The sequence below is a fragment of the Corythoichthys intestinalis genome, chromosome 1 (genome assembly GCF_030265065.1).
Source record: "Corythoichthys intestinalis isolate RoL2023-P3 chromosome 1, ASM3026506v1, whole genome shotgun sequence".
In the NCBI taxonomy this organism is placed as follows: Eukaryota; Metazoa; Chordata; class Actinopteri; order Syngnathiformes; family Syngnathidae; genus Corythoichthys; species Corythoichthys intestinalis.
In genome coordinates, this window is record NC_080395.1 from 22,339,756 (window position 1) to 22,411,844 (window position 72,089).

Here is a 72,089-nt window from a genome sequence, read left to right on the forward strand (position 1 = left end):
CCTCTTAATGTTATCGTTTTATTAAAAATTGTAAAATTTTCAATCAAAAAATAAACTAGTAGCTCGCCATTGACATTACACCAAGCTCACTCCCCAAACCCATAAAATCATTTGGACCCAAGCGCCAGCAGAGGGCGCCAAAAACCAAAAAACAAGTAACAAGCGGACATTACACTTCTGTCATTTTAATCTGAGCGGGGCATGTGCGTTAATTGCGTCAAATATTTTAACGTGATTAATTTAAAAAATTAATTACCGCTCGTTAACGCGATAATTTTGACAGCCCTAGAAAAAACAAATCAAAATGGACATAAGTACATTCAAGTAAAAATGCTTTGTTTTATGTTTGAACAAACTATGGGTTTCATAATAACATTTTCTTTTTTTTTTTTGTTCAAACCTGCTCCTGCTGTAGTCCAAATCTGCTCAAATGCAGGATTCTAAATACTCCATGCCTCTGTGAGTGCTGTCAACTACTGGACGGGAGTAGAAGTGCAGAAACTGAATTGTGTATTTCCTCCCAAAACACACGTGTAAGGATTGATACAGACAGATTTTGAATTGATACAAGATTTGCGCTACGTAATGTCGCGATATATCTCGGAATCAATTTTTGTAAAACATCCCTATGTCTGACTAAGCCATGATAACAATGACTTTACATTCAAGTGAGTATGACACAATTTTGTAATATAAGAGCCCCCCCCCCACCCATACACACAAAACGTGTAATCGGTACAGCATCGGCATCGGCTGATACCACACATCCAATAATCGGAATCGGTAGCCTAAAAAATCGGTGCAACACTAGTTAAGAACATGGTTGTGGAACAAATTGAACTTGTACCGTATTTTCCGGACTGTAAGTTGCATTTTTTTTTTTTTTCATAGTTTGGCTGAGCTAGCGACTTATATGTTGATACTTATACTCGAGGCGTGCCCTCTACTTTGAGTCGGTGCAGTTGTTCAAAAGTGTTACTGAAGACTTGAATGGATTTGGTAGTGTGGTAGTAATTTGGAGTGAAGTCGAGGGTTTGTTTTGTTTACCGTTATCTGAATAACTGTTAATATGTTAACAGATACCTATTTAGCACTTTTTCTCTGTTTTGTTACTACTATAATGTATAATGTTTGTGCTTGGTCTCTGGTTAAATAAAATGACCTCCCCAAAATGTGACCTGAGCGCTAGGGTTGTTCCGATCATGTTTTTTCTTCCGATCCGATCCCGATCGTTTTAGTTTGAGTATCTGCCGATCTCGATATTTCCCGATCCGATTGCTTTTTTTTTTGCTCCCGATTCAATTACAATCGTTCACGAAAATGTTTCCCAATCATATACATTTTGGCAATGCATTAAGAAAAAAATGAATAAAACTCGGACGAATATATACATTCAACATACAGTACATAAGTACTGTATTTGTTTATTATGACAATAAATCCTCAAGATGGCATTTACATTATTAACATTCTTTCTGTGAGAGGGATCCACGGATAGAAAGACTTGTGACTTTGTATATTGTGACTAAATATTGCCATCTAGTGTATTTGTTGAGCTTTCAGTAAATGATACTGTAGCCATGGCCAAGTGCATGATGGGAAGTGGAACCATGACTGTGCGTTGTGCTACCAATTGATATATCTTCACTGCTTTGGGAAGTAACATAAGGTGTTAAGAAAAAGGTCAATTGCTACCTTGCTTCCCCACATTGCTTCCCATGATATTTCTAATCATAGGGAGAGGGATTGTAAGGCTTTAGCCAATTAATAAAAGGCTTCAAAGGCTGCTAAAATTCACTCTACTCATTGTACGCTGCCTTTTATCTCTCTATATAGGTAAAACGGCACCATTACAGATTGACCGCGACTATGCGTGCATGCAGTAATTGTGTTAAATATTTTATCGTGATGCATTTTTTAAAAAATTAATTACCGCCGTTATCGGGATAAATTTGATAACCCTACCTTAAGCCTAAACTAAAGACTCTGGATGAGTTTAACATATTATGTTTGTAACGTTAAATACAATTAGAAATCAATTTAATTAAAAAATATATATACATTAAAAAAAGGCATGGCCGATATTTTTTTTCCGATTCCGATACTTTGAAATTGACGTGATCGGACCCAATCGGATGCCGATCGATCTGGACATCTCTACTGAGTGCGACTTAATATATGTTTTTTTCTTCTTCATTGCGCAATTTTGGGCTGTTGCAAAATATACTCAGGTGCTACTTATAGACCGAAAACCATGGTATATTAAGCCACCACTGTTGTGAAATCACAAATACACACAAAAGGGTGATTAGCACTACTTTGTGATTAACTGCGTGAGCCAGTAGTCCCAAATGTTTAAGAGTTGTAGTCAATATATTATTGCTAGAAGGTGAGGGATTTCACCATCTAAGGCCTGTACTATAACCTTCTGTTGAATCCGTTTGTCACCTTGGAATGTGTTTCAGGCACTTCAAAATGAGTGAATATTTTTCCCAAACAAATAACAATGTTTAAACATTAAATATCTTTTTTTTTTTTTTTTTTGTGGCATTCAAATAAATCAAGGTTCAGAGGGATTTGTAAGTCGTTTTTCTCTTTTTAACCCTTTCAGACCTAAGTACGCTGCTGAAGTACATGATGCGTTCATGTCTCTAAACCAATAAATACTGAGTTTAGTTGCTTTGCCACTTCTAGGAGATGGTTAGATGAAACTTTACCCATCAAAATCAAATCATGAAATTTGGCTATACGCTATTTTTGGCTCTTTGAAAATGGCTGACCAAACACAAGTTCAAGAAAGATAATATAAAGTGCTAATTTCTCATGAAAAACACATTAACATTAACATTAAAAAAAAAAAAAACGAATAAAAGCATGGAATAGCCTCGACTAAAAAAATTGCACTTTGTTCTGGTGTTTGAGTAAAAATCAGCGCAGATTTTTTTTTTTTTTGTCCAGCAGAAAAAGATGCAGGTCTGAAAGAGTTAAAGTAGGTCTTACATAGTGCCAGACTTCTTAATGTATTGACGGGATGCGGGGCCTAATTCCGTCAAAGCTGACCGAGTGGAAACCCAGGCAAAAAGCTTTTTACATTGAAAATTCTTGTGAATAAATGCTTAAATACCAGAATTCTATATAGATATGGATGTAAAACAGTCTCGATTCTTGGTTAAAAGCAAAAAAAAAAAACCAAAAAACGGGCAGTTAGCATTTATTTTACGTAAATATGTCAAATGTGCTGCAAGTCTTTAAGCCACTGTGGCGCCGCCTTATCACCACAGCGAGCTTTTTAGGTTGAAAATTCTTTTGAATAAATGTTTAAATGCCTGAATTCTTTATACATATGGACGTAAAACAGTCTTGATTCTTGGTTAAAAGCATAAAAAACCCCAAAACAAACAAACAAACAAACAAACAAAAAAAAAAACAGGCAGTTAGCATTTATTTTACGGAAATATTGCGAAGTATAATGGCAATGCTGTAGCGGCTAAGTCCTCCCATTGATTTTTTCACAACGTTTCAAAATGCATGCATGGTACGAAAAATATAATTACTTTGAATCCTCAGACAAATCACTCCCAAGACAATCCTTCCTGTCAAGGGCGTAGGTTTGCATAGGGACGGTGGGGACAGAACACTACCAACGTTTCAGGATGTTCAAATTGTCCCCACCAACTCTGAAGCAACCTTATTTAAATTTCATTATGAATTCAGTTATGTGATGATAATTATTATATTTATATAATATGATAAAAATTTAGATTATCTTCACATATGTTGTAAAGATAGAATACACCCTACCATTATTTAATGAATTATTTTCATTATGTTCAAACTTTATCCCTTTTCACTTGCTGAATGTGCCAGTTCATTTTTTCCCCCTCAAACGCACCTTTGATTGGCTGATGACCTGACCCCCCCCCCCCCCCCAAAACACACACACCCTCCCGGCACACAGACACATACAACCCCGACAGATTCATATTGACAACATGCCGCCTCCTCCGCCCCCTTATAAGAGGAGGGATATTAGAATTTTTTTTCAGCCAGCAGCAGCCACTGTATGTAAAAAGATGTCAATCTTGTGGAGGTGGGGAACACAACACTAATTTTGGTACTGAAAATCCGACCTGCATCAGAGTTGGCAAACATTAAACTGTGTGAACTTGCTAACCTGCAAAACGACTGCCGTCAAGCTTGCCATCCCTCATTTGGATCATTACTTGCATTATGTGCATCACGGTAATGCAACGCGGCTGCTTCAGAGTGCAAGCCCCTTTATTTAAAGTCTTGGGGTAGTCTAGTATGGCTCAGATGTAGATCGGTCTTTGGACAGCTCATATTGTTTTTCATTGTTTTTTTCCCGCATCACTTTTATGTTGCAATATTTTAGTTTGAGTCTTGGGGTGCTCCAGTGCCCCCAAAAGTGGACCCATTCTTGGATAGTTCCCCGTTTTTTCAATAAAGGGACTTGCCCTTCAAATGGTTCTTTAGTAGTTTTTGAAAACAAAGGTTGAATTGAACGTTGTTTCACCTTAACCATTACGCATGAAAGTTAGTATAAGTCAATACAGATTTATTTTGCATTGATCATCATATCTTAGCTCATATTTGTGAGAAATGTAGCCCTGACCCCTGTTCAATAATCTGTTTGGTCTTTTTAATGTCCCGTCCCCAGCAAAAAGTGTACATGCAGCTTATGCTGCTATATCGTCCCTACCAATGTTGAGACCAAACCTATGCCCTTGCTTCCTGTTTGTATGCGGTACAGCTTTTGTACTTTTTCCAACCTAAATCCAGCGTTGGGTCGCTGCATGTTTGAGAAGAACTAAGACCGACTGCGAATAACTGAAGCAGAGTGTGGGACGGCCCCCAACGAAAACGCAGTGTCTGGGGATTCTGTCCCGTCAATATAATTATGAAGTTTATGATAACGCCCCAACTTTAATACAGTTGGTGTTTGTATATGTATATAGTGTATATTACAAGTGTTTCATCAAGTCCATGGTAGTATGATACGTTATCAATTCTTTGGACAACGATACGATATTTGCTGATATTACTCTATAATCATCGATTCAATGCAATATTATTTACCTACATTCAGGGGTGAAAGTGGCTAGAATTTCTTGCCGGAACTCCCCGACGTGAAGGTCGCCACGGAGTCAGAAATTTTATTTATTTATTTATCTATTCTTTCAGTTTTTTGGGGGAGGGAGGTCAAACCTCTTTATCTACTGAAATGCAAAGAAAACTGTTTTAGCACAGTTATTTCTATAACACATATGAAAACTGATTTTCAATCAAAACTGTTATTTTTTTCAATGATTTGCAAAATAAAAGTTAACAAAAACAGCAATAACCCCAACCTCCATCTCCTAATTTTTATTTTCCCTCATTTCCTACATACTAAACGCCAAAACTCAATTTTAACTACTTAAGAACATAGGATGTATATTAAAATTGAAGTTAATGTAAACATTTACTTTTTTTTTACTAATAAAAATATAAGTAACATACATTCAGAAAAATAAGTACAAATGACTGATATTATGCAGTGAAATGGAATATATTTTGAAAATCGCGCAAACAATGACTTTTTCAAATAATAAGGAAATGAAAAAGTAGCCTAACATAAATGAACAAATATAAGTCCAAAGTGCATTTTGACGGCTAAGATGTTCTGAACCTCCCCATCAGAGCAAATAAAAGTAAATATGATAAATAAGCTTCCTCAACTCTTTCGTTGCTCATAAAGTTTTGATCGATTTTATGTTGAATTCCCCTTTTTTGTCGCATCAATTCAACAACCTTTTTTTTCCTGCTCCAGAAAACATGCACATTTGAACCAATCAGAGCTAACTATCTCTGCTGATCAAATGTCAGTATGTCAGCCAATTGAACAGATAAATGACTCCAGGCGTTTTGCTTTGCTGCGTGCATTCGCACATTGACGTGACTCATCATCGTCAGATTTGAATAACTGCTGCAGCTGCAGAAACCTCCATGCCGTCGGTGGAATAAAAGAAATAATAAAAAATTGGTGGAAATGGATTACGCTACACAAGCACTTTATTATGCTTGTTGTTAACACTTGTGTATGTAAATCTGATGTTGGTAGATGAATTTTATTTTATCGGCCCTGAATCTTATACCGGAACTGCGTTCTGGCCCTGAATCTTATACCGGAACTGCGTTCCTGACCGTTCTGGCCCACTTTAACCCCTGCCTATATTACATAAACAGTTTCCAATTCAGCTAATTCAATAAGGATACAAAGCAGTTTTGACATTATTGACCATTTTGTTTTTCAAGTATTTTAGACATCTGAAAGTAAAAATGTTGTTTTTAAGAAAACAGCATATCTAAAAAATGATGCCGCTGATTGAAGTTTTGCATTTTGACCAACTTCATTAGATTGTTGATCAACCAGTTGATGTATCGATTAAATTAATGCATCACTACACCCCTTTATACATTATTGGTATATTCATATATTGACTTCGTAAAGGTGTTGAAATTAGTTGGAGTAAAAATATTACTTTTTCCTTCATATTTATAAGTTACTTAAGGAAACATACAAATTAATTTGAAGTGAGAAAATACGTGAGTCATATAACCTGACAAGTATTCTGATGTAACAATCAGGCAAGACGTTCATTAAAAGCAAAAATAGTATATTTAATTTATTTACAATGGACATACAATCATCGCAATCCTTTCCCAAGAATATACAAGACGTAAAGTTTAAAAAATAATAAATTCAGGTTATTGAAATAAAAACAAATGAACAAATAAAAAAACAAAAAATGCGATAGTACATTTAAATGTAAACTCAGAAACAATACATTTGACCTCCTGCTAGGTTTTTAAAATGTTTATATGTAAAGGTACTGTAAATGTAAGATGTGGGAATTTTAGGATATGACAATTCCAAAATTTTGTGGATATTATGATTTCAAATAGTGTGAATCTGTTGAGCAATTTGAAAGGATGGGAATTTTATTCGTTAAATGTCTTATCCCTTTCAAGGGAAACTATTTTCAAGGCAAACGTGGAATTGTGGAAAAATAATGCAGAAAATAAGAACAAATCTAAAGCAATCGCTGTGGCTAACCCTGACAGGGAAAGCCCACAGTCACTTCTTGTTCTTTTGAAAGAAATCTTCATCATTCACACCATAAAAAAGGCATTGCTGTTCTAAAGGTTACTTTTTTTCGCATCACAAGGCAAAAACATGTCAAGTGCCAAAAGAAAAACAGCATCTACTATACTTCCTGCGGCTGTCGCCACGGCAACAACAAGACATTTGTCGAGGAAGTTCCAGGCACGCTAAAGTTTGTCGCTCTCAGTCTAGTTTTTGGCGGTGTGGATGCAAAAGGAAAGCACGTCCACTGGATGAAGGTTCTACCTAGCAACAGTGAGGACATCTTCCTTTCCTCTGGAGCACAGACACCGAATAAATCGCGATTGGTCGCGGAGAGGCTACATACAAGCTGGAGGAGGTTGGTGGTGTTTGTCCGTGATGATGCGTCACTTTGGCACTTTGTATGTACACGCACCCGCACACACATACTGAAACTGATGATATGACATGTCCCAGTTTTTGATTTTTTTTCCCCACGATGATGATCTTTTCCGTTCGTCCGATTGCTACGCTGAGAACAACACGCTACATTTGTTGGGTTGTCCAATTTTTTTTCGTGTTTCAATGCTAGTTGAAAAGCTACATGACCATTAATGAATTAGACTTACGTCACCAATAGTTTATAGATTTTAACTATTATTATCATTAAAAATATAAAATGATCTAATTCAAACATCAAATACGCAATCTATAACAGCAGCTCGCGTGAATTATGAATATTAGTTTGAAAGTAATTTATCATGCTCATATGGATATTTAATATTGTTAGTGTCCAATGAAAAACAAGAATCTCCCAATTGTTTTTTTTTCAAGCCAAATTTAAAAAAAAATAATACAAAAACTAAACACTATATACGGGGAGGCAAAATGAGGTATAGAGTAGTAGCCATATTTTTTTCAAATATTTTTGTTTCCTTGAAATTATTCTTGTGTTTTTCTCCATAACTGTATACTTTTTTTTTTTCTCCCTCTACGCATATATGAACATACAATGAGGAGCAGAAGTATTTGCACCCCTTGTGATTTTGTAAGTTCACCCACTCAGAAAATAGGTAGAGGTCTAAAATTTCAATCATTGATGCATTTCCACTTATAGAGACATACAATGTATCACAAAAGTCAGTACACCCCTCGCATTTCTGCAGATATTTAAGTATATCTTTTCATGGGACAACACTGACAAAATGACACTTTGACACAGTGAAAAGTAGTCTGTGTGCAGCTTATATAATAGAGTTAATTAGAGATGTCCCGATCGGGTCCGATTACGTCATTTTCAAAGTATCGGAATCGGCAAAAAAATATCGGCGATGCCTTTTTTAAATATATATATATATTTTAATTAAATCGTTTTCTAATTATATTTAACGTTACAGACATAATATGTTACACTCATTCAGTCTTTAATTTAGGCTTACCGTAGGGTTATCAAAAATATCCCGATAACGACGGCAATTAATTTAATATAAAATGTGTCACATTAAAATATTTAACTTTATTAATATTTGCGCTGAACGAACTTCTCACTCACTGTCGCGTTCAATCTGTTATGACGCCAGTTTACCTATATAGAGAGATAAAAGGCAGCTCAAAATGAGTAGAGTGATTTATGGCAGCCTTTGAAGCCATTCTTCAATTGGCCAAAACCTTGCAATCCCTCTCCCTATGATTAGAGATATCATGGGAAGCAATGTGGGGAAGCAAAGTGTCAATAGTTCTTTGTCTTAACACCCATCTTATTTCCCAAAGCAGAGAAGATATATCCATTGGTAGCACGACGCACAGTCATGGTTTTACTTCCCATCATGGTTCCACTTCCCATCATGCATTGGGGCATGCTGCAGTATCATTTACTGAAAGCTCAACAAATACACTATATGGCAATATTTAGTCACAATACACAAAGTCACAAGTCTTTCTATCTGTGGATCCCTCTCACAGAAAGAATGTTAATAATGTAAATGCCATCTTGAGGATTTATTGTCATAATAAACAAATACAGTACTTATGTACTGTATGTTGAATGTATATATTCGTCCGAGTTTTATTCATTTTTTTCTTAATGCATAGCCAAAATGTATATCATCGGGAAAAATTATCGGGAATGATTGGAATTGAATTGGGAGCAAAAAAAAAAAAAAAAAGCAATCGGATCGTGAAATATCGGAATCGGCAGATACTCAAACTAAAACGATCGGTATCGGATCGGGAGCCAAAAAACATGATCGGAACAACCCTAGAATTAATCTATTTTCCCTTCAAAATAACTCAAAATATAGCCATTAATATGTAAACCCTTGGCAACAAAAGTGAGTACACCCCTTAGTAAATACGTACATCCCTAAATGGCCAACTGCTTGTCATTTTCCCTCCAAAATGTCATGTGATCGTTACAGGAGTGCTGTCAGCATTGCTGCAGAGATTGAAGAGGTGGGGGGTCAGCCTGTTAGTGCTCAGACCATGGGCTATACTCTACATCAAATGGGTGTGCATGGCTGTCACCCCAGGAGGAAGCCTCTTAAGAAGACGGTACACAAGAAAGCCCGCGAACAGTTTGCTGAAGACATGTCAACAAAGCGCATGGATTACTGGAACCATGTCCCTAACCTAACCCTAACCCTAACCCTGACCATGGTCTGATGAGACAAAGATTCATTTGTTTGGTTCCGATGGTCTCAAGCATGTGTGGCGGCAACCACGGTGAAGAGTACAAAGATAAGTGTGTCATGCCTACAGTCAAGCATGGTGGTGGGAATTACCCCCACCCCCCACCTCTTCAATCTCTGCAGCAATGCTGACAGCACTCCTGTAACCGTCAGGGAAAACGCAGGCAGGTGGTGTGGACCCAAATGCAGGGAAGCAAAAGGCAGCCAGGGAGGTGGTGGTGATCTCAAAAAAAACGTTTTAATAATAACTAACAAAACACAAAGTACAACCAAAAGTACTAGGGATCAAAAAGGCAAGGTTCAAACAAAACTTACTTTACCGGAGGGTTTAGAACACGAGGGCTTGGACAGGATCTTGACTTTGACACAGACATAGACAATGACGCAACAAGGAGTGAAAAGAAACCGGGAGGTTAAATACACACACAAACACACGGACAAGGAGTAACGACACAACGAGGAACAGGTGAGCACAGGAGGATGCAGGTTGGAGGATACACTAGGAGTCACAACAGGTGAAATCAATGGGCAATCACAGGGACAAGTCACACTAGGAGAAAACCAACACAAAACCTAACAGGACAGTTAGGAATGTACGTAGTTCCCATGCGGTGTACTCACTTTTGTTGCCAGGGGTTTAGACATTAATGGCTATATTTTGAGTTATTTTGAGGGGAAAATAAATTAACTCTATTATATAAGCTGCACAGAGACTAATTTTAATTGTGTCAAAGTGTCATTTAGTCAGTGTTATCCCATGAAAAGATATACTTAAATATCTGCAGAAATGTGAGGGGTGTACTCACTTTTGTGATACACTGTAATCTAAAAAAAATCCTGAACTCACAGTGTATGATTTTTCAATAATTTATTTGTAATTTACTGGGGTTCATAAGTATTTGTACCCCTGAGACTCAGCAATAATTATGACACGCAAAGAGTTGTTAGTCTACCTTAAAAAAACATCGACATGAGTAACCACCTACCCACCACCCGTTTAAACTCATTATTGTCACCTTTGCATCCCACAGTCAGTCATAATCCAACTGCTGCTATGGGCAAGACCAGAGAGCTTTGGAAAGACACCAGAGAAAAAAATTGTTGAGCTCCACAAAACTAGAAAAGGCTATAGGACAATTGGAAAGCATCTTGGTGAGAATAAATCAACACTTGCAGCAATTGTTAGAAAATACAAAAGGCTAAACATGACTGATAATCTACTTCGGACTGGGGCTCTATGTAAAATCTCTCCTCATGGGGGATCACTCATGATGAGAAAAGTGTGGGCTCAGCCTAGAACTACAAGGGAGGAGCTGGTCAATGACCTGAAGAGAGCTGGATGCACAGTTTCATAGGCTACTGTCAGTAGAACACTACGGTTCAACGGTTTAAAATCATGCATTGCTCAGAAGGTTCCCCTGTTGAAGCCAGTACATGTGAAGGCTCGTCTGAAGTTTGCCAGGGACCATATTCTGAATGATGCATAGGGGTCATAGGAAAAAGTCACGTGGTCAGATGAGACCAAAGTACTTTTGGTGCAAACTTTATTCGTTGTGTGTGGAGGAAAAAGGAAGATGAGTACAATCCCAAGAACACCATCCCCACTGTGAAGTATGGGGGTGGAAACCTCATGCTTTGGGGCTGCTTTTCGGCAAAGGGGACAGGACGACTGTACTGTGTAAAGCAGAGGATGAATGGTGAAATGTATCGTTAGATTTTGAGCCACAAACTCCTTCCCTCAGTCAGAGACTCGAAGATGAGTCGTGGCTGGACAGGACATGCCTTCCAACATGACAACGATACGAAGCACAAAGCAAAGCTGACCAAGGAGTGGCTGCGTAAAAAGCATATCAAGGTTCTGGAGTGGCTTAGCCAGTCTCCAGACCTCAATCCAATAGAAAATTTTTGGATGGAGCTGAAACTTCATGTTTCTCAATGACAGCCCCGAAACCTGACAGAAAATTTGTGTGTAGGAATGGGCCAAAATCCCTGTTTCCATATGTGAAAACCTGGTGAAGAACTACAGTAAGCGCCTGACCTTTGTAATTGCAAAAAAAGGCTTCTGCACTAAATATTAGCACTGATTTTCTCAGGGGCAGAAATACTTAAGAACATAGTAAATTACAAATAAATTCTTGAAAAATCATACAATGTGAGTTCCAGATTTTTTTTTTTTAGATTTTGTCTTTGTGAGTGGAAATGCATCTATGATTGAATCACAAGGGATGCAAATACTCCTGCTCCTCCCCGTATGTAAAATTTGAAAAAAAAAAATAAAATAATTGACAAACAGCCAAGATGTTTTCCAGATTTTTTTCCCAGCATTTTTTCCCTTAAAAAACAAGACTCTCCTAATTGCAAAAAACAAAATAAACTATAAACTATAAAAAAAAATTCATATTTATAAATAGGGGGTGCAAAAGTAAGTAAACAGTAATAGCGCTACTTGTCCAAAATATTTTCTGTTGTGCATTTTTTTTTTTTATAACTGTATACTTACTGTGTTACCCCGTATAGATAAAAATACTTATCGTTTTTAAAATGATGACAGGTTTTTCCTTTTTTTTTTTTTTTTTCCAGATTTTCTCCCCTGGTATGTTTTTTTCCAACCAAAATTTGAAAAAAACAAAATGTTTTTTCTAGCCAACACGAATTGTTGTTGTCAAGCAAAATATAACGAAAAAAAATGTGGAGCTACATGCTTTTAATTGGACAGCGGCATTATGATCCTATGACGTAAATTCTATACTGTTAATTTTTTTAGAAATAAAATGGAATTGATTTCAAGTATGTCCATCCTTCATTAAAAAATTTTAGTGCAACCTTCATGTGCGGCCAAGAGGAAAATGAGACAACTCGTTAGCTGCTATTGACAACGACAGATGTCCAATCCACTTGAAGTGGGAGTTTGGCAGCAAACGTTCGCTGCCAAACTCCCACTTCAAGTGGATTGGACATCTATCGCTATTAACAGCAGCCAATGAGTGAACGAGGTCGGGACTACAAGACGGACTCCATGTTGTCGCACCCCTCCTGGTCTTCCAAGGTGAACACGAACTTGGTCCGGCTGGCGGCGTCCGAGTGGGCCGCTTCCTTGCCCAGGCGGTCCAGAGTCACGTTTGAGGAGAAGAGCTCGGTGGGCGTCAGGAAGCCCTCGCTGCTCTTGATGTACTTCCTGTAGTTGCGCCTCAAGCACTGCCACGTGGTGGCGTACAGCAGGAAGGCGGACGACTTGAGCGCGATGGCGATGCTAACGTACAGGTGGCGATAAGCCACGTTATCGTATAGCATACAGGCGCCCTTCTCGCCGCATACCGAACTCCAGAACAGGCAGGTCGAGTCGATGCCCATGCCGAAGATCAGCGGCGGTGGGATGAAGCCTGGAGCAGGGGGCAGGACACAGGCAAGATTAGTGAGGTACATACTGTAACAAAGTTACGATTACCGTAATTTTCAGACTATAAGCCGCTACTTTTTTCCTTTATTTTAAATCCTGCGGCTTATAGTCCAGTGCGGCTTATTTAGTGATTTATTTAGGTTAATAGGTAATACATGTCTCCTAGCATGCATTGCAGTGCTACAGATGTAAATAACAATCAAAATTCATGTTTTGTGTTAATTATTTATTCAGTTACTGTTCCAGTTGTTTCATTAATTGCTAGTTATGGTATTTGGTAACACTTTATTTGACAGCGGCATCATAAGACTGTCATAAAATATAATTATGACATGACACTATCATGGGCATTACTGAATGCTTATGACATACAGTGGGGCAAATAGGTATTTAGTCAACCACTAATTGTGGGTTAAGGCTAAACATCTAAGGTAAGGAATTAGTTGTAATATTACATTGCATGCCCACGTGTCCGCATGTGGTGTAGACTGAACTTATTCCTCTGCAGTTTATTTCTAGCCCATTTCTTTCATTAATCGATTTATATACAGAGGGGCAAATAAGTTGTTAGTCAACCACTAATTGTGAAAGTTCTACCACTTGAAAATATTAGAGAGGCCTGTAATTGTCAACATGGGTAAACCTCAACCTGTCAGAACTGGACTCAAAGGAGGACCCAAATGCAGAGTTATCTTGGTTAACAAAAGGATTTATTTAACAGTCTCTCTTAAGGTGAAAACAAATAAGGCAGGTTCTTCAAAAAATATTCACTTCATCAAGGAAGGCAAAAACGTTATCAAAAACACAAAGTACCAAACAAACTCAGAAATGCTTACAGAATATTCGCAATCAGAAAGCAGGTTCTACAAACAAAAATTCACTTCACAAGGAAGGCAAAAATACTGTACCATCAAAACAAAATAGCAAACAAACTCAAAAGCCTTACTAAATACTTCAGGAATTGATTCACGTGGTGACTTTGGCTGTGGACTAAAGCAGGCTGGGGTGACACGTCAGCGGACGAAGACACTCTGGCACAAAACAAAGGGGAGAGTGACTATATATACACACAGAAGGTAATGGGGAACAGGTGGAACCTATTAGTGATTAGGAAGGACATGAGGAAGGGCAAGTGCTCTGAAACATGGAGGGAAAGACTTACAAAATAAAGCAGGAAATGACCATGACACGACAAACCTCACCACAGTGTGACAGAACCCCCCCATCTAGGACCGGCTACCAGACGGTCCAGGCAGGTCGGGATGAGCACTGTGAAAGTCAGCGATCAGGCTGGGGTCCAAGATGAACCGGGACGGGACCCACTGTCTCTCCTCAGGGCCATACCCCACCCAGTCCACCAGATACTGCCGACCTCGACCCCTCGAGCGCACAGCCAGCAGCCGCTTGACCTTGTAGGTAGGACCCCCGTCGATGACCACGGGAGGCGGTGGAGGAGGAAGGGCCGGAACCATGGGACTCTCCACAACAGGCTTGACCCGGCTGACATGAAAAGTGGGATGGACACGAAGGGAACGAGGCAGACGGAGACGGACAGCCGCAGGACCGACGAGCTCCGAGATCGGAAAAGGACCAACAAAACGCGGCGCCAGCTTCTTGGACAGAACCTTGAGGGGCAGATCCTTTGCACTGAGCCAAACCCTCTGACCCGGCTGGTAGAGAGGTGCTGGACGCCTCCTGCGGTCTGCGGCTTTCTTGACTCTGTCCCCTTGGCGAAGAAGGACCTGGCGGGCGGCTGTCCAAATACGCCGACATCGGCGGATCATGGCATGAGCAGATGGCACTGACACTTCTTGCTCCTGCGCTGCGAAGACAGGTGGCTCATAACCGAAAACACATTTGAATGGGGAAAATCCGGTGGCTGATGTGGGCAACGTGTTATGGGCATACTCTACCCAGACCAGGTGTTTGCTCCATGTTGTAGGGTTCTGGGAAACAAGACACCGGAGGCCAGTCTCCAGCTGCTGGTTTAGGCGTTCGGTCTGGCCGTTGGACTCTGGATGGTAGCCCGAGGTCAGGCTGGCCTTGGCCCCGATTAGGCGACAGAACTCCCTCCAGAAGCGGGACACGAACTGTGGCCCCCGGTCCGAGACGATGTCCTTCGGGAAACCATGGACCCTGAAGATATTGTTGACCATAATTTCTGCAGTTTCTTTGGCTGTGGGCAGTGCAGGTAAGGTGATGAAGTGGGCCATCTTGGAAAAACGGTCCACCACTGTGAGGATTGTGGTGTTCCCCTGGGAGACTGGGAGCCCCGTGACGAAGTCCATTGATATTTCAGCCCATGGCCTGGTGGGGATGGGCAATGGCTGCAGAAGACCCATTTTTGTTCTTGCAGAAGTCTTATTTCGGGCACAGATCGAACATGCGCCGACATATTCCCGGACCTCCAGTTCCATACAGGGCCACCAGAACCTCCGGGAGATGGCATGGATTGTTCGCCGTACTCCCGGATGACAAGAAAGCAGCGAGGAGTGGGCCCAATGAATCACCTGGGGGCGCAGGGCAACAGGGACAAAAAGTCGATTTTCTGGACACCCCCTAGGTGGTGGAGCCCCACCATTAGCTTGCTTGACCTCATTTTCTATCTGCCAGGTCACCACTCCAACCACACAGGTCAGTGGAAGGATAGGTTCGGGAGCCTTGGCAACAGGCTCAGGGTCATAGAGCCGTGACAACGCATCGGGCTTCGCGTTCCGAGACCCTGGCCTGTAAGAAAGGGAAAAAGAAAAGCGGTTAAAAAACAGCGACCACCTGGCCTGGCGGGAATTGAGGCGTTTGGCAGTGCGTAGGTATTCAAGGTTCTTATGGTCTGTCCAGACGATGAAGGGGTGCTCGGCCCCCTCCAGCCAGTGCCTCCACTCTTCCAGCGCCACTTTGACAGCCAGTAGCTCGCGATTGCCGACATCATAGTTACGTTCTGCTTTGGACAGCCGCCTGGACAGGAAGGCGCAGGGATGCATCTTCCCATCTTGCTCAGAGCGTTGAGAGAGGATGGCACCAATGCCTTCGTTGGAAGCGTCCACCTCTACCACGAATTGTCGCTTGGGGTCTGGCATGGTCAGGATCGGCGCCGTAGCGAAGCGGGTCTTGAGGTTCCGGAAGGCGGCCTCCGCCTCAAAAGTCCAGGCAAACCGCACCTTGGAGGAAGTGAGTGCATGCAATGGCGCCGCTATTGCGCTGAAGCCTCTGATAAACCGCCTATAGAAGTTTGCAAATCCAAGGAATTGCTGTAACTTCTTACGGCTACCAGGAGTGGGCCATTCGGCCACAGCGCTAACTTTAGCCGGATCCATCTGCACCCTTCCAGGGGCTACAATGAAGCCCAGGAAGGAGATGGTTGTGGCATGAAATTCACTTTTCTCTGCCTTGACATAAAGATTATTATTTAAAAGCCTCTGCAAAACTGCTGCTACATGCTTTTTATGGGTGTTAAGGTCGGGTGAGTAAATGAGAATGTCATCTAAATATACGTAGACAAAGTGATCTAGGAAGTCTCTTAACACATCATTTATCAAGGCCTGAAAAACTGCTGGGGCATTGGTGAGCCCAAACGGCATAACCAAATATTCATAGTGACCACTAGGAGTGTTAAAACCCGTTTTCCATTCATCCCCTTCCCTGATTCTTACGAGGTGATATGCATTACGAAGATCTAACTTTGTGAAGATTCCTGCCCGTTGAAGTTGATCGAACACTGATGACATGAGATCCAATGGATATCGGTTCTTGATAGTAATAGCATTTAGGGGGCTATAGTCAATACAAGGCCTTAATGACCCATCCTTCTTACCCACAAAAAAGAAACCAGCCCCAGCTGCGGAAGAAGAAGGACGAATAAGCCCTGCCTTTAGCGAAGTCTCTATGTATTCTGTCATGGCTGCCTTCTCTGGTCCGGAAACTGGGTAAAGGCGACCCCTGGGAATGGTGGAACCAGGTATCAGATCTATGGCGCAGTCGTATGGTCTATGTGGTGGCAGTGACATGGCTTTGGATTTACTAAAAACTTCCCGGAGATGGTAGTAGCAAGGGGGCACACCTCTCAGGTCGACCTCAGGGTCTGTGGTAGCATGGAGAGAAACGTTATTAACAGAGGTGGCAGGTGTTCCGGAGTCAGGATGGAGCACACAATGATCGGAACAGTCTTTTCCCCAACCCAGTATTGCCCCTGACCCCCAATCTATGTGGGGTCTGTGTCTGCACAACCATGAATGGCCAAGAATTAGCATCCGGGCTGGTGACTGAAAGAGGTGAAAGGCTATGAGTTCTGTGTGACCATGGGTAGAGAGTTTCACTGGTTCTGTGGAGTGTGTGATGGTGAACAGTTTCTCACCATTCAGAGCCCTGGCTTCAAGAGGCCTGGTTAAACGTACGGCCTCAAGGCCCAAGTCTGCCAATAAGCCCCAGTCCATCAAGCTCTCATCAGCCCCTGAGTCAATGAGAGCCCTTAAGTCAGTAGTGGTTGCACTGTGGGTTACCTTAACTGGCGTGAACGGTCGAGGAGCAAGCGCTGATGTATTGTCTTGATTACCGGTCTTTGGTCTTTTGACTGGACAGGAAGCAACGAGGTGACCCGATTCCCCGCAGTAGAAGCAACAGCCCTCTTGCTGTCGTCGCAGTCGCTCCTCTGGCGTCAACCGTGCTCGGCAGAGTTGCATGGGCTCAGCCTCTTCCACAGGGGGTGGAAGACCTGCTTTAGAAGACGAGTTGCGGTGCTCTGGCCGTTCTTGTTCCCGGGACCGCAGCGACACCTCCCGTGTGGATCGGCCCCTCTGCTGCTGCTGCTGGAGTTCATGAAGATGGTTGTCAGTCCGGATGGACAAGGCGATTAGGGAGTCAAGGTCTGACGGGAGGTCCAAGGGCACCAGTCGCTCTCGAATGGGGACTGACAGCCCTTTCAGGAACACATCGTAGAGTGCAGTAGGGCACCACCCACTCTCTGCCGCTAATGTGCGAAAACGGATGGCATAATCACTGACTGAGCCATTGCCTTGTTTGAGGCCGCTCAGCTCCCTTGCCCTTTCCCTCTCCGTGGAAACCGGGTCAAAGGTTGTCGTGAGGGCGGTTTGGAATCCCTCAAGAGAGTGGCACAGCAGTGAATTTCGGCCCCACTCAGCCATGGCCCAGGTTCTTGCCCTACCAGCCAGGTGGGAAATCATGAAGGCGATCTTGGATCGGTCTGTGGTGAATGCTTGGGGGGAGTGCTCAAAATGAATCGAACAGTCAATTAGGAAATTTTTGCATCGCCCCGGCTCACCGGAGAACTTTCCTGGGGGGGCCAGCTTGGCCCCGGTCCCTAGGGCAGGGATTGCCGGGCCTGGAACAGCCACAGGGGGAATGGCTTCAACTGATGGTCCGGCGGTTGATTGCAGGGTGCTGGTTAGGTCCTTCAGCTGTGAGATTAACCCAACTAGCTGAGCCGCCATGGCAGCCTGAAACTCCTCCTGTCGAGCAATACGGGCCTCTTGAGAAAGCATGGCAGCAGACAGCTGGTTGAACTCTGCTGAGTCCATTCTGGCCAGAGTGTACTGTCAGAACTGGACTCAAAGGAGGACCCAAATGCAGAGTTATCTTGGTTAACAAAAGGATTTATTTAACAGTCTCTCTTAAGGTGAAAACAAATAAGGCAGGTTCTTCAAAAAATATTCACTTCATCAAGGAAGGCAAAAACGTTATCAAAAACACAAAGTACCAAACAAACTCAGAAATGCTTACAGAATATTCGCAATCAGAAAGCAGGTTCTACAAACAAAAATTCACTTCACAAGGAAGGCAAAAATACTGTATCATCAAAACAAAATAGCAAACAAACTCAAAAGCCTTACTAAATACTTCAGGACTTGATTCACGTGGTGACTTTGGCTGTGGACTAAAGCAGGCTGGGGTGACACGTCAGCGGACGAAGACACTCTGGCACAAAACAAAGGGGTGAGTGACTATATATACACACAGAAGGTAATGGGGAACAGGTGGAACCTATTAGTGATTAGGAAGGACATGAGGAAGGGCAAGTGCTCTGAAACATGGAGGGAAAGACTTACAAAATAAAGCAGGAAATGACCATGACACGACAAACCTCACCACGGTGTGACACAACCATGAGAGACAGAATGTGGAAAAACAAAACAGAAAATCACATTTTTTGATTTTTAAAGAATTTATTTGCAAATCATGGTGGAAAATAAGTATTTGGTCAATACCAAAAGTTAATCTCAATACTTTGTTATGTACCCTTTTGTTGGCAATAACGGAGGCCAAATGTTTTCTGTAACTCTTCACAACCTTTTCACACACTGTTGCTGGTATTTTGGCCCATTCCTCCATGCAGATCTCCTCTAGAGCAGTGATGTTTTGGGGCTGTCGTTGGGCAACACGGACTTTCAACTCCCTCCTTACCCCTTGGCATCAAAATGATAACAAGAACGGGGAGCAAAAATCCCAGAACCACACGAGGGTATCCAAGTGAATGACCTACCGAGAGCTGGGACCACAGTAACAAAGGCTACTATCAGTAACACAATGCGCCGCCAGGGACTCAAATCCTGCACTGCCAGATGTGTCTCCCTGCTGAAGAAAGTACACGTCCAGTCCCGTCTGCGGTTCGCTAGAGAGCATTTGGATGATCCAGAAGAGGACTGGGAGAATGTGTTATGGTCTGATGAAATCAAAATAGAACTTTTTGGTAGAAACACAGGTTCTCTTGTCTGCAGGAAAAATAATACTGAATTGCACCATACCCAATGTGAAGCATGGGGGTGGAAACATCATGCTTTGGGGCTGTTTTCTGCAAAGGGACCAGGACGACTGATCTGTGTAAAGGAAAGAATGAATGGGGCCATGTATTGAGAGATTTTGAGTGAAAATCTCCTTACATCAGCAAGGGCATGAAGATGAGACGTGGCTGGGTCTTTCAATATGACAATGATCCCAAACACACAGCCAGGGCAACAAAGGAGTGGCTTTGTAAGAAGCATTTCAAGGTCCTGGAGTGGCCTAGCCAGTTTCCAGGTCTCAATCCATAGAAAATCTGCAGAGGGAGTTGAAAGTCCGTGTTGCCCAACGACAGCCCCAAAACATCACTGCTATAGAGCAGATCTGCATGGAGGAATGGGCCAAAATACCAGCAACAGTGTGTGAAAAGCTTGTGAAGAGTTACAGAAAATGTTTGGCCTCCGTTATTGCCAACAAAGGGTACATAACAAAGTATTGAGATTAACTTTTGTGTTGACCAAATACTTATTTTCCACCATGATTTGCAAATAAATTCTTTAAAAATCAAACAATGTGATTTCCTGTTTTTTTCCCACATTTTGTCTCTCATGGTTGAGGTTTACCCTTGTTGACAATTACAGGCCTCTCGAATATTTTCAATTGGGAGAACTTGCACAATTAGTGGTTGACTAAATACTTATTTGCACCATTGTATTTCATTAAGTGTCATCCGGCAAATTACGTTACTAACTTCAATTATGTCCAGCTCGGATCTTTTACATCTATTCAAAAGTGAGATAATTTGCTGGATAACACTACATGACATCTGTTATAAGCAGTCATTAATGCTCGTGACAGTATCTTGTCATAATTATCATTGTCTAATGACAGTCTTATGGCGCCATTGTCAAATAGAGTGTTACAAAATACCATAACTAGCAATCAATGAAACAAATGGAAAAGTAACTGTATAAATAATTAGCACATAACATGAATTTAGATTGGTATTTAGAAACAAATAAAAAATGGCTCTTTAGTGCATACTGCATTTCTTTGGGAGACGAAACTGGATTAATTAAAAAAAAAAAAAATTAATTGTATAAATAAATCTATTGCCCATGCGTATGTTATAGTAAAAGTTTTGATAACCTCATGAACGTAACACTGTACTCGTAATAGAACTAGTGATACTCAATTTGCTTCAAGTGGTTCTGAGCTAAATGATGGGATAGTGTGTGTGTCATCTTACCGATTAGCCTGAGGAGCAGGAAAAGGACTCCCAAAGCATACGACTTCAGGTCTGGACTCACCGTTCTAAAAAAGCCATCAACAGAGGAGTAGTACAGTGAGCTTCAAGGCAGGCTCCTCGGAGTTCATTATCATGAATGTAAGCGCTCCCCCTGGTGGCCAACCTGATGAGGATGATGACAGAGGGCGTCTGGGCCATGGCTCCGATCATGCTGCACAAGCAGATGACGCACAGGAAGGTGAGGAAGGCCTGTTGGCAGCCCGGACTCGGACACTTGCCCGGGAGGGCCACCGCCTCCTCCGCGCTGCTCGATATGCACGTGCAACCTGTCAGGTTCTGGTAGAACAACACAACGGACAGTAAAGGGGCATGTGAATGACTAAATAATTAATTGAATTGTTAAATATATATGTATATACAAGTATATTAAACTGGCTTAATAATTTTGACACTTGGGACAGTAACCCCCAAGCTGCACCCCCAAGGTGCACGGCTCAAACAGATACCAGGAACAACGTCCGACGTCTCCGTTCAAAAGAGCGCAATCCTAGGGACAGCTTAGATCGCGCACAAAACCCTCAAGCTCCCAGGGCTCTGGTAGAGGACCCGAGCTTGAAAGGACAGACCATACCGCCCGGGTGGGCGAGACGACGATTTTATAATTATATATGGCGGAAAACACAGACAAGTCTGAAAAAGCAGTTTCTGCTCTTGCACCCCTCTTTAAAATAAACTGCTGTATTTTAAGGCAAAAGATGTCATGTCATGCCATTTCCTGTTTTATTTTGAAGGCTTCACCCTCCTCGTGTCTGCGTACTTGCTCTTCCTCTGGTCACCTAATCACCTATTGTTTCCACCTGTTCCCCATTACCTCTTGTGTATATATTGCCTTAGTTTCCCTTGTCCAGTGCAGAAGTGTCTTTCTACTCAAGTAAGTCACAGCAGCCTTTTGTCATAGCTTTCATAGTAATCCTGTATATTTATCCTCCATTTGGAGCGCTTTGTGTTTGTAAATCTTGATCATAGTAATCCTGACTTTGTCCTCTTTTTGGAGTATTTTATGTTGTTACCTTTCCCCCCATTTGGAGTGCTTTGTGTTTGAACATTTTTTGTTTCTAGTCATCCTGACTCATTCCTCCGTTGGAGCGCTTTCTGTTTGTACTTTTCTCATCCCCGCATGTCAGCGGAAGAACCTCTGTTTTCAAAATAAAAGTTTTTTTGCCCGAAACTCTGTCCACCTTGTCGCCTCGGTCTGACAAAAGAACTCTTGTGTTGGATAGAACAATATGTCTATATGCTGCCATAGCAGATTCATGGCGCAATAAGCCCCCGAACTATTTTTAATTTGTCCGTTTTACCCTGGAAACCCCAGTTTACAGACTTCACGCAACCGCTGATGTTTCAACCTAGCCATAAAAAGAAGGTAAGCAATTGTATTTATTATTCGAAATGTCTGTCATTTTTAGCTTAGAACCATTTATTAATGTCAAATATTTCGTGTAAAAAATTACTTTAAAAAATGATTCACTTGCATATTTTAAACATTTGACAAATTACGTCACAATGGAAAAAATTCTGTAAAAGTCTGTTAAAAAGTCACGAATATATATCTACCTCATAACTATCGTTTAATTGTATTTTTTTTGTTACTGTCGCATTTTCCCCAGTATTTTAGATGATAAATAATCAATCCAAACAAAGAAAAATTGAAAAACAAAAGTTTAAAAGCATAAATATTTGAAAAAGAAAATCTCGACCCTTCTTTCATGTCTGCGATTTCTGCATCACGACCCTTGTTACGTTACCATGTTTCACCCATAAAATCCCCCAAAAATCCAGCTGTGGCCATTCACAGCTGTGTGTTGACACTCGGTGATTCATGCTACATGGAGTTTTTTGGATCTAGAAGAGGTGAGTACGCGATGATATCTCATTAAAATCGTGGCGTCTTTAATTATGCTCTTGCGTGCTCTCACCTCCAGTTAGGGTTTTGCGGTTTAAATTAAAAAAAATTTTTTTAAATGCCCTCTTGTTCAAAATTTTTCTTCCCCCAGAAAATTGAGATTTTATGCATTTCAATGATGTATCACACATGCATATAGGACAATTTTCAAATTTGGCCAAATTGGGGGTCTCAAAGCGGAACTTCAAATCACCTGAGTGTTTTCCGCCATATGTATATTTATATTATTATATTTATTATTTATTTATATTTATGTTATATATCTTTATTTATTTTATATATTATATTATTTCTTTACATTTATTTATTAATTAAATTATATATATATATATATATATATATAATTTTTTTTTTTTTACCATACACAAAATTAGTTAAGAAATTTTTCATATTATACTATTTACTTATTTAATTATACCTATAATTAAAATACAAATATTTATGTTAAATGTTCCTATGAAATTGTTGTATTTTCCCAAAATTTGATTGCTTTGTTAAAAATAGACAACTAACTATTCATTTGGAAAAAAGACAAATGTAAAATCCTTTCTTTAACTCATGGGTTTTAATTGTATTTTTATTAAGAATAAAATCACATATTATTGAACAAAGACATAAAATAATTCAAATGTATTAATTAAAAATGGTATAAATATCTTGTATTTAGGTATTCACAAAACTTTATTCACAAAATACAGTACATTATACATCCAAAAGAGTTTATTTTATATTTAAGACTATAATGTAATAAGATTTTTTTTAATTGTAAAAAATAAGGCTTACTCTTGTGATCTTTTTCATGTAATATGAACAATAAACCATCCATTTGTTTGATTGAATCGTAAATTTTACATTATATCTGACATTTATTCGACTAATTTTTTAGTTAATCAGTGACACACTGATTGCTTATTTTAGAAGAAAATGAGCTAAAATATGCAACTTAATAAGCAATTATAATGTAATACTATGATAATAACAATGTAATAGCAATTTCTCAGCATGCACTTTGACCACCTTGCCTTCAATGTTCCACTAATGTGTATAAGTAAATACAGTTGCCTTATATAAGGTGAGTGTGTGCGCGTGTGTTCACTTACCGGCTTGGTGCAGCCGGCAAAGCAGGCAGAAAGGTAAGTGATGGCGTTGGAGCCGCACACCGGGCTAACGGAAGCCGTGTAGCAATTGCAGCTGCTGATGCAAGGAGACTCGGGTCGCTGCCAGTGCCGCAGCGTCCTGCAAAACAACTCCCATTAATCTATACAGCACCTAAGCATCCACGTCCATCTCCGCGTGCTCACTTACTCATTGCCGTAGGCGACCGTTACCCCAGCGACGGGGCCAGTGTCGCACCCCAGGAAGAGAAAAGAGACGTAACAGGCCGTGGACACCAGGTTGACGCCCATAGCCATACGCACGGCGCCCAAGGCTGAGAGGTTCAGCTTCTTCACCAGCAGCCCACCCAAGAAGATACCAAGGCAGGCGCATGGGATGGCCGTCATCCCTGGAAGTGACAGGTTTTCGCCAAAAAGACTCGACAGGCAGTGTTGCATATAAGCGGAGTTTAAGGGGGGGGGGGGGGCCCGGTGGCCGAAAAGTGTCATTGCATGTAATTGACTTTCCTATAGACCCCAATCACGTGATGTCACAACTCCGCCCCCTTGACTGGTGCCGCCATATTGTCCGTCAGCTCATCGTGTTTACATATTACCGCTACGTACATTCCTCCTATTACTGCGAGTTTTTCTGCTTGTCTACGGAATCACCGCCTAGTAAACGAACCCAAAAACCTTCCCGACAATCGTTAACATTGATTAATCAAAATGGTGAAGGTATGTGTGGCGGTTGGTTGCAGTAACAGAGAAGATAAACGGTCATTTTAGTAGTTGCTGTGTGCCCATTGTTAAAAGGGCAAATCTCTAAAGCAGCACGGTTTGTTTATCTCGGTCCATGATGCGTTTGTGTCGACAGCCGTCAGACAGCGGCGAAAACATCAATATGATGCCAACACGATCGCAGACATCATCAGATGGAGACTACGAAGCACGTAGCCATGGTCGCACAGCAAGAAGGTGAGCGCAACAACAGGTGTTGTGCCAAAAAATAGCCGCCCTGCGTGAAATGTCCCCCCTGACGGGAGCACCCACACGGAAATGACTTTCTTGTACCGTGAATATGTATTATTTTACTCTGCTTGAACTAATAAATGTCATACCTGTGTGATTGTCATTGGGATATGGTCGTGAAAACCTGTAGACTAATACGTTTCTGTTCAAAGATGGTTATGTGGCCCAGTCCACGATTTGTTACTAAAATACAGTACTAATATTTTGTGTAATTTAATTACTTAAAACTGATCTTACAGTCGTAAATCCATTACTGTAATGCGTCCATGAAAACATTTGATGTTTTCACGTCAATAAAGCATTATAAATAAGCGCTCCCGTCCGGGGGGACATTTCACGCGGGGCGGCTATTTTCGGCACACATGGGCCCGTTGTCGATGAAGTTTCATTTTACAATCGTGACAACGCTGACGCTCAGCTGACCAAATGTCGGTTTGTATTCGGGCCGGTGCCGATTTTGGGTACCCGACTCCTCATCGTGACATGAACTGGATTATGATTGGAAATTTTGTAGTCTCAGGACGAGCTCTGATGCACGGGACGGGACCGGATGGGAGGAAACATCGGTTTGGGCATCAAATATGGATCTGACGACTGGATCGACTGAAGCTTTTCCAAATAACGGCTTTTGTGCAACTCATCCAATGCGTTTACAGCGTCTGAAAGCACCGGGGCTTCCATAATTTGCAAGTGAATCCACCTTTAGAAACTACGGTCGTTGACAATACGGGCACACAATGACGGACAATACAGCGATCACGTGATTGTGTGACGTTGGTGATTGGGGTCTATACAGTATATATATAAAGGCTGTAAAGCATTAAAGCAGTCGTCTCCAAACTATTCCACAGGGCCGCAGTGGGTGCAGGATTTCACTCCAACAAAACAAGACCACACCTTTTCACCAATCTGATGTTTTATAAGTGTAATCAGTTGATTGCAGTCAGGTGCTGCTTGTTTTAGCAGAAACCACATTGGTTAAAAAGTCTGTGCTTGATCGGTATGTACAAAAACCAGGACACACACCGGTCCTGAAGGACCGGTTTGGAGACCCCTGCATTAAAGCAAACAACAAAAATGAATGAAAGGAACAAAAAAAGATATGTTTATAATGGATCAAAATTATTTTTCGAACAGATCATGTGACTAGCACCTTAGACGGTCATTTGCTTTGCATATTATTTACAACAACAAAAAAATAGGATTTTGGGGAATGAAGGATTTAGACACAAATGTCCTACCCATAATATGGCCAAACACAAAAAGGATACCTAAAATCAAACTTTTTTTAATGAAAAATTAAGTGTTCAAAGGCAAATATTTGAGTCTCAAATATTTTTTCGCATTCAAAAACTTTTTTTCTATGATTGAAAATTTTCTTTTTTTAAGTAATTTTTCGTTTGAAAAAATGTATTTTTTGTTTGAAGCAACTTTGTGATTGAATAATAAAGACACAAATGTCATAGCCAAAATGTGGCCCAAATGCCAAAAAAAAAACATTACTTCAATTTAAAAAAAAAATTGCTTCATTCAAAAAAATTGACTGCAATCAAAAAATTCAAAGAAAAATAGCTTTCAAATTCATTTTTTTGAGTTTCAAATTTATTTTTGCATTCGAACACATTTTTGATGATTGAATAATGAAGACACAAATCTACCTCTATACGGCTCCGCCCAGGGGATACAATTATTAACTGGGGAAACTACATTGGCACGACACTGGCAGGCGTACCATATTCAATGGATGACGATCTTGGCAAGTAAAGCTGTCCTCAGCAGCCTGATTTAGAATTCCCCTCAAGAATGATGCAAAACCAAAAAACGCTCATTTTTAACTTATTATTGTAAATATTCTTGTAAGTTAATTTTATTGCTGACACTGCGTTTTGGGGTCATCATCATGTTGTGCCCCTCCTGGCCCAAAAGTCAAACTATGCCTATGGCGTTGCACATGTACATCCATTTTTTTTATTTTGACTCAATGGCCGCACATGACGTCTAGCACTGCCAATGGGAGCCAATGATTTCATTTTTTTTTTCAATTCGTGAAAAATAAATGAAACAATAACAATAATAATAATAATAATTTACCTAGCAACTGATTAGCTGAGGATGTGGTGAGGTTGAACTGCTGCTCCAGATATTTTCCCAGGAAGGCGGCGAAACCGGCCACTACGGCGATCTCCATGCAAGCCGCTAACGTTATACAGCTGAACACCGGGTTGGATAGAAGGTGCCGGGTTACCCGCGGGATCACTAGAAGCCAACAAACCAAGTTTACTCAGTTGGTCTCCCATACCTGTCAAGTTGTACGGTTTCGGCGTAATTTGTACAAGTGAGCACTGATTTTTAAATGTGTACGTCATACGTTCAAAATATCTACGTTTTTCGTGCATTACGTTTTTCTTTTTTTCTCCGTTTGGATTTCGTCACTGTTTTGCCAATGGGACAATGTGCGTTACTATGCGTTACTACACTGGTTGAATGACGCGAGAAAAGTCAGACACACGGAGAAAGAAAAGTGGGAGTGGGAAGGAGGGAAGAGTGTTGTGACGCTGTTGCAAACGCGATGCTAGGTGGCTCCAATATTTCCTGACTGTAGCCAACAGCTCACTTGATGCTACACTAGATATCATATGCATGTAGAACTAGATGCAAAATGGAAGACTCGGCGGCGCTAGTAAACAACCGCCATCTTAAAGCAGTAGACTTCTCAGAAAGGCTCTGTTGTAGTGAACCTTCCCAGCGAAACTAAGTAACTTTTTTTTCTAAAATACTCCTAAATCAGCAAAAAAAAAAAAAAAGATTTAAATGATGAAAGTTTTAAAACTTTCACATGTCGAAAGTAGACAGAAGGGAACTAATGCAAAAACGGGAGCAACTTTAACAACTTTAACGGTTGATTCACAGCATTAAATGACTTCCAAACATAGCAAAGGTTACTATGTTTTTTCTTTTCATTCCATTTTCATTTCCTGACTCAAAGATTGCATCTGTAAGTTAATTTTATCAATTGACCTTTTTAATTTATAACTGAACACACTAACAAACTACTTTCAAGTCAAATTGAATTGCGAACGGAAGTGCCATGAAGTGCGGCCATCAAAAGACATGATAGAAATTAGGGTTGTTCCGATCATGTTTTTTTGCTCCCGATCCGATCCCGATCGTTTTAGTTGGAGTATTTGCCAATCCCGATATTTCCCGATCCGATTGCTTTTTTTGCTCCCGATTCAATTCCAATCATTCCCGATCATTTTTCCCGATCATATACATTTTGGCAATGCATTAAGAAAAAAATGAATAAAACTCGGACGAATATATACATTCAACATACAGTACATAAGTACTATATTTGTTTATTATGACAATAAATCCTCAAGATGGCATTTATATTATTAACATTCTTTCTGTGAGAAGGATCCACGGATAGAAAGACTTATGACTTTGTATATTGTGACTAAATATTGCCATCTAGTGTATTTGTTGAGCTTTCAGTAAATGATACTGTAGCCATGCCCAAATGCATGATGGGAAGTGGAACCATGACTGTGCTTAGTGCTACCAATTGATATATCTTCTCTGCGTTGGGAAACAACATAAGGTGATAAGAAAAAGATCAAATGCTACCTTGCTTCCCCACATAGCTTCCCATGATATTTCTAATTGTTGAGAGAGGGATTGTAAGGCTTTAGCTATTTAAAAAAAAGGCTCCAAAGACTGCCAAAATTCACTCTACTCATTTTATGCTGCCTTTTAGCTCTATATAAAGTTAAACGGAGCCATTATAGATTGAATTAAAAAAAATTAATTACCACCGTTATCGGGATAAATTTGATAACCGTACCTTAAGCCTAAACTAAAGACTCTGGATGAGTGTAACATATTATGTCTGTAACGTTAAATACAATTAGAAAATGATTTAATAAAAAAAAAAAAAAAAATAAAATAAGGCATGGCCGATATTTTTTTGCCGATTCCGATACTTTGAAAATGACGTGATCGGACCCGATCGATCGGGACATCTCTAATAGAAATGGCCAAAAATGCTCCATACAATTATGACAAAAGTCACTGTTAAATTTTCGTAATCATGATGTAGCTGAAGATATTGATTGTTCTTTGATTGGACCAGGTTATATGTGACAATATTACCAATAAATTCATATCATTTTAAAAATTGAGTTTTATTTTTGTTTCATATTGCACGTTGTATCAAAAGTTTGTAAGATTAGTCATCAATTTGTAAGGGCATACGTCACTATTTGCAAGATTGCCAACGGCCTCGGGTTGACAGATATGGTCTCCAGACCTAAAAGTTGCGATGATAGTACCTCTGAGATGCTGGCATACGGATAGTCCGCTGTTCAGGTCGAAGCCGTGGATGCCCCCTTTGGCTTTAGCCTGGTAGTCCAGACTTAGGGGGGACGGCAGCATGGCCTGCTCGCTTTCCCCCCCGCCGTCCAGGCCTTGCTCGTCAAGGGACTGAGGGAAACCGAACATGAAAAGGGCCGACAGGAATAGTAAGGCACCGCACAGGAGGAAGCCCCCCCACCAGGCCCCGATCCAGCGAGGGTCTTCTGGGGTGATGTCCAGTTTACCTGGATGGCGCGTGGAGAAAATGTCAATCTATGTATTGCTATCTCAGATTGTGAATAGTGATGAACTTTAAAAACTCACTGGTGTCGATGAAGTCGGCATGTACGTAAACTTTGGTACAGACGGAACCCAAGATGAAGCCGCAAGCGGGCCCAAACACTAGGGTGGAAAATAAAATACCTGCAAGACAATGGGAATGTGATTTAAATTGCACTTTATAGCAATATTCAGTAGATGGCGCTAATAGGCAACACTCTGGTGCTTGGATTGACGCAATATGGTGTCTAAATTATCAATACAATTGTGCATTGTCTACACTGTCTTTGTCCATATATTATTTGATATATTTATTACTCTTCTAATGCAACACATTAACATGTTAAATGTATGTGATGTACAACTGAAACGTAGGATATAGTTTGTTACCACACTTCATACTTGTATGCCAATAATGTTATTGGTTTTTATTTTGGTATATATTTACATCATATTTTGTAAAAAAAAAAAAAAAAAAAAAAAAAAAATTTTAATTAATTTCAATGTTTCTATGTCAGACTTCCATTCACGTATCTATTTATTTGAATTATTAATTTGTTAAAGTTTTTAATTTTTATTTTCTTCTTTTTTAAAATTCTTTATGACCAAATTGATACATTTAGAATTTCATAAATTTGAGACTCTAATTCAGAATTTTAAATTTTCTTTCTCAAAATAAATAAATAAATAAATACATAAATAAATTGATGGATGCAGGTCAACACATGCATCTGCAAGTTCCATGAAGAAAAAAAATTGGATTTAGCAAGGGTTATGGACACATATTATTACACATATTCGTTTTCTTTTTTACTAATTTGAAAAAAAGTTTCCATTAAGACCTTATTTTTCAAATTTTGGGATTCTCTTACAATTGTTTCATGTTGCAGGGCTTTAAAGGTTAATTCACTTTCTATTCATTTATTTCAACATTTTTTACAGTATTTAGGTTAGACCATATTTGCATTATGTTTCATTTTCTATACAGCTCTAATGTTTACTTTATACTTTATACTAATATACCAAACATAAAATATATTTACATTATATTTCAAATTCAATTCTTTGCTATTGCACCTTGCATTAATAATAATAACTATAAGTAGAAAATGAACTTTCTAGAGAAATTACATGGAAATATTTTCATGTTCATAGTGATTTTTTGGTCAAAAATAATGTCTGTTTAGCCAAAAATATGGACATGTGAAAAAGTGTTCATTAGGTAAAGAAAAATTAGGTACCTTTTTAATCTTTATATAGTATTTTCAAAACAATAAGTGATGATATGTTGACTGAAAACTAGTTGAATGACACCTCATATATATCTTGGGGGGGGGGGGGGGGGGGTCTGTATCACATTCACATGCACTAATTAACTTTCAAGAGGGTGGCAGAAACCCTGCTACATAAAAAAAAAAAACTACAACTTCCACATGTGGTAGAATTCACAATAAAGCAAACTTTGACTTTGCTGAACGATTTAAAGAACGATTTAAACGTCACCTCTCCCTTTTTTCCATTCTTTATAAAGACGGAAGTTGATGCTAACGCTTTTGCGCGAATTCTGCAAAGATGGCAGAGCAACAGAAACAAAACGTTTTGTGTGAGGAGGACAAAGAATGGGGGGGGTTACCAGGATATACAGAATAAACATTGGCCCGGCTTTCACTCACTGGTGTGACACCCCCCCAACCGAATTCAGGATGGGGGGTTAGCCACACTAAGCCACACGGTTGCTAACCGTCCTATGCTATTGTTTAGCCAGAACTGGATTCATTACCTTATTACTTTTCATCCTTTATACAGCCACTGGATTCAGAAATGTTGTTTAATCCATCTGCAGGCGACCATCATGATTTTACAATACTATGCGGGTATGTGCTGGTCCTCATGGGATACGCAGCCTTGGTCCTCATGGGAACCGCAGTCTTGCTTAAGGCAAAACACTATCGCTTTTGTCCACCGGTGTCGCTAAGGGTTAGCGTTTCGACTGAAACTAAAAGTTACCAAGTGTTGCCTTAAATAAAAGGTTGAAATATGAATGGTGTCATTAGGCATTGATGTTGTGTAAATTGAATTTCAATGAATTTTTAGCTCAAAATTATTGATCGCCAATGCGATTCTGGTGTGAGATGAGCAAGCAAAACATAAAGGATGCTTATTTTGTTGAATGTCACTTGAACTTAATGGGAGGTTTTGATAAAAAAAAATAAACCTTTTGGTTCGAAATACGAACAAATGAAAAGTGTCATTTGTTTTAGTAATATATAATATGAATGAAGTACCATAATTTTCGCACTATAGGGCAAACCTGACTATAAGCCGCCACTTACCAAATGCGACACAAAAACGGCATTTGTTCATAAATAAGCCGCAACGGACTATAAGCCGCAGCTGTCCTCACTGTATTATGGGATTTTTACACCAAAAGATATTAACCCATAACAATTTATTTGACAGCAGCATCATACGCCTGTCATATGAACAAATGAACCACCATGAAGCTTTGAACCAATTGGCTTCAAAGCTTCATTGCTTCAAGAAGCTTCTTTTGGCCATTATTGTTACCTTATGAGAAAGTCAACCTTTTCTGCCACCTGCTGTCAACACATTTGTTGTCCAACATTCCTCCTAGCATGCATTTCAGCACTACAGATGTAAATAACAATCAAAATTCATGTTCTATGCTAATTATTCACTTACGGTACTGTTCCAGTTGTTTCATTAATTGCTAGTTAATGGTATTTGATAACACTTTATTTGACAGTGGCGCCTTGAGACTGTCATTAGACAATCATAATTATGACATGACACTGGCATGAGCATTGATGAATGCAAATTATCTCACTTTTGAATTGATGTAAACGATTCAAACTGGCGTTAGTAACATAATTTGCCGGATAACACTTAATTACATCTCTCATAAGCATTCAGTAATGCCCATGATAGTGTCATGTCATAATTATGACAGTCTTATGACAGTCTTATGACACCCCTGTCAAATAAAGTGTTACCAAATACAATAACAAGCAATTGGAACAATAACTAAATAAATAATTAGCACAGAACATGAATTTTCATTGTTATTTACATTTGTAGCACTGCAATAAATGCTAGGAGGGATCTGTTGCCTATTAACCCAAATAAATCAACAAATAAGACGCACTGGACTATAAGCCGCAGGATTCAAAATGAAGTAAAAAAGTAGCGTTTTATAGTCCGAAACTTTCGGTAGATATTAAATGATGTGAACAATGGATTTTTGAAATTGTCAGTGGGAAATTTTTGGTAAAAAGAAAAATGACCACTTAAGGAGATTTTAGTGGGTCTGAGGTGAGAGTCAATGGAAGCAAATGGGTATCTATTGTAGGTCCGCGTATGGAGATTTTTGTGGGTCCTTGTTGAAAGTCAATATGACTGAATGGAGAAGTTTTTTGGGTGTTATTCAATGACAATGTGAATTGAATGAGCAAAGTAAATGTTTTTTTTAATGTGTGTTTAAATTAAATGAATTGGCTTTTTTTGGTCCAAAAATATTAGTTACAGGGGAAAAGGTGAGTTTTTTGGCCCCCCCCAAAAAACTAAAGCTTTTCGTCGTGTTAATTTCTGGAAAACGTTTAAGTGCCTCAATTATTGATTGACGAGCTGGTAGCATCATAAATGATTCAAAAGGAAGTTGTCTAATTGTCTGACCGCAGTGGTCACACTAAAGTGATTGGTGTACAATAAAGAGATAATTATCAAGTACACTGGTACAAACACTGGGGCGGGCAAAACTTGAGACATTTGATTTTGAAAGCTGAGATAAATATTTTAAAACAGAAATAGTAATACATGTACATCTTCATTTCACCCTCAGTAGCTCTCAGTATGAATAAAGTCTGTCAATGTTTGGTCAGCTTTATTCCTTCTTATAAACCTCCAATGCCAGATGCATGCAATTGAGGTCCTATTCAGCATATGAAATGTCTATTTTAATGCAGTCACACAGCGCCATAACTAGTAATGAGCACTCCAAGGCAAATGTAAATCTCTTATTGACTTTGCAATGACATCCACGGATGTGACAGGCAATCAGTGGAATATGACACCGGAAGAATGAAGGCGGGTCTTTATGAGGTCATTGGAAAACACATTAGAGGTGAATGATCATGTTTCAGTAGCATTGAAATAAATCAAATCGTGAAATAAATACTGGACTATTAATAAAAAATCAAATTTATTTGATTATATATTTATTATTCAATTTTGGTACTCCTGGTCATGTATAGATCGGTGTCAGCTCTCCCACTTTAAATGGATTGGACGTGTATTGCCCTCATCTGTGATTTGCTGGTATTTTTTCTCCTTCTAAAAACACCACAACTCGCTTGTGTTGTTGTTGCAGGAGCGGTCAGACATTTGCAGGTGACAACTTGACAGATTGTCCGCTTGAATTAATAAAGAGGGAGAAAGGTCAAGCATCAAAGATGACTGGGAGCTTGGTGATGAGAGAGATTTGAAAAGGGCAAATCACAGCAGGGAAGAAGCTATTTGCTCACTTTGATCATATAGAAATGCTCATTACTTTGACGTTGTTTTTTTGACACCAACACGCCACAAGATAATAGCGAAAGCCATGTACCGTACCAAGTGAAAAAGAAGAAATTTATTTCTAAACTAGGGGGTGTCACAAAATATCAAAAATGGTGATATATCGTGATACTTTGTATCCCAAAAGGTTATCAATACGCTCCTGCCAAGAATCGATTTATCATTGGAGCACTTACAGTTTAGTTTTTGTTCATTTTAGAGGATTCACAGCTCACTTCCTTTTGAGTTTGTGTCCCTGCCTATTCATTTCAGGAGATTCTTTGGTCACTTCCTGTTCTAAAAACCAAAATAAGCCGGAAGTGACCCATAAATGTCCCATAATCAACAGGAAGGGACTAAAAATCAACAGCAAATGGACTGAAATGGGTCCAAATTAAACTCATTGGTTGCCATTGACATCCAAATCGTTTGAAGTAGGAGGGATGGCACCGAATAAACGAATGCCACAATCCCATCTCAAACGGACTGGACGTCTACTAGTTATGAATTCATTCCAGTTCACTGCAGAAGGATAAAAATAGCTTGTTTTTCTGTTTATTAGTTGTAGAATATCCTAGAATAATTTCCTGACCAATGTATTGATAATTGTCACATCGCCGTGTCAAAAAACCATGTTTTATAAAGAAAATTGTGCTGAATGCGAGCAGAATTAAATAGATAACTTCATTATTAAATAAATGATTACATGTGATCTTTTCAAGTTTAATATTAAAATTAATATACAATTAAACTGAAAAATACAACTAAAAATTGGAAAGTCCTCACTTTAAAAATGATCAATAGATAATAAAGAAAAAGAAAAAAAAGGAATGGAGAAAAAAAAAAAACATATTTTTGAGGAAAATATACAAAATTATAACAAAAAATAGATAATAATACATTTTTATTTCTCCCTTTTTGTTAAATTATTTTTCAAATTGTTGTTCTTAATTGTTTTTTTTTTTTACATTTTTAAATACATTTTAAATTTTGATAAATTTCGTAAATGTACTTTATTATTTAAAAATCTTTTCATGTTTGCTTTTTGTTTTTTTTAGTAATTTAATTTATCTTCCCATATGTTGTAAGGATAGAATAGACCTTGCCATTTTTAAGTGAATTGTTTTCATTATGTTCAGACTAACTGTACATTGATCCTTTTCACTTGCTGAATATGCAGGTCCCCCCCCACAACGCACGCTTGACCCCACCCCCACCCTCTCCCACCCCCCGCTGCCACACAGACACAGATGCATATGCACACAGCCCCGAAAGATTCATGTCAACAACATGGCGCCTCGTCCAACCCTTTTGAAGAGGAGGAATATTAGAAGTTCTTTTCAGCCAGCAACAGCCATTTTAAGTCATGTAAAAAGACGTCAATCTTGTGGAAGTGGGGGAAACACCACTAATTTTGCTATAATTTTGCGGTAATGCAACACGGTGGCTTCAGAGTGTAAGTACCTTTATTAAAACAAAAAAAAACGGGGAGCTATCCAAGAATGGGTCCACTTCAGGGGAACACTGACATGAACATAAACTGACATGAAAAAAAATGTGTGAAATGAAATGATAGTATTTTGGTTCGGGTCTAAGGATAGTTAGCATGCCTCAGATGTCGATTTGTCTTTGGATAAACCTAAGATTTTTTCCCCATTACATTTTCCTAAATCACTTTTGGAGTGCTCCAGTGTCCCCGAGAAGTGGACCCATTCTTGGACAGCACTCTGTTTCTTTTTAAATCAAGAGACTTGCACTTCGAAATGTTTTAGTAGTTTTTGAAAACAGGTTTGAATGGAATGTTGTATCACCTGAACCAATATACAAAGAAAGTTAGTCTTAGTTAATACAGATTTATTTTGCATTGATCATTTAGCCTATCAATTAATTAGGTTTATATTTGCGAGAAATGTAGCCCTGACCCCCGTTAAATAATCTGCTTGGTCATGTTAATGTCCCGTCCCCAACAAAATGTGTACATGCAGATTACGCCCTTTACGGTACGGACTTTTATTCATGTATTTGTTTACTTATTTTATTTTGGTACTCCTGGCCCTCCACTGTTGGTGTTGTGTAAGACAAATACCACAAAGGGATGAGGTCGCAGGAATCATTTAATGTGTTCAGTCTCTCACTGGCACGCTGGCAAAGGTGCACCAATGAAAAGCCAGTGCTGAGTCAGCGTCCAGCGCTTCCTCAGCACGATCACTCCAGCAGAGTGCAAACATTTTGCTGCAGTGGCCTCACAGCGCTTCATTACACGCATTACGGCTGGGAAAGGATGAGAGGGAGAGACGCTGTGGCTTCCTTTCCCCGCTGTAAACAAGTCTATTGTGGCTCTTCTGCAGTGGTTCTGAATTGGAAGACGCATTTTGCAGATTTTAAGACTAAAAAAATGGAAAATGTTGCCCAGAGTAGAGGCGCTAAATGCTAGGTTAAAGTTGAAAGAGCACACTTAAAATGACCATTGAATGGCTTTAACATTTGTAATTACAGTATGTTATAGGTCTATATATCATCACGATATTATATCAGTACGAATGATGTCTAGCCCTACCCAAGATGGACCATCAGCTATGGAACCTGCCGTAAATAACACTTCCTATGATTATAATAGACTTCCAATCCTTTGGCGTCCAATCATCCTTCAGCAGTGAATTTACAGTAAAGTGTTCACCACTTGTAGACATCCAGTCATCCAGTCCGTTTGACGTGTGAATGTGGCAGAGAATGAGCAAATGCTCTTGCGCCATCAATGGCAGCCAATGAGTTAGAAAATATTTTTTCTCCTCTGGACAAGATGCACCCTCCCACCCATTATTTTATCACTAGTAGATGTCCAATTTATTTGAAGCAGGAGGGTTCGCAGCGAATGCCTCCCATGCCACGTTTACGTAGTGAATGTCAGCAAATGAGGTAAGCAGAATTTTTTTTTTTAACCTGTCCTGTTCAGCTGTTTGACACGGAGAATGGAAGTCTAAGTGTCTGGTTGGTTGGTCTGAACAGTTTTAATGTTTCACATTGAGAATATGACATACTCCCATTGTGATGATTGAGCATACCTTGTTTATTATGACAAAGTAGAGAACAGGAAGCGGTTATGGGGGAACAAAAGAAAAGAAACACAAGAAAAGAAAGAAAAGAAACACACACAACAACAAGAAATACATTGAACGCCTACACTAACTATTATTATGTTGGTGCTATCGCCAGCTAGATGTATTTCCGGTTGACACCATGTAGGGGGCCTGTTGACCAGGGAAAGAAGGGGGGAGGCGATGGGGAGTCTATAAGCTAAGTGATTGGGAGGGGCAGAGTGTACACAAATCAGCTCTGTGATCTAGAAACCAGTAATCGTGTGAATCCCTTGTGAGTGTAAGCCCGTCGGCAACCGACCCTACGCCGCCCCATCGCCAATCGCGGTCACGGGGCCCCCCACCTGATCGCATCCAATCACATCCAGCCGCGCGCGACCCCCACCAAACATGCAACAGCCACGCAGACTAGCGGAGACGTCGGGCGGGCACCAACCCAGGGCCACAGCCCCCACCCAGCCAGCCCGGGGAGGGAGAGAGGGTCGGATGGGGGTGCCAGTGCAGCCCATCCCTCCTCCCGCAGCCCGGATCCCTGGATCCCGAGCCATTGACACCCCCAGGTGGTCCCCCGGGCCACCCGCGGTCCCATCAACCGGCCCTGAGTAATGGGAGGAGGGGACGCACCACCAACCCCAACGCCCAGCCCCTCACTTGCTCGCCCACCCAGCCCACAACCGCAGCCCCGCAACCGGCACAGCTCCCCACGGGACTCCCAGCGGCTCACCAAGCCCAAGGCAGGGTAAGGTCCCCCGCCGGAGCAAGCGACATCCAGCTGATACAGCCAGCCAAGCTAAGCAATATTTGACCAAGTCATGATAGCAATGACGTTACATTCGAGTGATTATGCAGTAGTTTGGTATTAAAATAACAAAACATGTTATCGGTACAGTACTGGCATCCGCCAATACCAGACAACCGGTATCAGGAGACAAAAAAATAGTATCGATGCAAAACTAGTCTCGACCAAGATTTTAACTTCAAAAACCTCTAAGTCAGGGTAGCTGACAGTCAAGGTACAATTGAGGGCTGTTTTAGCAAAAGCTAAAGTTTGTGACAGCATGCTTATTTAACGCAGGAAGGTCAGACAAGCTATGCCTCAGACAGAAGGGTCACTTGTCTGGGCCAGAGGTATCAGTCACAGCTCATGACAACAATCAATAATCCAATTACTATGTGGCTTCAACACTAAAGCAGTTTAAAGGGCTTTCGACAGTAGCTTGCCTGGGAATGACGAGGAAACCTCATTGTTTAAAGAAAGAAAAAATGGAATACCACTGAAATAAGGAGACCAAAAATGGGGTCATGATATGTAAACTGGCATAGCAAAATGAGTAACAGTGACCCATTTTTCAAAGTTAAGGTTCCCGTATCATTAAAAAGAGAGTGACACATCAACCATTTTGATATAGTCTTTCACATCAGTGAAAGTTCTGTGTTCCGTGCATCTTGTATTTTCAAAATTAGATGAAAACAGTCAGACAGTTTACATATTTAAATGTTCAGATGTTAAGATTTGAATGAGGCAAAATAACATGCTTTTTCCTCTCAAATATATTGTTATAATCATTTATTTTTGATGTACTGTAATTATTTTCTGTATAAAAATTAATTTGGTGTTCAAAAAGTCTTTATTTCAAACTTGAGTCTTGAAAAAGAGGGGTCCTCTTATAATCAGGGCTAATACGGTATTATGTTTTTCGCACCATGCATGCATTTTGAAACGGTGTGAAAAAAAAAATCAAGGGGAGAAATTCACATCAAAATCATTCACTAGGTCCCCCCGTGTGGTTCTGGGATTTTTGCTCACCGTTCTTGTTATCATTTTGACGCCACGGGGTGAGATCTTGCATGGAGCCCCAGCTCGAGGGAGATTATCAGTGGTCTTATATGTCTTCCATTTTCTAATAATTGCTCCCACAGTTGATTTCTTTACACCAAGCATTTTACCTATTGCAGATTCAGTCTTCCCAGCCTGCTGCAGGTCTATAATTTTGTCTCTGGTGTCCTTCGACAGCTCTTTGGACTTGGCCATAGTGGAGTTTGGAGTGTGACTGACTGAGCTTGTGGACAGGAGTCTTTTATATCGATAATGAATTAAAACAGGTGCCATTAATACGGGTAACGAGTGGAGCCTCGTTAAACCTCGTTAGAAGAAGTTAGACCTCTTTGACAGCCAGAAATCTTGCTTTTTGTAGGTGACCAAATACTTATTTTCCACTCTAATTTGGAAATAAATTCTTTAAAAATCAAACAATGTGATTTTCTGTTTTTTTTTTTTCCACATTCTGTCTCTCATGGTTGAGGTTTACCCATGTTGACAATTACAGGCCTCTCTAATCTTTTCAAGTAGGAGAACTTGCACAATTGGTGGTTGACTAAATACTTATTTGCCCCACTTTACGTACAAAACACTAAGACGAAAATTAAAAGGGCTGCCAAAAGCAACAATGGCTATGAGGAAATGGTAATTTAAAAAATTGTGACCTATAGTGAAGCATTTTTGCCTTTTATCTCAGAATCTCGCTGTTTGACTTTTGACTCATTTAGCTATGCCAGATGCATTCTGAAAAGCGCCAGGGAGAAAAACATTAAAAAGATGCACAACATACAAGTAGATGTGCTTGTTAGACCCCAATAAGGATACATATGCGCAGGTGCATTGTTGGCGACCTCCCCTCAGTCAATTGCTAAGTAGTTCCCAGAGTACTCCCAGTGGACTAAATCCCACTCGGAGGCCGCAATCGATGGGCTGGACGCTCACGGGCAGCCTTCTCTGCACAAGTGTTTGTGCTTAATATTTAATGGTGGGCTGCCGTGTTTGCTAAACAACTCCTAACTGCTTTTGTGTCACACTGCATTATTCATCGGGTTAGCTTTCACATCGGCCGTGTTGAGATTCGCACAACAACACCGAGTGGCAAAGGCGTCATTGTTTGGGGAAAAAAAATGTTGTTATAGTTTAATTGCAGGACTGCAGCAGAGGGTCAGGGAAAGTATGTGGAATATGAAAAGTTGTTGTTTTTTAAAAGTGTTTTCATAGACTTCACTATCAGTTGACGAGACAGCTCCTACAGACATTGCACCACTTCCAGTAGGGGGCCGGGCCAGGCAGAGCGTCATGGCGGCTTTCACACTGTTAAACACAAACATGCTGTGTTCTAACTAATTTAGGTGGAAACAAGACGAAGGTTTTAGTGCATACAAACAGGAAGGAGTGTCTCGAGAGTGATTTGGTCGAGGATTCAAGATAATTTTTAGATAAAATAGCACGAGGCATGCATTTTGAAAAATTGTGAAAAAAATTAAATGAATGGGAAAAAAATAGCGTAACTTTGGGTTGAAATATTTACGCAAAATAAATGATAACTGCCCGTTTTTTTTTTCTTTAACCAAGAATCGAGACTGTTTTACGTTCATATTTATAGAAATTCCAGGATTTACGCATTTACTTACAAGAATTTTTAACTTAAAAAGCTCTTTGTTTTGTGACAGCCGCCACCTTCGATTTTGTATCTATTCACAATATTGTAACTTTACATTCAAATAATCATGTAATTTTCGGCCAACTGCCCGTTTTTGGCAAAAAAAAAAAAAAAAGTAATTTAGATATTTATGTGTCCATACAAAAAACCATTCGGCTTTTACGGGTTTTATTTTTTCTAACATTTCAATCTAAAAACGAAAAGGGCCAGATAGCCGGCAAGACGTGCTAACACAATATGACATCGGAATTCAACCTAAATATGTTGTGATTGTATATAGAAAAATGCTAAATTTGCTTTCGTTGAGTAAAATTAAGATTATTTTGCATGTTTCTGATGTGGAAATTGAGTTATTTACTAGCTGTTGAAAACTGTCAAAATTGCACACAAAAAAGTGCTATTTTAGCCAGAAACTTGTATAATATGTTAAATATTGCTATTGATCCTGAAAATATAGGTGATTATCTCTACATTTTGAGATTTTTGTACATCTAGCATAAAATCTGAGAATTTTATAGCCATTTTTAATTTTGTTATATTTATCTAAAAAAATATTATTAAAAATTCAGGATTTTATTGGAGAACAACTTTGAATTTTTTGATGCCGCTGCTCACGGAGACTCACATATGCCTAAGAGAGGTGCCTGTTTTGGTTTTAGGTCGCTAGCAGCTTTAGTTTTGGAAATATTTCAATTTTGAGTTTTTGAAAATAGGCCCCCTACTGAACAGCCCTGCGCCGCGTTTCCCGCCAACTGATAGTGAAGTCCATTGCATTTTTATGGTATTAATAACTATTGATATGATTGTTTACATAGCATTTATTAAATATTGACTTGTATGACATTGACTGACTTGTAATCCATTGGAACTAGTAGGGCTGGCTGGACGTTTTTAAAAAACGTTTTCAAGAGAAACTTTTATAGCTAAGTTCGTCGTCAAACATCGTTTATGGCTGCCTTTATTCGGCCCGTCCATTTATGAGTGAGACAACTAGCTAGCTCGAGCTACATAGTTAGGTAGCACTGATGAGCAAGGTAAGGAAGATGGACTATATAAGCAATAAATCCGTATCTTTAATAATCACAATGTATTTTATTCATGATTTTATCAAGTAATTGAATAAATTTTAGTCATAAACTTTTCTTGCTTGTAGTATAATGTCATGGTTTGGAGTAGTTTGGTGGAACATGAAGCGTTAGCTAGAGTGTTCTTTGCATGAGTAATAATGGTAAAGTGATGCAAAAAGTATATACGTATAAACACACACATATAGAGTATATATATAATAGATATACAGTATATACAGTAGATATAGTAATGTGTAGTAGTAATTTGTTTATTATAACAATAAATCCACAAGATGGCATTAACATTATTAACATTTATGTGTGTATTTTGCATAGCTATTTGATTGGGAATGCCAGTTCTCTTTGCATTGAGTGTTTTTCCTTTTGTGAACATTATTTTTTGGGGGAGATAGTAATATTATTTTTGTTGTGCTTTCACTAAGTGATACTGTAGCGACTTAACTGTTCGGCCCAAATGCATGATAGGAAGTTGGGCAACCATGACTGTCAGTGGTGGCTGCAAATGGTATACAGTAAGTTCTGCGTTGTGTTCAGTTAGGCGTGTTAAGAAAAAGATCCTCTCCTGCTCCAGCCAAATACATGATGGGAAGATGGGCAACCATGACTGTCAGTAGTGGCTGCAAATGGTATACAATATGTTCTACGTTGTGTTCAGTTATGAGTGTTAAGAAAAAGATCGTCTCTTGCCCCGCCCAAATGCATGATGGGCTGCTTAAGACAATAAAAGGCGCGGTCCAATGAACCTGCGTCTACTCGCAGTTCTCCGCCTTTTCGGTCTCAATGTGCTAAAACGGCGTCATTGTAAACCGTTTGAGGCAACGCATGAACGGGTCATTCCGTCCATGCGTTAATTGCGTCAAAAATTTTAACGTGATTAATTACAAAAATTAATTACAGCCCGTTAACGTGACAAATTTGACAGCCCTAATATATATATATATTATATATACAGTATATATATATTCATTCATTCATTTTCCATGCCACTTTTCCTCACGAGGGTCGCGGAGGTGCTGGAGCCTATTCCAGCTAACTACGGGCAGTAGGCAGGGTACACCCTGAACTGGTTGCCAGCCAGTCGCAGGGCACAAGGAGACATACGACCATTCACACACACTCATACCTATGGACAATTTAGAGTATTCAATCAGCCTACCGTGAATGTTTTTTAGATGTGGGAGGAAACCAGAGTTCCCGGAGAAAACCCACGCAGGCACGGGGAGAACATGCAAACTCCACACAGGAAGGCCAAAGCCCGGGATTGGACCCTTGATCTAGATCGCTAAGTTGACGTTTAAGACCTTTAACCCTTTATGGGGCAAGGGACTTTTTTGGTCTTAAAAAAACTTAAATATAAGCGATTATTATAATACATTTTCGTAACTATTATTTTTATATAATTAGCAAATATATACATGTATTATTACAAGGTTAATAAATGCTAAATTAACTAAATTAAAATTAATTTAAAACAGAAACACTCTAGTTACTACCCCAAGTAACACTGTGAAGTAATTTTTTTTTCATAGTTTTTAACTCACTGCAAGTCATTGAGATAGATAGATGTTCAATTCACTAAACTAGCAGGATTGGCTGTGAATGCTCATCTTTCAGTTCAAGTGACGGCGGAAGATGTCCAATCCATTATGAACGGGAGGGTTCCCTCATTCATCCCTCCCATTTAAAATGGATTGGATGTCTAGCACCATGAATGGCAGCCAATGAGTTAACAAAGAAGTCAACCAAAATGCCCGAAAATTAATAGAAAGTGGTAAAAAAAACTCTACAGCAAGTGAGAGCAAAGCATCCCCACGCAATTTCTGCAATTTCTCCAGAAATTGCATCTTTTAGTTATACTGCATTGTGTTTTTGTCAATTATTTTCAAAGGTACTGCCCTCCACTATAATTTCAGTATTCATACTTTTTGCGTGTTTCTGTTTGGATGTGTCTAGAATGAGATATGCAAGATTACACAAGGCTTTTATTGAATTTCCTTTCTATTAGACTTCAATGTGATTCAGTCTCTTCAACCATTAGGAGAAACATGAGCAGCCTCACTGGCTGTCTGCCTCTGCACTGTTGCCCTGGCAACTTGGGAAGACAGGTTGCTTACCTATATACAGAGAGGAGTCCTTCCTGTGGACGTGGTCGTCAATGTAGGACACTCCCAGAGGCTGGACGGGGGTAGCGCCGATGCCCAGCAGCACCTGGGCGCCGATTAGCAGCAGGTACATCATGTTGGTGTTGGCCCGGTCGCCGCACTTGTACGCCGAGTCGTCGTTCTCCGAGCGGGAGCTATTGGAGCACACGTCCCGGCCCTCCTCGGCGTGCCAGGAGTCACCGGCGTCGTACTCGTACTGTTGGGTGAGAAACTCGGGCAGAGCGGACAGAAGCGCCCCCAGCGCCATGACGATGCCGCCACAGCCGATCAGCCGCGGCCGGTGGGCTTTGGCGCCGAAGTAGCTGACGAAGAGGATGAGGGCCAGGTTGCCGATCTCAAAGCTGCTGGCGATAACGCCCACGTCGGCGCTCTGCAGGTTGAAGCGTCTCTCCAGCGTGGTCAGGACGCTTACCTGGAAGGACATGCGTCATTAAATGTATCATTAAGTCTGATTATTTCACTGTTTACTCATTCAATTCAAGATGCACCATATTTTTCAGGCTATTAGTCGCAGGTGTTTTCATAGTTTGGCCATTGGTGCGACTTATACATGTAATTATTAAAGGGATGACCTGACTAAACTGAAATATTGGTTCTATATCTGGCGCGCACGAGACAGTAAGGGACAATTTGCAATTTAATTTTGGAAGCAGAGGAATAGGCTTACCTTCACAATGACAAATACTGTAACGGCCAGTCATTATCTCACATTTCATGCACTGCCATGATGCCCTAACAAAACTAAAATCATCACATAACAACAAACTAAATAGCCTAACTAGCAAGTAATGAAACAACTGGAACAGTAACTGAAGAAACAATTAGCTAAGAACATGAACTTACCATGAACCAAGCAAAACTACAGTACTCCTTATTTTAAAGTTAGTAACTCAGCTTAAATATACAACATTTGAAAATAATTTGCAGTTTAGTATAATATCAAAAATTTTATTTCGACGTAAGCCGTGATTGTTGTTTACGTCGCAATGTGTTCTGTTGTTGTGACGGGAGTAGCTATGAGCTCATTCCACATTATTTTAGGTTGCTTTTCAAGGTGAAATGTCTGTTCTTGGGGTTGGAAAAATACATTTTCCTGTAAAAATGTGACTTATACTTCTATGCGACTCATATAAGATTTTTTCTAGCATTTTGGGGTTTGTTCGAATTATACTCCGGAGCAATTTATAGTCTGAAAAATACGATATTAAAAAATTTCTAATTCTTATTTATTTCAATATTTATGCTTTGGGTCATTTTTTAATATTTGTTTGTGTATTTATATTTATTTATTTAGATTTTTGTTTATTCCAATTCTAATTTGTTTTCAGTTTGTTTATATACTGTATATTTTATGTTATGTTATAGACGAGTTCCGTTCCTACACTGAAGATGTAACACAAATTTCCGTGTGAATCGTAATTAACCCTTTAAGTACCCCAACATAACTATCCCAAAAGCCCAAAAGTGTTGAATTTTTTTTTTTTTTTTAATGATGGAGGATACACTGCCCTCTGGTGGCCGCGTTGGGCCTGGCTGAACTGTCGCCTTGTATGACAGAAGTAGACTCGGACGTCCTACATGGATAAAGGATAGCTGCGCTCTGGTTTGGCCCACATAAGGCTGTAAGTTGTTTCAGCTAATACATGTGTTGTGTTAGGGTAAGAGCACAAACGGACACAAGCTTGGCATTTTTAATAACTCTGCTCTTCACAACACATTCACTCGTGCACCAACCCCCCCCCCCCCATAACATTTCATAACATTTGGACATAACGTTTCCTCATCCCACTGGAAAGTGCAACTCAGAACAACAAACCAACAAGAGTGACATAGAACTATTGTCAATATTCCCACTCTATGTGCCTTGTGGACACAACAATACTACGTTTAGGGCTACAGTTTGTGGAATTACTTGTGAGCGATTTGCTATTGGAATTGTAAATGCATTAGCATTCGTAGCATTTAAACTAGCGGACTTTTGTAATGCAAATTAGGCTAATTTAATGTACTAAATTTACATATTGATAGACTAGATGGACATTTGAACACCAATTGTTTTGTGTCAAGTGTTTTATTGTTGAAATGCGTGTCGTTTTGAACATAAGTGTACCTGTGTGTGGTACATCTTTACAAGTTGTCAAAAGTGAAGGAAGTAAAAAGCTTCAAAAAGCACAAATGCCTTGTTTGCTCTCTGTAAAGCTGAGCAACTTCACGTTTAGTGAGGACAGAACATATCATATTAATAAAATAAAGTGAAAAATACGATACCTTGTTTATGCAACTAAAAACAACAACAACAACAAATAAACGACTGAAGACAAAAGGGCGGACGAGACTCCAGTGTGGTAAAGTCGAAATTGCGTAAATCGAGTAGATCGTAACCCGGGGACTACTTTGGTTTTTTTTCTTAGTTTGTCTTCACTTCTATCAAAATGTATCACAATTTTATTTATTTATTTAAACATTTATTTCAATTCACATTTATTTAATCCAACCTCCTTTATTTCCATGTCTTTTTCCCCATTTTTTAGTGATTTATTTATCTATTGATTTATTAATAATGTAATAGATTAAAAAATATTGAAATAAATTAATAAAGAAATATATTTAAAAAATGGAAATAAACAAATAAAAATTGAAACAAATAAAAAAAATAGAGTAAATGAATATTGAAATAATTATACAAAATTGAAATAAAAAATTAACATCGGAATTTAAACAGAAAATTGTTGAAATAAATCTTAATGCAAATTAAGAAATACTGAAATAATGACATATTTTGAACACTTTTATCTATTTAATAATTTCTTTATGTAATTTTGGCATGCTGGTCCTCCACCCAGTCACTGTGAATACATTATGCTGCTGTCCTGTGATGTCCTTCAGACATTCAGTTGGCCTGTGCTTATAAAACTAAGAAACAAAGCAACAACCTCAACAAACAAAAACATCTGCCCTTGAAATACAGACAGTGAAAACAATCAAATAGCATCCACGGAAAAATTAAAATATAGCTTAGAGGGAACAAAAGGAAAAAAAAAAAAGAAAAAACTGGAAGTGCACTTTTGATTTTGGCAGTGTACAAGGACGAGTGTTGCTGCGAAACGATAATGCACTTTTAATTGATTTTTAAAAGCCACACAGTATTTCCATTTCCCGAAGTAAGTGCACTTTCTGAGCCAAGCGTGCCAACAAATTGACGGTAATAGGCGTCCAATATATTTTGAACCGGGGATAATCGCTGTCGGAATGGATTGAATGTCTGTCTATTGTCGTCAATGAAAGCCCGGAGATGTTTTGAGTTTCTGCAATACTCTAAACGTGAATATATTCTTTATCAGCTCTGTATATTAACCCTTCCATGCAAAAATTTTGTTTTTTTTTAAACCCTTAGAGGAGTTTCATAGAACTCAATGGCTGCCATTGACAGCGTTAGTTTGTTCATTCTCCTCCCCAGTCAAAATGGATTGGACGTCCATCACCGTCAATGGCGCTAAAACATGAGCATTCAGAGTCAGTCCTTTCCATTTTGAATTGGACTTATATCACTGTCAATGGCATGCAATTAAATAAATATTAAACCTTAAATCAACTTCAGAGTGTCACTTGGTGACATAACCAGTGTGTATTTCTGTTTTAATTAAAGTCCCGATCGGGATGCCGATTGATCGGGTCTGATCACGTCATTTTCAAAGCATCGGAATCGGCAAAAAAATATCGGACATGCCTTTTTTAAATATATATATATTTTTTAATTAAATCGTTTTCTAATTGTATTTTACGTTACAGACAAAATGTCTTACACTCACCCAGAGTCTTTAGTTTTGGCTTAAAGTAGGGCTATCAAATTTATCGCGTTAACGGCGGTAATTAATTTGTTTTAAATTAATCACGTTATAATATTTAACGCAATTAACGCATGCGCTACACGACCCACTCACGCATTGTCCTGTCCAATCTATAATGCCGCCGTTTTAACTTTATATAGAGCTAAAAGGCAGCATAAAATGAGTAGAGGGAATTTTGGCAATCTTTGGAGCCTTTTTTTAAATGGTTAAAGCCTTACAATCCCTCTCTCAACAATTAGAAATATCGTGGGAAGCAATGTGGGGAGGTAAGGTAGTAGTTGATCTTTTTCTTAACATCCTATGTTATTTCCCAATGCAGAGAAGATATATCAATTGGTGCCACTACGCACAGTCATGGTTGCACATCCCATCATGCTTTTGGGCAGAACAGTTAAACGGCTACAGTATCATTTACTGAAAGCTCAACAAATACACTAGATGGCAATATATAGTCACAATATACAAAGTCACATTCATCCTTTAAGAATTACAAGTCTTTCAATCTGTGGATCCCTCTCACAGAAAGAATGTTAATACTGTAAATGCCATCTTGAGGATTTATTGTCATAATAAAAAAATACAGTACTAATGTACTGTATGTTGAATGTATATATTCGTCCGAGTTTTATTCATTTTTTTCTTAATGCATTGCCAAAATGTTTATGATCGGGAAAAATTATCGGGAATGATTGGAATTGAATCGGGAGCAAAAAAAAAAAAGCAATCGGATCGGGAAATATCGGGATCGGCAGATACTCAAACTAAAACGATCGGGATCGGATCGGGAGCAAAAAAACATGATCGGAACAACCCTAGTTTTAATTCATTTTAATTTCATTAATTTAGTTTTTATTAACATTGTGTGAATTCATTAATGTATTTCTAATTCTAAAAAATACATAAAAATACATGAACTAATAATTTAAAAAATATTAAAAATTCGCTCATATTTGATTTTTTTTATGACCAAAAATAGCCAAAATAAATAAATAAATAAATAAATTCACTTGTCTTTTAAAGGGTTAATGGTCTTAGGTGTCAACTTTTGAATATAGCTATATATGGTGACCTCTGCTCTTGAAAGGGCTCAAACATGAAGAATTATTGCGATTTGAAAAATAAATGAATAAATATATAAATGGCTTCTGGTGCCCTCCATTTTTATTTACCATTATACTAGTATTTATACATAATGAATAAATGAATATATACATCCTTGTTTTTTAAACACAAAAACATGACGTATTATCCCCAATTCCATCTAATCGTTTAGCTTTATTAACAAACAAAATCATGAAGTGTGACTAAATAGGCAGCATTTGGCTGCAGCTATCCATCTTGCAACGGTAGACCTCGTGCAAGGCATCGTTTGGTAACAACAACAACACAACGTGGAGAGACTGCGATGCGACTGCTGCAAAGGCCTCATCTCCTCGTTCGGTGCCGATTCTGATAACTCAATCGGGGCCTGAGACGAGCCCAAAACACGAGCAACGTCGCTTAAGTGGAAGATGAAGAAAGAGCTCTCTCACCAGATAGGCGCCCACGGTTCCTTGGGCCAGCATGAGCGCGCATTCCGACAGCAGGAAGATCTTGATGTTGGAAAAACACGAGGTCTTCTTCTGGCTGACGTCGTCCTGTTCCGGATCGTCGTCGCCGCCGCCGATGCGCTCGCCGCACATCTGATTTTTCACCTGCATGTCTGCATGCGGCCGCAGGGGGAACGTCAGCGTGTCCGGGCGGCGGTCATTCGGCGCCCCGCGGACCGCACACGCAGAGCAGCGAGAGAGGAGCTTTGAGCTCGCCCGGTCTAAAGACGCCGATGAGGACTGTTCGGCATCTCGTCTAATGGTGTTCTCCCCGCATCCGCAATGTTACAACATCGCCATCCGCAGGGACCGGTAGCGACTGGTCAGGCCGGGTCGGAGCTGCATCCTCTGCGTCCTCCAGGCGGCTGAAGGATGAGGAGGCTCCGCCTACCCGCCGGCACGTGCTGGGCGCCTGTGCTCCTCCTTCGCATCATCACAGTCGTCATCACTCTATCTGTTTATCTATATCTATCTATTAGTGGTGTGACAATAAACACAATTTTATCATATCCGTAATTTGGGTGAAGAATAAAACATTTAAAAGACAAAAATAGTTCAAAATTGATAAAAATATTCTTTAAAAAAAATAAAAACATGTCTTATTCTGATTGCAGAAGCTCGCAATGGAAGGTCACCACTTACTACAGCTCCAATCTTTTGTCCTTTTGGTGAACCAGGAGACATTTGAAGCACAGTTCCAGTCGAAAAGGGCAAAAATAACTGGAGAAAAGATTTCTCACTCTGGTTATTGTAGTAGTTTTTACCATATATGTCATTTTGGTGAAGTAGGAGACATCAAAAGGACAATCGTAGTGCAAAATTAAAGGGAAAAAAAAGTTAATTAAAAATCAATAGAAAATTACATACAGTGCTGGCCAAAAGTATATTGGCACCCTGCAATTCTGTCAGATTATGCTCAATTTCTCCCAGAAAATGATTGCAATTACAAATGCTTTGATAGTAATATGTTAATTTATTTTGCTTGCATTGAAAAAACACAAAAGAGAATGGGGAAAAATAGTCATCATTTTACACAAAACTTCAAAAACTGGCCGGACAAAAGTGATGGCACCCTCAGCCTAATACTTGGTAGCACAACCTTTAGACACCGCTTCCGGTATCCATCAATGAGTTCTTCTCCAAACTGCCATTTTCAGATCTCACCACAGGTGTTCTATGGGATTTAGGTCTGGACTCATTGCTGGCCACTTTTGAAGTCTCCAGTGTTTTCTCTCAAACCATTTTTAGTACTTTTTGAAGTGTGTTTTGAGTCTTTGTCCTGCTGGAAGACCCACGACCTCAAGGGGGCACCCAGCTTTCTCACATTGGACCCTACATTATGCTGCAAAATCTGTTGGTAGACTTCATAATGCCATGCACACTGTCAAGCGGTCCAGTGCCAGAGGTAGCAAGGCAACCCCAAAACATCAGGGAACCTCCGCCATATTAGACTGTGGGGACTGTGTTCTTTTCTTTGAAGGCCTCGTTTTTTCCCCCCTGTAAACTCTACGTTGATGCCTTTACTTTGCCAATACTTTTGTCCGGCCCATTTTTGGAGTTTTGTGTAGGAGGATAATGATTTAATTTTTTCCCCCATTCTCTTTTGTGTTTTTTCATTGCAAGCAAAATAAATGAAGATATTACTACTATTAGATATTACAATCATTTTCTGGGAGAAATTGAGCATTATCTGACAGAATTGCAGGAGTGCCAATACTTTTGGTCAGTACTGTAGCTGTAGTAGCTTGTAATGGAAGGCCACCACCTATTGCAGCTCAAATTTTACTAAGTACATCATGAGATAATACACTTACTCATGGCGTTATGCAATTGTTGTCCAAAGTTGGCTTAGCTAAAGTAGCAGAATTGTTGTTGTTCTTGTTGTTTTAGAAGGCACGCTCTCGTGGGTAGAAGCAGAAATGCAGAGGAAACTGCGCTGGCTTAGATCAGTGTTTTTCAACTAGTGTGCCACAGAACACTAGTGTGCCGTGAGAGATCTTTAGGTTTGCTGCAAGAAATTATCCAATAAACGTCGTCGGATGTGGACCCCAGCATGTCTACTGTACATCATTTGATTAGACTCGTCAAGTGTCGATATACATGAAAGTGTCCTTTCAATTTTATCCACGTGTGACGACCGTCAATCCTCCCCCTGAGTTTTATTCCAACACATTGTCGAGGACAGCAAGGTGGCTGATGGCCAGAAATCCGAGCAGTTCTTGTACACGAAACGAGCAGCTGTCCAACAGCACCATGGTGCCAAGCAAGCTTAAACGTCATCTCCAAACAGAACACCCGTCGCTTCAAAACAAGTACTATTTTGTTTGCCTTGGTAAAAACACATAGAAACGGGCAACTTTTTTGAGAAAAAAGTACAAAGGTAAATGAGAAAGCTCTCAAAGCCAGTTAACTTGTTGCCGAACTTGTTGCTAAATCCAAAAAGTCCCACACTGTGGCAAAGACAATATTACCTGCCTGCAAAGCCATTGTTAGGGAGATGCTCGGCTCTGATGCGGTTAAAGACATTGCTCAAGGCCGCGTCTGATAATTCTGAGCTTTTCAAGTCTAACTGCTGTAAAATAAATAAATAAATAAGTAGATCAATAAATAAATAAAAACAGAGAGAGACTGAGAGCTGCTGAAAAAGCGCTTCGTGTGTGTCTTTCTTTAATTCCTGCCAGGGTATCAGCTTTGTGTTCATCTAAACAGGCTCAAGTTTCACACTGAGTGAGTATACAGTCCCTGACAAAAGTCATTTCGCTTATCCATTTTGTAGAAACAATTGCTAATAACCTGACATTTAATTACTCAATTGGTTTCAGAAATGGCACATATGAAAGCTAAGACCCTTCCAAATTATGTTGAATGTACAAAAATATATTTGTTTTACTGAAAATACGATTTATCATTTAATGAAGACATAAAGGTCAAATTTTGGCAGGACAAAAGTTTTGTCACCTACAGAAAGTAGCGTGAAAATTGAACAAAAAATTTATTTCAAATACAAAAATATGTTACATAACATAAGTGAATTAAGTAGTGGTGTGAGATCCAAATTTAATATTTTGTATGACTTCCATGGGCTTCAAAGACTGCATCCATACGGTTCGGCAAGGATTCATACAATTTATTGAATAGGTCATCAGGAACATTAAAGAAAGCAGTCTTGCATGCCTACCAGCGTTCATCAACTTTCTTGGGTTTTGTCTTCCATGCTTCCTCTTTCATCCTACCCCAGACATGCTCAATGATGTTTATGTTTGGTGAATGGGCTGGCCAGTCCTGGAGGATCTTGATTGAAGTATGCGATGGAGCACCATCCTGCTGCAGAATTTGTCCATTTTTATGGTTAGGAATGTCAGCGGCAACTAAGATTTGTTGATATTTCAGACTATTTATGCTGCCTTCCACCCTGCAGATCTCTCGCACACCCCCATACTGGATTTATCCCCAGACCATGATTTTGCCACCACCAAACATCACTGTTTTCTGAGAGAATCTCGGATCCATCCGGGCTCCAGTAGGTCTCCTGCAATATTTGCGGCGACTGTGGTGTAATTTAATGGAAGGTTCATCTGAAAAATCCACCTTTTGCCACAAAACAGTGAAGTTTAGTGGTGACAAAATCATGGTCTGAGGTTTCATCCAGTATGGGGGTGTGCGAGAGATCTGCAGGGTAGAAGGCAACATAAATAGTCTGAAATATCAACAAATCTTAGCTACTGCTTACATTCCTAACCATAAAAAGGGATAAATTATGCAGCAATATGGTGGTCCATCGCATACTTCAATGTCTACTTCAAAGTTCCTCAAGGCAAAGATCAAGATCCTCCGGGACTGGCCAGCCCAGTCACCAAACATGAACAGGATGAAAGAGGAAGCATGGAAGACAAAACCCAAGAATGTTGATGAACTCTGGGAGGGATCAAGACTGCTTTCTTTTATGTTCCTGATGACTTCATCAATAAATCGCATGAATCCTTGCCGAACCGCATGGATGCAGTCCTTCAAGCCTATGGAAGTCATACAAAATATTAAATTTGGATTTCACAGCACCACTCATTGATTCACTTATGTTATGTAACATATTTTTGTATTTGAAATACATTTTTTGTTCAATTTTCACGCTACTCTCTGTAGGCGACAAAACTTTTGCTTGCCAAAATTTGACCTTTATGTCTTCATTAAATGATAAATCTTTTTTCAGTGAAACAAATATATTTTTGTTCATTCAACATCATTTGGGAGGGTCTTAGGTTTCATATGACTCATTTCTGAAACCGACTGAATAATCAAAAGTCAGGTTATTAGCAATTGTTTCTGCAAAATGGATAAGCGACAAGACTTTTGTCAGGGACTGTAGATATTGAAAAATTATTTTATGAATAAATATACTGTACAGAAATTTTGAAAAGTTTTTGGTTTGTGGTGTGCCGTGAGATTTTTTCCAATGTAAAAACATGCCGTGACTCAAATAAGGTTGAAAAACACTGGCTTAGATAAACCAAAAGGTGCAGTTTTAAAAACCGATTTGAACATTTTAAACATCATTTTAACCAGCCTGTCCAAAAAGGTCTGTTTTGGTTCAAAATCGGTTAATCGAACAGCCCAAGTTATGGTTCGTGGGTAGTTGTGGCAACCATGAATGAGAGTGGTGGTTGCCGTTGTTATATTCTGGTGTTTTCTGTGCAACAGCGGCACTGTCTCTTGGGGTCATATGGTGTATGGGGCTCAAGAGCAGCAAGTACGGTCCATAAAAACTGTCTTTCTCATTCTTCTCCATGTCTCTCGCCCCAAAACTGTTCACAGTGAGGGAAAAGTGATTGTGTATTAACCCTTTTAAGGTGTCCTTTTACTATTACTACATTCCAGCTGCATCTCTAAAGAAAGTATGTTTTATCAGCCATTTAGTTGCATCTGGTTACACAACCCGAGTAACGCCGGGCCATACTGATAGTAGAAAATCTTTTAAGGATGATTGGAATATGAACTGTGTCCCTGTGCAATGACTGCTCTAAACAGACACTTCAAAAAGTATTTTCTTCTTGAAAAGAAATTTCTACTTTCCTAAAGACTGAGAACCGTTTCACATTGTGAGGGGAAAAAATCCATAATATGTCCACTTTAATAAAGTGGTGGATGATGTTGAAGAGAACATGAAAGCTATTCAATAATCTGTTGTACCCACATAGGTGAAAAAGATCATGTATTCTTTACTTTCACAATCAATACTCAAGAGTAATACAACAGCAATCAATGAATTTCAGTTGAAAGTTAGTCATGCACAAGAAATTCAAATGACAACAGATCACTGACGGGATGAAAAACACTTAACGCTGTGCGAAAATCCTCTGTCACTGATGTGAAACAGTCACCCGAGGTCAATCCACAGACCCCCCTCCCCTGCTTTTGGCTCCCAAAATTTAGACCATTCAGATGCTCCATCAGGACCTATAGAACAGCATCTGAAGCAGCACAATCCATCAGGCAAACTGTGGGCTCAGCAGGGAGATCATCCGTTTTTCACTGAGAGCGCCGCTGATTTAAGATCAACAATAAAGCCTGCTGACGCGGCGCAAACCGTCTGAGGACATCATTTTAGGACGTGTGTTAATCACCGGGTGCGCAGAAAAGACGCTATTATGCGGCGAGCGCACAACAATGCGGCTACGTTGCAAGGGCAGTGCTAGGGATGATGTAATATCTCGAGAGTCGAAAAGTGGGGTTACTAGAGTTTGCTGGGACAAGAAAGTTTATGTTAGGAGTCATACCTTGTGTTTTCAAAAGTTTGGAAGTATTTTTTTTAACCGTTAAGGTGCCATTAACGGCACTAGACGTGAAATCTATTTAGACCAGGGGTCGGCAACCTATGACACGCGTGTCAGCACTGGCACGCGAAGGGTTAACCAGTGACACGCGAGGGCATGGCAAAAAAAAAAAAAAAAAAATGCGTGTTATGTTTATTGTCGGTTGTATCTTTATCACTTGCTGAAGCGCCCCATCTTGTGGCCGTTTTATTTATTGGTTCTAAAACAGTAGAAGAAAAATGCAAATAGGAAGTTCTTCAAATGGGATTCAGTGTGTTACATGGCAGCTCCACTCTCACAACTTGAGTGGCATTTGTGTTCTTTAGAGCAACGTCTGTGAGTATTTTGTTGTCAAATTGAGAATTACACTCTTTATATTGTCTTCAGGTTGCATGTTTGAGGGGAAATGTGTTTGATATTTCTAATTAAGAACTACTGAATACAGGCTAATTGTGTTTGCATATATGGATGGCCTTTTTGTTATTTGCAGCATTGTTGCTGATTGCATGTATTTTTTTCATTGTTTTAGTTTCATAAAAAAGAAAAGCGACACATAAAGGATGACTGAAAACATCCGGAGTGTGAACCTTTTCATGTTTAGCTGTTTGGATAGCGGAAGCGAGCCCATTTACAATGTGCCTTTTTACCGGAAATTAAGGCATTTTCAGTTGCGCGCCCTGTTATTTAGGGGTTTTACGGGACCGCCCCTCTCACCCACTCTGTCTGTGGCGTTATATGCGAGCAATAATGGATTTTGAGCACACCTCCAGCTCTTCCCCAATTTCTCAACTCCTGCGCTTGTCGGATTTTTTTTTTCCCTGCGCGTTTAATTCAGCCCACGCTACTAACATGTCACGAAGCCGACCAAACAGAGAGCTGGCGGAAGTACACTGTGTTACCAATTGCACTTTTTGGTAATTGCAACTCTGCACCGTAGGGTGTAGTGGTCAGGCGATTAACGTGGCTTGTTGTAGTCGATTCGCCCGGTACTTACTTCAGAGAGGTGGTGATGTGTATAAAAACACAGTGACACGTTGGATGGTATTTTGCTGGAGACTTTAATTAACAAAACTAAAACCAGCATGGGACACAGACACTTTTCGTGGCGCTCTTTGCACAACTCTCTCTCAACACCTTGCTCCCTGCCTCTCTTTTTCTTACGCTTAACTAGTAAGCTGGTCATACTGTAGGGGACAGCGGCCCCTTGGGGGTGCTGGTAACAACTGGTTGGCTGGTTACTTCCGCTTGCTCTGTGCATTATGCCTCGGGAGCGTTGTGTGTGTGTCGCACAACAAGTGTCAAACGCAACTACGAGACAAAACATGAAATTCATGGAAAACAGGGCCAGGGATCACATTAAGGTAGGCATCTTTTGTATTTGTTATATAAAATCTAAAATTGTGCATAGAATTCACTGTTAGTGAAAAAGACAAAGTAGTCGCTTGACTTTGAAGGTTAAAACAGCCCGCTCTGTACTGTGAGAGTCCTGCACTGAGAATCATGCTCTTTCCCCTTTTCTTGATGGGTTGTGTGTGTGTTATATGTTTACATAAGATGATGCTCAAGTTTTGATATTTTCTACAATATACTTTTATTTTTTAGTTATTTGATAAAGAAGAATGGTAGTTGTAAGATTTCAACGTATGTTCATGTTGTTTTCTTTGGAATAAAATTACAGCTATGTTGGATATAAAAATTTGGATGTGCGTCATTAATCTTGGTGTGGCACACTGATTGACAAGAAAATTTGAAAGTGGCACGCCACACCAAAAAGGTTGCTGACCCCTGATTTAGACTGTTATATAGTGGACTCAAAAATGTCCTCATGGATCAATAAAGCGTTATTTGTTCATTTGCCCCTCACAGTCAAAATGGATTGGACATTCAGCGCTGTCAATGGGATTGAAAAAAGAGCATTCACGGCTAGGGTTGGGCATCGAGCATCGGTTCTAACAGTCCGATGCTTCCAGAATCGTTCGAATTTTTAGACTTCGATTTAATGTTTCGATGCCCTGATCGCCAAGCGGAAAAAATTTGCTGCCGAAAACCACGAAGAAGAAGCCACAAGAAGTGTGTGTTTGTGCGTTGAAACTTGATTACAACCATGGACACAGTGCGGCAGCACTGAAAAGTTTGGCTCAACTTTCCAAAAAAATAAAAAGACGGCGCTCAAAAGTTTGGCTCAACTTTCCAAAAAAAAAAAAAAAAGACCAGTCAGTTCAGTGCAATTTGCAATACAACTTTATCATGCAAAGGTGGCTGCACGACCAATATGATTAAACACGTCCGGCTCCATGGAATACAAGTGCGGCGTGCCAAGTGCATAGCTGAGTGTTGTGTATTTGACATGCTGTACCGTCAGAACCAGGGAAGTAAAACAATAATTTACGTCAGTCTTCTGCGGTCCGCGCAACCAACCCTGGATTAAATAGTAGATGACGGATGGATGGATGGATGGATGGATGTCGCCACCGATAGGTGTTTGTATATATATATATATATATATATATATATATATATATATATATATATATATATATATATATATATATATATATATAAATATATACATATATACAGTGGGGCAAATAGTCCAATACCAAAAGTTCATCTCAATACTTTGTTATGTACCCTTTGTTGGCAATAACGGAGGCCAAACGTTTTCTGTAGCTCTTCACAAGCTTTTCACACACTGTTGCTGGTATTTTGGCCCATTCCTCCATGCAGATCTCCTCTAGAGCTGTGATGTTTTGGGGCTGTCGTTGGGCAACACAGACTTTCAACTCCCTCTGCAGATTTTCTATGGGGTTGAGACCTGGAGACTGGCTAGGCCACTCCAGGACCTTGAAATGCTTCTTATGAAGCCACTCCTTTGTTGCCCTGGCTGTGTGTTTAGGATCATTGTCATGCTGAAAGACCCAGCCACGTCTCATCTTCAATGCCCTTGCGGATGGAAGGAGATTTCCGCAACCCAACCCCGGATTAAATAGTAGATGACGGATTGATGGATGGATGGATGGATGGAAAAGTCTGAGAATAAGTCATATTATTACGTCGGGCTACGGTCGATATCACATGTATAAAGAACTAGATGCGAAATGACAGACTCAGCGGCGTTAGCCCATGTATAGAGAACTAGATGCCAAATGACAGACTCGCTGGCGTTAGTAATGAACCGCCATCCTAAAGCACTCGACACTTACATGTATGACAAAAGAATATGTGTAAATGTTTTCTCCGTGAGCTTTTGAAAAATAAACATCTTTGTAAAAGCGCACTACTGTGGAAAGATCTTCATCACATTTCAAGTTCAAAAACTGATATTTACATACAAGTTAAAAATAGCCCTGTGAGAAGTTGATATAATTCATAAATTTCATATTAGTTGTATTAATAATAAATAATAATAATAAATCATAATAAAAATTAAAGAATAATAAATAATAATTTTAAATTCATATAATTAATAAAAAATCATCGAGAAGTTAAGACATTAATATAAACTAATACATTTTTAAACTATAAATTTTTTGACCCTGCCTCTTTTTTTTTTTTTGACCCTGCCTCTAAAAAGAATCGTAATTGAGAATCGTTCAGAACCTGAATCGAAACTTGGAATCTGAATCGTTCAATTTCAAATGATGCCCAACCCTATTCATGGCCAGTCTTCCCGGTTTAAATTAATTGGACATCCATCGCCATCAATGGTATGTAATGAGTTATAGTAGACACTATTAAAATGTGTTGTAAATGTGTTACTGTGAACCCTAACCAGTGTGCATTTGATTTATTCTTTTTAATTTTTTAAATTCATATTAAAATTATTTTTAAATAATATAAAAAAAGTACAAAAATTATTAACATACTGTATTTCAAAAATTGCCCTGCAAGTGGTCAGCAACTAGTTCAGGGTGTGTCGGGCCTCTTGCCCATTGTTAGCTGGGATAGGCTCCAGCACCCCCGTGACCCTCATGAGGATAAATGGTTCAGAAGATGAATGAATTAATCTTTTAAGAATAATATAATAGAAATCGTTTTTCTCATTCTCAAATCATTTTTCTGCTAGGATAAGCGATAGCCTAAGTTTGTATGATGTCACTTTACGGCAGTTTTTTTTTTTTTTTTTTTTTTACATATAACTATTAGCATTAGTGTTTTGCCATTTTTTTGGCTCCCGAAACCCGACTATGTGGTATCGGCTGATACTGTACCCATACCATGTTTTTGTTTTTAAAAAGACTAAAAAAAAATTTTAATACGAAATCTTTGCATACTCACGTGAGTGTAATTCTATCATGGTTTGGTCACACAATGACTCATTGGCTGGTATTGGCAGCACTACTTCAATCCATTTGAAGTGGATTTATAGTGGCTTGAGAAGTGAGATGCTGAGGGTGCTGCACCACCCCCTGGTGTTGGTAGATTTTTTTTTTCCTATTATTTTTGTTAAAAATAAATCAGTAAACACAATGAATTGAAACAATAGCGCATTAATTTGGGGGATTAAATAAACAGTATATTTAGGAAAAGTTTTTTGTGTGTTAATAACAAGGTCACCACCTGATATCTTGCTTGGTACCAGGTCATGTTGGATAAGGCGCGATTGGAACGGAAAAGTTAACTGTTGACAGAGGAGGCGTTAACATGTCCCAAAAAAAACATAAAAAAAAAACAACAACAGCGATTTTCCCGTTACAAAAAACAGCGAAATTTTCTAAAATTCAATTCACGGTTGAAAATGAAGATGTTATCATAGTATATAATAGTGCCCAGCAAAGAAGCGTTCCATGCGGATTTACACCGTGGAGAACTTCAAATAGCTTGCATCGTAGCCATATTATTGTTTGTTGTTGCTGTTGAGCTGCCGCCGTGCAAAGTGCTGTTAAATATTTGTGTGCAATTTATTTGAGTGTTGTGAAAAGTGGGTGTTAAACCGAGGCTTATTGGAACATTTAGTTTTGAAATGTGTTCGTGTGTTATTGCGCCGTCTAGCTGCGGGGATTTGCATTATAATACTAGGGCGCTTTTATTTCCAAAACAAAAACTCCAACACACACTTTAGGTGAAATAGAACGCTCTCTTTGTAGTAGCCTAGTAGTAGTAGTACATCAACTATGCGGCATGCGTGCGTATTGCCATTGTGCACACCTTGTACCGGTATGTAGTAAAGGCTCAAGCATGACAAATTTGGACCGAAACGGCTGTTTTTGGATGGGAAAAACAAAATAAGATTCTCAGGACCCCCTTCTGTGAGTGACTTGCAGCACCCCTGAATATATAACACTTTAATTTTCACAATTGAAAGTGCGCTTTAAAATCCAGTGCGCTTTATGTATGAATTATGGTTGTGCTTAATGACGCCGAACCTATTTTGTTGGAACATAATTGAATTATACTTGCTGACTTGACAGCCGACTTCAAATTTATGCCCTCTATGGTGTGCAATTAAATTTTAGGGCATACAGGAAATTTTTACTGAAATACAAACTCTTGCATGAGCCAAAATCAATTATTTTTCACAATTCAAACTACCCAAAGACATGTTGAAAATAACGCTTTTTTGATCCATGAGGAAATTTTTAAGTCCACTATAAAACAAATCATAGAAAGCAAACACATTGTTGTTATGCACACTAACTTAAAAAATGAAAATAAATCAGGTACTCAACTCATTGGCTGCCATTGCGTATCGCCCTCCCAGTCAAAATAAATTGAACGCCTATCGCAGGGAATGGCAGTAAATGAGAATGCAGGCAGTAAATGAGAATGCAATATAAAGCTGATTAGAAATTTACATATGACCATAAAAATGACAACATTTAAAGTCCTGCAGGACAACTGACTTCTTTTTTTATCCGTCATAGCACACTTGTGTTTCTTAATTTCATACTTATCATAAAATCTTTTATCGCACACGCTACAACTAAACGGTTTCTCACCAGTGTGTCTCTTATAGTGTCTTGTCATGGTGCCTCTTTGAGAGAATCTGTGCCCGCACACTGAGCAAGAATACTCTTTCTCCCCTGTGTGTGTTCTTGTGTGCTTAACCAATCCTGAGCGGTCAGCGAAACTTAAATCACAAACTGAGCAGGGAAAAGGTTTTTCCACAGTGTGTGTTCTTGTGTGTGTTGTTAAATTCCCCTTTAAAGAGAAGGTTTTGCCACAAATTGAGCAGGCGAAAGGTTTTTCCCCGGTGTGTTGAAACAGTCCCGAATGGTCGATGAAACTCAGGTGGCAATTCGAGCAGGCAAAAGGTTTCTCTCTGGAGTGTGTTCTTGTGTGCGTTATTAAGCTTCCCTTTTTAGTGAATCTTTTACCACACAGCGAACAGGCGAAAGGTTTCTCCCATGTGTGTGTTCTGGAGTGGCGAACCAACCCCGATCGAACACTGAAACTTAAACTGCAGACCGAGCAAGAGTAAGGCTTCTCCCCTGTGTGGATTCTCATGTGCTTCACCAACGATGACCGAAGACTGAATTTGAAGTTGCACATGGAGCAGACGTTCGGTTTTTCGCCAGTGTGTATTCTTGTGTGTGTTGTCAATTGTCCCTTTTGTGGTCCACTCTGGGAACAGCCTATTCGCTCAGAAATTTCTGTGTCTTAGCCTCTTGCTTGAGGGTGTCAATGATGGCCTACTGGACAGCAGTCAGGTCGGCAGTCTTGCCCATGATTGCGGTTTTGAGTAATGAACCAGGCTGGGAGTTTTTAAAAGCCTCAGGAATCTTTCGCAGGGGCTTTGAGTTAATTCGTTGATTCAGATGATTAGGTTAGTAGCTTCTTTGGAATACCTTTTCATGATTTGCTAATTTTTTTAGATAGGGATTTTTGTTTTTCTTTACTTTTTTGCCAAAATCTTCAATATTGAAACAATAAAATGATTGAACTACTTCAGTTGTGTGTAATGAATCTAAAATATATTAAAGTCTAATGTTTATCAGTACATTACAGAAAATAATGAACTTTATCACAATATGCTAATTTTTTTTAGAAAGACCAGTATATTTGTTTTGGTAATAAATATAAATTCGTCGGTTGAAACAGTTGTTCAACTATTCAATAACCTGGTAGGAACCATTTCAAAGCCAATGCACTGTATAGATTCACATTAAAAGACACCAAATACTGTGACAATGCTTTTATTATGACAACACAACATTTTTGGGCTCCCGATACAGACAGCCGACTGTGCTATTGGCCGATTCACATACCATTACGTTTTTGGAAAAATACAAAACTATTTTAATACTGAATTACTGCATACTTACTCGCCAGTAAAGTAATTGCTATCTTTAGTCAAACATTGCTTAATTCATTATTTGCCATTGACGGCGCTAGATGTCCAGTCCATTTGAAGTGGGTTAGCAGCGAGCCACCCTCCCACTTCAAATGGATTGGATGTCGACTACAACTAATAGGTGGGAGGGTAAATCTTGTCCAGATGAAGAAACATATTTGCTCATTTGCTGCCATACCTTCTACTCCAAATAGATTGGACGTCTACTCGTGATAAACTCATTAGGAGTAGCAGCGTGACAGCAATTATTTAATGAAAGGGCGGGCCAGTCATGGAACATTTGAGGCGCTGATAAGTGACGTTACACTCTCATCCTTACCGTCGTCATTAAACGGCGACGGCAGACTCGCGTCATTCATGGAATTAATGTAAAACAAACTTGAAAACTTTCCCCCCTCCTTTTTAAGTAAATCAAGAATTTAGAAAAAAAAATTGCTATTATCATTGTTATTCTTAACAACTCCGTTCATGAGTTGAGTTATTTGGGTTTTTCTGCCATTTAGAATATTTTACTGTATTAGTCTTTTGCTGAGCTAGGTTATTAAGGCAGGAGGTAATTATTCAGGAAACATTGACTAGGAAAATAAAGGGGGGAAATGAATGACATAAAAACAGTTCTTTCCCAAGAACTTATATATATATATATTAAAACTTTGGAATATGTGGTTTTTAATGAAATTTCAGGAAAAACCAATGGCCTACACATCTATCTATCCATCCATTATCTTCCACTTGTTCCGGGGTCGGGTCGCAGGGGTAGCAGCTTTAACAGGGAAGCCCAGACTTCCCTCTCCCCAGCCACTTCAACCAGCTCCTCCGGAGGGATCCCAAGGCATTCCCAGGCCAGCCGAGAGACATAGTCTCTCCAGCGTGTCCTGGGTCGTCCCCGGGGCCTCCCGCCGGTGGGACATGCCCGGAACACCTCTCCAGGGAGGCGTCCGGGAGGCATCCGAACCAGATGCCCGAGCCACCTCAGCTGGCTCCTCTCTACACGGAGGAGTAGCGGCTCGACGCCGAGTCCCTCCCGGATGACCGAGCTTCTCACCCTATCTCTAAGGGAGAGCCCGGACACCCTGCGGAGGAAACTCATTTCGGCCGCTTGTATCCGGGATCTTGTTCTTTCGGTCACGACCCAAAGCTCGTGACCATAGGCGAGGGTAGGAACGTAGATCGACTGGTAAATCGAGAGCTTTGCCTTTCGGCTCAGCTCCTTCTTCACCACTACGGACCGGTGCAGAGTCAGCATTACTGCAGATGCCGCACCGATTCGCCTGTCGATCTCCCGCTCCCCCCTACCGTCACTCGTGAACAAGACCCCAAGATACTTGAACTCCTCCACTTGGGGCAGGATCTCATCCCCGACCCGGAGAGGGCACTCCACCCTTTTCCGACTGAGGACCATGGTCTCGGATTTGGAGGTGCTGATCTTCATCCCAACAGCTTCACACTCAGCTGCGAACCGCTTCAGTGAGAGTTGGAGGTCACGGCTTGATGAAGCCAACAGCACTAAATCATCTGCAAAAAGCAGAGATTCAATGCTGAGGTCACCAAACCGGACCCCCTGAACGCTTCGGCTGCGCCTAGAAATTCTGTCCATAAAAATTATGAACAAAATCGGTGACAAAGGGCAGCCTTGGCGGCGTCCACCCCTCACTGAGAACGAATTTGACTTACTGCCGGCAATGCGGACCAAACTCTGACACCGGTTGTACAGGGACTGAACAGCCCTTACCAAGGGGCTCGGTACCCCGTACTCCCGGAGCACCCCCCACATGACTCCCCGAGGCACACGGTCGAATGCCTTCTCCAGATCCACAAAACACATGTAGACTGATCGGGCGAACTCCCATGCACCCTCGAGGACCCTGCCGAGGGTGTAGAGCTGGTCCACTGTTCCACGGCCGGGACGAAAACCACACTGCTCCTCCTGAATCCGAGATTCGACTTCTCGGCGGACTCTCCTCTCCAGCACCCCTGAATAGACTTTACCAGGGAGGCTGAGGAGTGTGATCCCTCTATAATTGGAACACACCCTCCGGTCCCCCTTCTTAAAAAGGGGGACCACCACCCCGGTCTGCCAATCCAGAGGCACTGTCCCCGATGTTCACGCGATGTTGTAGAGACGTGTCAGCCACGACACCCCTACAGCATCCAGAGCCTTTAGGAACTCCGGGCGGATCTCATCTACCCCCGGAGCCTTGCCACCGAGGAGCTTTCCAACCGCCTCAGTGACTTCAACCCCAGAGATCGAAGAGCCCACCACGGAGTCCCCAGACTCTGCTTCCTCAAAGGAAGGCGTGTCGGTGGAATTGAGGAGGGCCTCGAAGTATTCTCCCCACCGGCTCACGACGTCCCGAGTCGAGGTCAGCAGTACACCATCTTCGCTATACACAATGTTAATGGTGCACTGCTTTCCCCTCCTCAGGCGCCGGATGGTGGACCAGAATTTCCTCGAAGCCGTCCGGAAGTTGTTTTCCATGGCCTCGCCGAACTCCTCCCATGTCCGGGTTTTTGCCTCGGCGACCGCCGAAGCCGCAGTCCGCTTGGCCAGCCGGTACCTGTCAGCTGCCTCCGGAGTCCCACAGGCCAAAAAGGCCCGAAAGGCCTCCTTCTTCAGCTTGACGGAATCCCACATAGTATATAACATATACAAGTAAACTTCATTTGACATTATCTAAACCTTCAAAGCAACCTGAATTTTACTACTTTTGCTATACAGTACTATTTGAACAATTTACTGTCAGCAAACATGAATTACATTAAAATACCAAAAAGAACATACTGAACAACAAACGTTTGATGAGTTAACGATTTTTAAACGTTTTAATCGATTTTTAATAAATTTTAATAATGAGTTAACAATTACATGTATTACAGCAGATAAAAAAGATAAAGAATACAAATATATGTTTATACTGTATATACATATTGATAACAGTATTCACAAATAACCACATGTATTGCATTACATATTCGGTTTGTTTTTATTGCAATCAAAGCCAACATATTACAGACATCAACTTGGTGTTGAATCATGAATGTCCAATTCGTTTGAACTTGGAGAATTCACATAAACATAATTTTGAAGAGCTTGCTTTTATGGAGGACCAGGAGTGCAAAAATTCAATGAATAAATACACAATTAAATAAATATTTAAACGTGTCATTAAAATGCTTTTATTTCAATATTTCTTTATTTATTTCAATATTTATTTCAATTTTTATTTATTTATTTCAATGTATATTTATTTCAATTTTTATTTATTTATTTCGATTTATATTTATTTATTTCAATTTTTATCTATTTATTTCAATTTATATTTATTTATTTCGATTTTCATTTATTTCAATTTTTATTTATTTATTTCAATTTATATTTATTTATTTCAAAATTTATTTAGATTTTTATTCACTTATTTCAACTTTTATTTCTTTCTTTCAATTTTTATTTATTTTAAAATGTATTTCGATTTTTATTTATTTATTTCAAATTTTATTCATTTATTTCAACTTTTATTTATTTATTTCAATTTTTATTTATTTATTTCAGTTTTTATTATTTTATCATTTATTTATTTATTTCAACTTTTATTTATTTCACTTTTTATTTATTTCATTCTTGCACTCTTGTTCCTCTGGAGGTGCAACCATGAAATAATTTTATTTGTCACGTTTGCTCGTCAAAGTTTCTAACGTCTGATTGGTTGCTCAGCAAAGCAAGTCTTAACTAGTCGATTTCAGATAATTGACGCCTGAGGCATTGGCTAATTTTTATGTACACCCGATACATAAGGTGGCAGTGTAGATCCGTATAATCTGAAAAATAATTGCTCCCTCAAAATCACAAAGACGACGAAGATTAGTAGCGTGGTCAGAGTAGCAGTAGTAGGCTTTGACGCATTTCGCGTGTTGTCCAAGCAAAACATACATATGTCCAAAATGTGCCCAGAGCTGCTTGGAGAAGCAGGAAATTTAATCGAGGACACTCTGAGGAGAACTCCACCAGCAGCCCATGGTGGAGTCCAGTCTGTGGCTTCTACATTGCGCAGGCCAGCGCCTTTAAACGGGCTGATGTCTGCATACGGGAAACTCAAGTATAACTCAGAAGTGGAACGGTCCTTGGATATTTACCAGATTTTATTTATTTATTTATTTATTTATTTTTATCAAGTTTTGAAATAAAGCTAAATGACAGAAATAACTAGCAGTTTTCTAAGTAGTTTTACTCTGAACTCCGACATCATTTTTACATGATAATGATTTAGTTTGGGTCTAGGGGTGCTCCAGTGTCTCTCTAAAGTGGACCCGTTGTCGAATAGGTCACCGTTTTTCCCCCCCATATATTTAATAAAGGGACTTGCGCTCTGAAGCCACCTCATTGCATTCTGAAGCCAGCGCATTGCATTACCGTAATGCACATAATGCAAACAATAATCCAAATGAGGGGCGGCCGGTTTGACTTCGTTTTTACGAGCGGAGGCTGGCTTGACCGCAGTTCTAAACTATCGAAAACTCTTCGATCAACATCCTGATCTGATAGAGCCAAGATGATGCCAATAACGTTAATTAATTGCTGTTTTGTAGGACACGTACTCATGGTCCAAATGTCCTGCTTCAATTTGTTCTGAGAAATCTAACATGTCCCAAGAGAGCTCATGCAAAATCTCAGATAATGCCGCCATGTTGGGTAGAAATAGGACGAAGCAATCGCTTATTACTCGATCAACTCAAACCCTGCCTAGTTCACGCCCGCCCACCAAGTTTGATGAGCCAATGACGGATAAAATTATTTCATGCGGCCACACGGGGAACAAGAGTGCAAGAATGAAATAAATAAAAAGTGAAATAAATAAATGTTGAAATAAATAAATAATAATTGAAATAAATAAATAAAAATTGAAATAAATTAATAAAGTTGAAATAAATAAATAAAAATTGAAATACATTTTGAAATAAATATAAAATGAAATAAATAAAAATTGAAATAAAAGTTGAAATAAAAGAATAAAAATTGAAATAAATAAATAAAAATCGGAAAAAAATTGAAATAAATAAATATAAATTGAAATAAATAAAAATTGAAATAAATATGAATCGAAATAAATTGAAATAAATAATTAAAAATTGAGATAAATAAATATAAATCGAAATAAATAAAAATTGAAATAAATAAAAATTGAAATAAATAAATAAAAATTGAAATAAATAAATATAAATTGAAATAAATAAATAAAAATTAAAATAAATATTGAAATACATAAATAAATATTGAAATAAAAGCATTTTAATGACACTTTTAATTATTTATTTAATTGTGTATTTATTTATTGAATTTTTGCACTCCTGGTCCTCCATATGCTTTGGGCTCAGAGTTCACGCCACATAGACATAAAATCCCTCCAGTGTGTATTTGTATGTGAGTTATCAAATTTCCCTTAACGGAAAATCGCTTGTTGCAAAATTGGCAAGAGAATGGTTTTTCCCCAGTGTATGTTCTCATGCATTTTTTAGCATGAGAAAGAATCTGGTGCCGCAATCAGAACAAGCAAAAGGTGTTTCTCCAGTGTGGGTCCTCATGTATTGAAACAATGTGGACCGAACGCTTAAACTGGTTTTACAGACAAGGCATGTAAAATGTTTCTCTCCAGTGTGCTTTCTTCTGTGGGTCATTCAATTCTCTTTGCGCGGCAAACTTTTACCACAGTCCAAACAGGTGAAAGGTTTTTTGCCAATGTGTGTTCTCTGGTTCACCACCCACGCTTAGCGGTCGCAAAATATTTTGTCACAAATGGAGCAAGTAAACAACTTTTCGCCAGTGTGAATTCTCGTGTGCCTTCTCAAATAAGCCTTCTTATAGAACGCTTGGCCCTGCATTTGCTGCAACCCTCCCACCTCAAATGGATTGGATGTCTACTTAAAACTAATAGGCGGGAGGAGAAAGTTTGGCTTCACTGACTGCTACTCTTCTGACCAGCACACTTGTGTCTTTTCACATGATACTTAACGTAGAATTTTTTGTCGCACACACTGCAACCGAACGGCTTTTCACCAGTGTGTATTCTCGTGTGTGAATTTAAATTCTGCTTCTGAGAAAATCTTTGGCCACAGATTAGGCAGCAAAACGGTCGTTCGCCGGTGTGTGTTTTCGTGTGGTGATTCAATCCTGTACGATACCTAAAACTTAAATTACAGATTGAGCAGGTAAAAGGTTTCTCGCCAGTGTGCGTCCTTGTGTGTGATCTTAAATTACTCTTAACGGAGAACCTTTTATCACAAATTGTGCAGGCAAATGGTTTCTCCCCAGTGTGTATTCTTGTGTGCGTCCTTAAAGTTGAACTATTCCCAAAACTCAAATTACAGACTGAGCAGGAATAAGGTTTATCTCCCGTGTGTGATCGTGTGTGCTTAATTAAACTTCCTCTTTGTGTGAATCTTTTGCCACAAACAGAGCAGACAAAAGGTTTCTCGCCACTGTGTGTTCGCGAGTGTTCTACCAATCTTGATCTGTGAGTGAAACCTAAGGTGCAAACCGAGCAGGTAAAAGGTTTCTGTGCCGTGTGTGTTCTCATGTGTCGTTTTAAATTACGCCTGGCAGTGAAGGTTTTGCCACAATGCGAGCACTTCAACTGTTTGTTGTCAATATGAAGTGTGATAACGTCTTGAGAGTGTTCTTTTTCAGTTTTAGGAGGATATGACGTGTCGTCACTATCTGATAGAGGAGCACTTTCGGTCTGCATGTGTTGACATAAGCTGCTGCTTCGAGGCTCCTCACTTTGCTGTTTGTCATCATCCTCTTCAGTCTTGACAGGGACAACCGTCAATGCCAAGTTGGTGGTATCATTCACTTGCTCCTCTTTCACACAGAGCTCAGACTCCACTTCTTCTTTCAGGTGGGAGTGCTCATGCTCCATGCAAAAGCTCCATTCGTGCTGATCAGCGTGAAGAGCCTCACTGATGTCTGCAGGGCATTAAAAAAGTAAACACTAATTTAGGAAAGTTAAGCTTTGTTTTGTCACGTAAAATGGAAAGTAGACACAAACATATCAATGTACATTACATTTCAATCGCGATGAAATAAGTGAAAGAGAAGAACAAACCTGCAGCTCTGTGTAATTCATTTCGAGGCTTCTTAAAAACAGCGTCCAGTAATTGACGTTGTCGTTCGTTCTCCTGTTTTGTCCGACAAAGTTCCTCTTCGTACTCCGTTATGGTTCTTTCAAACACTTCAACTACTTCCTCAACGGCTGCACTGAGTCGCCGATTCAGCAACGCTCGCAGCATACTGATTTTACACATTTCCTTCGACAATCGCAACACTTTTAACTGGCACGTTATGTCACTTCCGCGTCACTTGATATCAACTAGCAGGCTCGGCTAAGCGATCACGAGAAACTTCGACATAAGCGCCAAGGCCACTTAATTTACTTACGATGTTTTAGTAAGTAGTGAAGTAGAAATGGTGACGGGCACCGTGTTATTTCACGAATTTAGTACGAGTAGGAGCGAGTATTTAATGAAAGAGCGGGTCAGATCGAGTCATGGAACATTTTGAGACGCTGATAAGTGACGTCACACTCTCATCCTCGATGTCGTCATTAAATAGCGACGGCAGACATGACGTTCTGACTCGCGTTATTCATGGAATTTACGTAAAGTCATTTTGTTATTAAAAATAAAAACGATCATTACTGTATTTGAATCCAAAGATTTAAAAAAAAAAAAAAAAAAAAAATACTATATTAAATCTTTATATATTGCTAAGGAAATTTCATAAATCTAAATTTCAAAAAGTAAGTTCGAACTTTAAAATTTTTTGGGTTGAATTTGAATTATATTTCACATCACAGATACTTTTGAGTGAAGCTTTTCTCGCAAACATTGCAAATGAATGCATGGTTTATCCCCAGTGTGCGTTCTCATGTGTTTCGCCAAATAGGGAATGGGACGTACTACGTCATTGTTTGGACCCGCCTCCATGCTGGCAATATAATTCACTTCCGGGCCGGCAGAGTCAATGCGGATTGTAACGTGTGATAGTGCTAAGCTAACTCTTTCGGTGTTTTAGAAAGAAAATATGGGTGCTTTATTGTTGCGTTACCGGGTGCAACAGCGTCTCCTACGACAAAAAAAGGGGTGAGGAAAAATGGACTCACTTTTCACCGTTTTCCTGCATGGAGGACCAAATATCAGATCACGAAGGTACGACGGATGGCTGGATTGCAGCGGTTCGTCGGAAAAGCATTTCTTATGATCATATTTCTGCTGGAATGAGAGTGTGTTCCTGTCATCTCTACTCTTGTAAGTTGAACGATTTATCCACTTTTGGTTTCAATACGTTTTTGTTTTTTTACACCGTTGTGTAAATCTGCCTCGGTAGCAATGCTCGCCTACTACGACTCCCCTACCTGTTGTGTTCCTAGGTAAACCTGCTGACAACACATCCCGATTGGTCACCATCTCTCTTCTTGGATCATTTGACAAAGAAAATTTGTTCAATGGAGTGGTTCCATTTGTCCTGTGTCGGACTCAAACAAGCCCCTGCAGCAGACGCCATCTGGGTCTGCCCTTCTCGTCGATGAACTGCGGGCTTTTAACTTGTGAAAATGCAAGAACTTTAATGCACATATTTATTCTGCCTGGCTATTTAACTATGGCCAGTGACGTTTTTTTTTTAAATTTTTTTAACCACTTTGACAAAGACACCTTTCATTGTAATGTTGAATTTATATATTCTATTATTATTTTTAAATTATAATATTCTTATTTGCACTTATGTAGACTTTAGACTGTCAATTCAAATAGTGTTGGAAAAGTTGCAATACCTAAAATAGAAATGCAAGAACTGTAAAGTACATATTTATACACCTTTATTTACCTAAGGCCACTGGATGTTTTTTAACTGCTTTGAAAAATACAGGTTTTGTTGTGATCTTGTATTTATATAGTATATAGCTTTTTATAATGTATTATGTATTATAATATTTGCTGCCCCCTGCCAGAGTGTGGGCCATTTTGTACTAAAATGATTTTAAACTGTCAGTTCAAATACTGTGTTGGAGACTAGTACTTGCAATACTTAAAATGGAAATGCAAGAACTTTAAAGCACATATTTATCCTGTCTGGCAATTTACCCAAGGCCAGTAAATAGTGTTTTAAACTGCTTTGACAAAGACACGTTTATTGTGATCTTGTATTTGTGTATTACTTATAATTATATAATATTTGCTGCCACCGTCAGA

At 39.6% G+C, this 72,089-nt stretch overlaps 2 protein-coding genes across 2 annotated transcripts in view; both read right to left on the reverse strand.

The window, feature by feature from the left end:
* Positions 1–12,624: 12,624 nt before the first annotated feature.
* Positions 12,625–50,089, reverse strand: LOC130914754 (solute carrier organic anion transporter family member 3A1-like). Its single transcript, XM_057834270.1, has 10 exons — positions 49,692–50,089; positions 44,264–44,723; positions 29,958–30,056; positions 29,612–29,878; positions 27,369–27,533; positions 24,457–24,655; positions 24,252–24,387; positions 21,352–21,524; positions 21,189–21,253; positions 12,625–13,193 (listed from the first exon to the last, which is right to left on the reverse strand). Exons 1-10 carry the CDS (start codon positions 49,857–49,859, stop codon positions 12,814–12,816), a joined length of 2,112 nt encoding a protein of 703 aa, XP_057690253.1. The 5' UTR covers positions 49,860–50,089; the 3' UTR covers positions 12,625–12,813.
* An 18,084-nt stretch (positions 50,090–68,173) lies between these two features.
* LOC130922253 (gastrula zinc finger protein xFG20-1-like) overlaps positions 68,174–72,089 on the reverse strand; it is a 31,530-nt gene continuing 27,614 nt past the window's right edge. The window contains exons 3-4 of the mRNA XM_057846945.1: positions 69,947–70,190; positions 68,174–69,807 (exon numbers count right to left, since the gene is read on the reverse strand). Coding sequence (XP_057702928.1) covers positions 68,798–69,807; positions 69,947–70,190 — 1,254 coding nt within the window. The 3' untranslated portion in view covers positions 68,174–68,797. The remainder of the gene's footprint in view (positions 69,808–69,946; positions 70,191–72,089) is intronic.

Bases quoted from the DNA above. Each gene is read 5' to 3' on its own strand.
- LOC130914754 (XM_057834270.1), bottom strand. From the start codon at position 49,859: ATGCAGGTGAAAAATCAGATGTGCGGCGAGCGCATCGGCGGCGGCGAC. The intron at 29,879-29,957 runs GTGAGTTTTTAA...CGCGCCATCCAG, and splicing joins TGCCGACTTCATCGACACCA to GTAAACTGGACATCACCCCA. The intron at 27,534-29,611 runs GTACTATCATCG...GTTGGCTTCTAG, and splicing joins CGTATGCCAGCATCTCAGAG to TGATCCCGCGGGTAACCCGG.